The sequence below is a fragment of the Scyliorhinus canicula genome, chromosome 4 (genome assembly GCF_902713615.1).
Source record: "Scyliorhinus canicula chromosome 4, sScyCan1.1, whole genome shotgun sequence".
In the NCBI taxonomy this organism is placed as follows: Eukaryota; Metazoa; Chordata; class Chondrichthyes; order Carcharhiniformes; family Scyliorhinidae; genus Scyliorhinus; species Scyliorhinus canicula.
In genome coordinates, this window is record NC_052149.1 from 201,984,460 (window position 1) to 202,056,548 (window position 72,089).

General features: G+C 45.2%; 1 protein-coding gene across 1 annotated transcript; it reads left to right on the forward strand.

The window, feature by feature from the left end:
- Positions 1 to 18,173: 18,173 nt before the first annotated feature.
- LOC119965321 (voltage-dependent anion-selective channel protein 1-like) lies at positions 18,174 to 60,659 on the forward strand. The gene is made up of 9 exons (XM_038795909.1): positions 18,174 to 18,306; positions 39,646 to 39,717; positions 40,226 to 40,275; positions 42,665 to 42,817; positions 42,899 to 42,951; positions 43,508 to 43,735; positions 50,712 to 50,862; positions 51,024 to 51,081; positions 56,866 to 60,659. Exons 2-9 carry the CDS (start codon positions 39,651 to 39,653, stop codon positions 56,955 to 56,957), a joined length of 852 nt encoding a protein of 283 aa, XP_038651837.1. The 5' UTR covers positions 18,174 to 18,306; positions 39,646 to 39,650; the 3' UTR covers positions 56,958 to 60,659.
- The last annotated feature ends 11,430 nt before the right edge of the window (positions 60,660 to 72,089 follow it).

A 72,089-nucleotide genomic window follows, 5' to 3' on the forward strand; every position in this document is an offset into this window, starting at 1 on the left:
CCCACACTCTTTAAATGAGCAAATACCCATGCCCTTTTGATTGGGATTCCAGGCCCCACACATTCCAGGTGATCACCCTTGTTGGTGGTCTCTCACACTCCCTCAATCCCAAGTCAGCCATTACCACCGCGGTAGGCCACAGGACCACCTAAGATGGCGAACCGTCCCACCAATTTGGAGGGCAGCACGGTAGCACAAGTGGATAGCACTGTGGTTACACAGCGCCAGGGTCCCAGGTTCGATTCCCCACTGGGTCACTGTCTGTGAGGAGTCTGCACGTTCTCCCCGTGTCTGCGTGGGTTTCCTCTGGGCGCTTCGGTTTCCTCCCACAGTCCAAAGGCATGCAGGTTAGGTAGATTGGCCATGCTAAATTGCCCTTAGTGTCCAAAACAGTTATGAGGGGTTATTGGATTACGGGAATAGGGTGGAAATGAGGGCTTAAGTGGGTCGGTGCAGACTCGATGGGCCGAATGGCCTCCTGCACTGTATGTTCTATGTTCAAAGTGATGGAAGGAAGAAAATGTTTGGTCACTGTCAATTCCCCCCAGTCAGTAGACAGCCTGCCGCCTCCTCTAGCCCCCTCCATACCCCCACCCCACCTTCTAGACCCATCGAGCTTAACCCAACTGGCTCTATAAGCCGCAGCTCCAGCCCCCATGACTTTTGTTAACTAGCCGACTTCTTAGCGCTAGCAAGGTGATCACCACCCTGCTTAGGCCCTACCTTTTCCCTAACCACCATCTTTGGTCCTGCCCAAAGCTCTTCCCGCCCCCATACTAAACAAAACTCTATGCTCAGGGAAGAAACGCCCCATCCTGTCCAACGTCCCAACAACTACTAAACCTGTAGATGATTAAACATGAAAACAGAGCAGAGTAAACGTCCCCTATCTAACCATTTCTATCATAACCCCAACCCAACTCGCATCCACATGAACCTGAACAGTAAAACCTCCCAACCACCAATCAGCCCACAGGTATCCCTCAAATCATGCCCAGCCCATGATCTCTGATGAAGTCCTCAGCCTGCTCTGGAGTTTCAAAATGAAAGTGCTTCAAGTCAAACGTGACTCTCAGCTTTGCAGGGTACACCAATCCAAATTGTACTCCCCAATTGTACAAGACCATCTTCACGTTATTGAAGCTCGTCGCTTCGCCAGGAGCATGCCGATGTCTTGGTAAATTCTCACCATGTCACCATCTAAGTCAATGCTCTGGCATTTCTTGGCCCACTCAAGGACCCGCTCCTTCCTCTTGAAGCTGTGGAATTGAATGATCATCGCCCACAGTGGTTCCAATTTAGTGCTATCTGCAAATTCTGAAGTTTTAATAAATAAATTTCAAGGACCCAATTTTTTTTTCAATTAAGGTGCCAATCCACCTACCCTGCACATCTTTGGGTTGTGGGGGTGAGATCCAATCAGACACGGGGAGAATCTACAAACTGCACACAGACAGTGACTCAGGGTCAGTATCGAACCCGGGTCCTCAGCTCTGTAAGTCAGCAGTGCTAACCATTGCACCACTGTGCCACCCTTTGCAAATTCTGAAGTTGTTTAACCAATCTTTCAGAGAAAAGCAATAACTTGAAAAATTATATTGTGAAAACAGAAGTGAGAGATTGCATCAGGCTACTTAAGAATAGTTTTCTTTTGATACTACAGATAAGAACATTAGATGATATAGGACAAGAAAAGTTCATATCGTTCTTCAAATGTGCTGTATTTCCACACCCATGGAAATAATTTTCTTTCACTTGACGGAAAATTCTGAGTATATACTTGCAAAACCAACAATGCTAATCGAACCAAATTTTAGAATATTGATCTAATATTGACTTATTCAGCCTTGTTTGACTGCACTCCACGGGGAACACTCATTTGTCTCACTCCAAGAGTCACCTTAACCCATTGAGGAATATTTATTAACACAATGTAGAGTTATGTAAACATATAAAAAGGAGTAAATCACTTGAGTCTAATCCATTCCGATAACTTTAAATTCCAAAATCAAGAAACCACTTATCCAAAATTAAACTACTCCGGATACTGAAAATCTGAAATAAAAAACTGAAAATGCTGAAAATAGTCAATACGTTTGGCAGCGTGGAGAGAGGTACGAGAGTTAACATTTCAGGTTGTGAGCTTTTGTCAAGAGTACAAAGAGATAATTCATCCGTTTCCTTTCTATCGATTTAATCAAAACAGCAGAAATTACTTTTTCTGGTTGCATGCTTCATGTATCCACTCTGGGTAAAGGAAATTCATATAACTAAGATCTGATAGCACAATTCGAAGAAGAGTAAGAGGTTCTTCCAATGTCCTGTTTAATATTCTTGCCTCAACCACCACCATCACAAAAGAATCTACAGATTGTCTGATAATTTTTGTTCTCGATTTAATATTGCTGACACAAAATGGCTGCTGTGTTTGTCTGTAAACCAATTGTCACCGCAATCCAAAAAGACATTGAAAGTGTGTAGACGGAGTGTGCAAACCGGGAAAGATGAAAAATTAGCTGCTGACTCGTTATCACCGATTTTACACCATTGCATAAGGCCAAGATTTCTCCAAATATATAATAATCTTTATTGTTACAAGTAGGCTTACATGAACACTGAAATGAAGTTATTGTGAAAAGGCCCCAGTCACCACATTCTGACGCCTGATCGGGTACACAGAGGGAAAATTCTGAATATCCAATTCACCTAACAGCACGTCTTTTGGGACTTGTGGGAGGAAACCGGAGCTCCCGGAGGAAACCCACGCAGACACAGGGAGGACATGCAGACTCCACACAGTGACCCAAGCCGGGAATCGAACCTGGGACCCTGGAGCTGTGAAGCAACAGTGCTGCCCACTGTGTTTCCGTGCCGCCCAGTACGCAAGAGCAATGAGATGCTTCAGTCAACATTTTCACTCTGTAATTACATGTACCTCCCTTTAGAGTTATCATTTATCTGTTTCTTTCAACAAACAGTGCACCATTTTAATGGATTCTCTGTTTTTCTTTCTACATTGAACCCAAACTAGAAAAGTCCATTTCAAGGATTGTGGGCAATAGTGAAAGAAAAATGACTTGCTATTATATTGCATTTTTCTCAACCATAGGAGGTCCCTTTACAGCCTAAAACCTATTTTGGAAGTGTAGTCACTGCTGTCATGTCGGAAGTGTGGCAGCCGAACTGTGTAGCTTGTTCATACAAACAGCATTTTGATATCGACTAGGTAATACTTCAGCAATGTTGACATACAGCGACAATTTATTTTTGACAGCTGCTGTATGGAGAGCTAGCATCTGGCAAAAGAAACCAAGGGCAGCTGTGTAAGCACTACAGGGACATGCTTAAGGAAAATCTAAAGTGGTGCGGCATCAAGCATAATGAGCTGGGAGTATCAGGGCAAGATGGAACTCTGGGACAGCTCCGGTGTATAGAGCTCCTGTCACTTTTAAAAAGGGTTGCCTTGATGTCTTATAGCTGCTTGTGAAGAAAGGCACAGAGCAGCATCTGTCCATGTCACAACACAGATTCCAAAGCCCCAACTGGTTCCGACTCTGCGCCCAGTCTTGGATTATATAACCGTCTCAGTGTTCATCTTTGATGAATCTGCATATCCATTGTCTTCTTCAAACTCTAAGGATAACAGTCGTCATATTTACATAGTGTCTTTAACATAATAAAACATTCCGGGACTTCTGGTGGCGGCCATGGAGTGAGTGGTCGCACATTTGGTGGCTCCTGCTCAAGGTGGATATTTTCAATCCTCGCCCACCCGAATTGTGTGGTGTTTGAGTCAATTATTAAAGATGAGTTGCGGAGTGCTTGGAAGTGCAAGATAAAATAGGACTGAGTCAGCACGGCTTCATCAAGGGGTGGTCATGTCTGACAAATCTGTTAGAGTTCTTTGAGGAGGTAACAAGGACATTAGACAAAGGAGAAGCAGTCGACGTAATTTATTTAGATTTCCAAGGTGCCACATAGGAGGCTGTTAAGTAAGTTAAGAGCCCATTGTGTTAAGGGTAAGATACTGGCATGGGTAGAGGATTGGCTAATTCAGAAGGCAGAGAGTGGGGATAAAGGGGTCTTTTTCAGGATGGCAGCCGGTGACTAGTGGTGTGCCTCAGGGGTCAGTGTTGGGACCACAACTTTTCATAATATACATTAATGATCTGGAAGAAGGAACTGAGGGCACCGTTGCTAAGTTTGCAGATGATACAAGGATATACAGTGGGACAGGTAGTATTGAGGGAGGGGGGGGGGGGGGGGGGTTGAAAAAAGACTTCGACAGTCCAGGAAAGTGGGCAAAGAAGTGGCAGATGGAATACAATGTGGAAAGGTGTGAGGTTATGCACTTTGGAAGGAGGAATTTGGGCACAGACTATTTTTTAAATGGGGAAATGCTTAGGCAACCAGAAGCACAAAGGGACTTGGGAGTCCTTGTTCAAGATTCCCTTAAGGTTAACATGCAGGTTCAGTCGGCAGTTCGGAGGCAAATGTAATGTTAGCATTTATGTCATGAGGGCTAGAATACAAGACCAGGGATGAACTTCTGAGGCTGTATAAGGCTCTGGCCAGACCCCATTTAGAGTGCTGTGCGCAGTTTTAAGCTCATATCTAAGGCAGGCTGTGCTGGCCTTGGAAAGGGTCCAGAGGAGGTTCACAAGAATGATCCATGGAATTAAGAACTTGTCATATGAGGAGCAGTTGAGGACTCTGGGTCTGTACTCATTAGAGTTTAGAAGGATGAGAGGGGATCTTATTGAAATTTACAGGATACTGCCAGGCCTGGATAGAATGGATGTGGAGAGGATGTTTCCACCAGCAGGAAAAACTAGAACCCGAGGGCACAACCTCAGACTGAAGGGATGATCCTTTAAAACAGTGATGAAGAGAATTTCTTCAGCCTGAGGGTGGTGAGTCTGTGGAGCTCTTTGCCGCAGAAGGCTGTGGAGGCCAATTCACTGAGTGTCTTGAAGACAGAGATAGATAGGTCTCGATTAATAAGGGGATCAAGGGTTATGGGGAGAAGGTAGGAGAATGGGGATGACAAAAATATCAGCCATGATTGAATGGCGAGCAGACCCGATGGGCCGAGTGGCCTAATGCTGCTCCTACGCCTTATGGTCTAAAAAGATGCATGACTGCACAAGGAATTTAATACTCCTCTGGTATATGGCTCACCGATGAGGAGTGCCACGAGGAACAGAGAGCAATTTGTGGTGAATGTAACTTGGTAATTCACACTGTATTTACCAATACCTTTGTAAGCGCAGTAGCATTATCCGACCACTAGGGGGAATAGCTCTGGGAATGCTCAGGAGTTTGTACAGGGCTCCACCCTTGGCTCCGCCCACGACTCCTCCCCCTGTGTTGCTGTATAAATACCCTTATCCAGAGTCAGCCTGCAGTTCATCGAGAGTTCATCAACGGGTAACAGGCTGGCTCTGTAGTAAGTAGATTAAAACCATTGTTCATATCTGAAAGCACATGTCTGGTGAATTGATGGTTCCATCAATTTAATCTACTTAAGAACAGTCAAGATCGATCATGGAATCAGCCCTCAAGCCTTGACGCCTAGAACTCGACCCACAGGATGCAGAGGCAAAATAAATCTTCTCCCACTGGCTGCGGTGCTTTAAGGCCTACCTGGCAGAAGTGAGCACAGCTGAAACGACAGAGGAACAGAAGTTAAGTCTACTGCACGCGAGGGTGAGCCACAGAATCTCTACGCAACTAAACTAGGCCGGTTCATATACTGCAGCGCTAGCGATACTCGATAAGATATATGTAAGGCCCATTAACGAAGTTTACGCACGCCATGTGTTCACGACTCGCCGCCAGCGGCCGACAGAATCACTCGCTGAATTTTTAAGAGAACTCAATAATTTATCAAATGACTGTAACTATCAAGCGGTTACCGCGGCTGAACACAGAGAACTTGCTGTACGCAATGCTTTTGTAGTGGGCCTCAGGTCTAATTATGTGCGCCAACGACTGCTGGAAAAGGGGGCCCAAGACTTAGAAACAACTGTGGAAGCTGCTACCACGATGGAGGTCTCCTTCCGCAGCCTCAACTCGTTCCCCGCGGACCCCGCGATCCAATCATGGGCCCCCGACCAGCGACTCCACCAGGCCTGTGCAACGCGGCCGCCCGGCCACCATGCTGCTCCAGCCAGCCACTATGCTGCTCCAGCCTGCCATTTCTGCGGCCAGAATTAGCACCCGCGGCAGCACTGCCCGGCCCGCAACGCGACCTGCAGCAGCTGCGGGCGGAAAGGCCATTACGCAAGAGTGTGCCTCGCTAAAAGGGCCCCAGCTTCCAACTCCCCAGCGGCACAAAGTAATCACTCCCCACACCCGCAGGCCCGTGGGGCCCGAAACGCTGCGGCCTATGCCCCGACCCCGCCCCCTCCCGCCACATGCGATCCATGGGGGCCGCCACCTTGGCAAACCTCCACCACGCGGCAGGCCACGTGCGACTCATGGGGGCCACCATCTTGGACGCCATCTTCCTCGCCGCCCGCCACGTACGATCTACGGGCCCGACCTGCATCTCCACGCTCGGACAACTCATCGGAAGAGTACGACTATGAACTCAGAAGGCAGTCACCACGGGGCCACTCCAGCACAGCTGATCGAGCCGCCGACTACCCGCAACTCAGCGCAGTCACTCTGGACCAATCACGCCCGAAGCATCTGCGAAATTCAATGGCAGAGGTCCAAATCAACGGGTACAACACGCCATGCCTCTCCGACTCCGGGAGCACTGAGAGCTTCATACATCCAGACCTGGTAAGACGCTGTTCGCTCCCCATTTTCCCCGTGCGGTAAAGATCTCGCTCACTTCAGGCTCCCATTCGGTCCAGATCCAGGGGCGCACCGCCGCGACACTCACAATCCGAGGCGCTAGCTACTCAAAATTCCAACTCTACGTTTTGCCCGACCTCTGCGCGCCACTCTTATTAGGCCTAGATTTGCAATGTAACCTTAAGAGCCTCACCCTCAGCTTCAGCGGGCCCCTGCCCCCACTCACTATCTGCAGCCTCGCTATGCTGCGAATCGCCCCCCCTCCTCTCTTCGCCAATCTCACAAAGGACTGTAAACCCGTAGCCACTCGTAGCAGGTGATACAGCCTGCAGGATAGGGTATTTATCAGAACAGAGGTCCGAAGGCTTCTCAGTGAGGGGATTATAGAGGCCAGCAATAGTCCCTAGAGAGCTCAGGTGGTGGTCGTTAAGACCGGGGAAAAATTCCGCATGGTTGTCGACTATAGTCAGACCATAAATAGATTTATGCTCCTCGACGCGTATCCCCTCTCCAGGATTGCAGACATGGTAAATCAGATCGCCCAGTATCGACTATTCTCCACGGTGGATCTGAAGTCTGCATACCACCAGCTCCCAATCCGACCGGAGGACCGCCACTACACGGCATTCGAGGCCGATGGCCGCCTCTTCTATTTCCTCCGGGTCCCTTTCGGCGTCACTAATGGGGTCTCGGTGTTCCAACGAGCAATGGACCGAATGGTGGACCAGTACGGGCTGTGAGCCACGTTTCCGTACTTGGACAATGTTACCATCTGCGGCTATGACCAGCAGGACCACAACGCCAACCTCCACCGTTTTCTCCAGATGGCACAGAAATTAAATCTCACTTATAACAAGGAGAAATGCGTTTTCCGCCCAACCAGACTAGCCATCCTCGGCTATGTCGTGGAAAACGGAGTCCTGGGCCCAGACCCGGACCGTATGCGCCCCCTCTTAGAACTCCCCCTCCCCCATTGCCCCAAGGCCCTCAAACGGTGCTTGGGCTTCTTCTCCTACTACGCCCAGTGGGTCCCTCAATATGCGGACAAAGCCGCCCACTCTTTAAGGCCACACGATTTCCCCTGTCAGCTGAGGCACGCCAGGCCTTCAACTGCATCAAGGAGGACATCGCCAAAGCGGTCATGCGGGCGGTGGATAAATCCACTCCATTCCAGGTTGAGAGCGACGCCTCAGAGGTAGCTCTAGCAGCCACACTAAATCAGGCAGGGAGGCCAGTCGCATTTTTCTCCCGTACCCTCTCCGCTTCAGAACTTCGACACTCCTCAGTCGAGAAAGAAGCACAAGCCATTGTGGAGGCTATTCGTTACTGGAGGCACTACCTCGCAGGTAGGAGGTTCACCCTCATCACCGACCAAAGATCGGTTGCTTTCATGTTTGACAACTCGCAAAGGGGCAAAATTGAAAACGACAAAATTCTGAGGTGGAGGATCGAACTCTCCACCTACAATTGCGATATTAAGTATCGACCCGGGAAGCTCAACGAGCCTCCGGATGCCCTATCCCGCGGGACATGAGCCAGCGCGCAGATTGACCGACTGAAAGTCATCCACAATGACCTCTGCCACCCAGGGGGGTCACCCTGCTCGCCCACTACATCAGAGCCCAAAACCTGCCTTTCTCCAACGAGGAGGTAAAAGCGGTCACCAGGGACTGCCCGATCTGTGCGGAGTGAAAACCGCACTTCTATAGACTAGACAGAGCCCATATGGTCAAGGCTTCTAGGCCCTTTGAACGCCTCGCGATTGATTTCAAAGGGCCACTCCCCTCAACTAACAAGAACGTTTACTTTCTAAACGTTGTAGATGAGTTCTCCCGTTTCCCATTTGCTATCCCGTGCCTCGACATGACCTCCCACACAGTCATTAGCGCCCTGCATAGCATCTTCACCCTATTTGGTTTCCCCAGCTACGTGCACAGCGACCGGGGTTCGTCCTTCATGAGCGACGAGCTGCGTCAGTACCTGCTCGACAAGGGCATTGCCTCGAGCAGGACTACCAGCTACAACCCCAGGAGGAACGGGCAGGTGGAGAGGGAGAACGCGACGGTCTGGAAGACCGTCCTACTGACCCTCCGGTCTAGAAAGCTCCAAGTCTCCCAGTGGCAGGAAGTCCTCCCAGACGCGCTCCACGCTATTAGGTCCCTCTTGTGCACAGCGACCAATCAGACCCCTCACGAGAGGCTCTTCATTTTTTCCAGGGGCACTACCACGGGGGTCTCACTTCCGGCATGGCTGAGGACACCGGGCCCCGTACTCTTCAGGAAACACGTCAGGGCACACAAAACCGACCCCCTTGTTGAGAAGGTGCGCCTGCTCCACTCCAACTCCCAGTACGCATTCGTCGAGTTCCCTGATGGCTGTCAGGACACTGTATCCCTCCAGGATCTGGCACCCGCCGGATCCAGCGCCCCCTCTACCCCCACAGAAGGACCCCTCACCCTACACCCCATGCTGCTGCACCCTCGCGCTCCCGAGCCCACGTGCTCGCTCCACCAGTTCCGCGCCCCCGCGCCGGCCAATCCCCAGCGCCCTCAGTCGCCGGTCGAACCAGGAGAGTATGAAGCTCGGATACAACCCTCCCTGGAGTCCGCCATCGTACCCCAGCCCACAACACCCATCCAGCCACCGCAAGAGGCTGCAACCCCGGTGCTCCGCAGGTCACAGCGGACAGTTCGACCACCGGACAGACTGACTTTGTAGCCCACTACCCCCGCCGGACTTGATTTTTTTGAGGGGGTGAATGTGGTGAATGTAACTTGGTAATTCACACTGTATTTCCCAATACCTTTGTAAGCACAGTAGCGTTATCCGACCACTAGGGGGAGTAGCTCTGGGAATGTTCAGGAGTTTATACAGGGCTCCACCCTTGGCTCCGCCCACGACTCCTCCTCCCTGTGCTGTTTGTATAAATACCCTTGTCCAGAGTCAGCCTGCAGTTCATCGACAGTTCATCAATGGGTAACAGGCTGGCTCTGTAGTAAGTAGATTAAAACCACTGTTCATATCTGAAAGCACGTGTCTGGTGAATTGATGGTTCCATCACAATTCGAGCAAGAAAGCTTTCGTAGCCCGACACAGGGGAGGCTGGTGGAGAGCAATGGGCCAGTGCTGACCACCCCGTGGTCGACTTGGCAGCTGGTGAAATTCCTCAATGGCAAATTTCAGCAGCAGAAGGCTTGGCCAAGATGGTAGAGCTGCTTAGGGTGGCGATCAAGCGGGTGGAGCAGAGGCTCAGGCCCAAAAGGTGGAGGAGTAGGTGGTGGAGCATGAGGATTGATTGGCTTCACTGGAGGTGGATAAGGGGATGGTGTTGAGCAGCCAGAAAAGGCTGAGGGAGAAGCTGGAGGACCTTGAGAACAGTTCCAGGAGGCAGAATCTGCGGATTGTGGGGATGCCCGAAGGCATTGACGTGCAGAGGCTGCCAAGTATGTGTCGAGCATGTTGGAGAAACTGTTGGGGGAGGGGGCCTTTAACTGGCCTCTCAAGGTGGATTGAGCCTACAGGACGCTGAGGAAGAGGCCACAGGTGGGGGAGCTACCGAGGGGGATGGTGGTGAGGCCGCGTAGGTTATTGGATAAGGAGAAGATCCTGAGGTGGGCGATGCAGACCAAGAAGTCTACCTGGGAGGGGAGTAGCCTTCGGATTTACCAGGACCTGGGTGCAGAGCTGGCCAAGCAGAGGGCTGGGTATAATCGGATAAAAGCCGCCCTATACAAGAAGGGGGTGAAGTTTGGGGTTTTGTATCCCGTCCACTTGTGGGTGATGCACCAAAAAGCAAGTAGTTTATTTTGACTCACCGGTTAAGCGGTCGCGTGTTTTTTTCACAATTGTGGAATTTGATAGCGGACGTTGTGTTTTTGCAGGAGAAGCACCTGAAGCTGGGGGTTGCACTACCCAATATCATTGCTTAATGTTGATGCAAAGTTGTTCGCGAAGGTGTCAATGTCACGGATAGAGGTTTGAATGCCGGGGGTGTTAGGGGAGGACCAGAATGCATTTGTGAAGGGGCGGCAGTTCTCGGCGTATATGCACAGGCTGTTTAATGTTATTATGCTCTCGGAGGGTCAGGAGGTAGAAGTAGTAATGGCAGTGCATGCGGAGAAGGCCTTCAATTGGGTGGATTTCCGTTGGAAGTGCTGGGTCGGTTCAGGTTTGGTCAGGGGTTCATATATTGGGTTCGGCTGCTGTACAGGGCGCTGATGGCAAGTGTCTGGATGAACAGGATGGGTTTGCGGTACATCAGAAGATGAGGCAAGGGTGCTCGATCACCCCATTGTTTTTTGCCTCGGTGATAGAGCCGCTGACGATGGCACTCAGGGTGTCGAGAGGCTGGAAAGGGATTGAGCGGGTAGGGGGAGGGGTCTGAACACAGAGTTTCACTGTATGTGGATGATCTTTTGTTACATATTTCTGACCCACTGGCAGCTTTGAAAGAATCATGGAGATCTTGAGGGAATTTGGCCGGTTTTCGGGGTATAAACTGAACATGGGGAAGAACGAGGGGTGCCAGAGGACAGGAGAGGAGGTTAGGGGAGTTGCTGTTCTGGGTGGTGGGGGTGGGTTTTCTCTGTCTTAGGAATCCAGGTGATGTGGAGTTGGCGCAGTTAGATAAATTTGAACTTGGTACGGCTGGTGGAGGGGATGAAGGTGGATTTCAAGAGGTGGGATGTGTTACCATTTTCACTGGTTGGGCGTGTGCAGATGTTAAAAGTATGGTGTTGCCCAGGATCTTGTTCGTGTTCCAGAACCTCCCCATCTTTGTTCCCAAGTCCTTTTTTAGGAAGGTAAATGGGATTTGTTTGGGCAGGGAAGATCCCGCGGGTGCAGAGGATGTTTTTGGAGGGGAGGCGAGGGGGTGGTTGATGTTGCCAAGTTTGCTGGATTATTATTTGGTGGCAAACATATCAATGGTGCGGACATGGGTTGTGGAGGAGGAGTCGGTGTGGGGGCGGATGGAGGCACGTTGTGTAGGGGGTGGCCCAGAGTCTGGAAGTGGCGATATTCGGTGTGTCGGAAGACCTGAGATTCCAGGTGTGGAGGGAGGCTGATGCTTTGACCTTTGCCTCCCTGATAGGAGAAGAAACTTGTGCTGCGGGACTCGGAGCTGCCAAAGACAGGGGTATGGGTGAGTGACCTGGCAGAGTTCCTACATTGGGAGAAGGTCAGGTTCGCCTTGCGAGAGCCGGAGGAGGTGTTCACCCGGAGGGGAAAACGTTCATTGATTTCTTCATGGTGAATGGAGGGGTCAGCGGGATGGGGGGCTGGGGGAGGATAAGGATGAAAAATTAGGAAGGCGGGGTGTTTTGGGGTGTCGGTATCGGGGGATGTTGGGGGCCTGTGGTTTTTGTTCATGTTGATGTTTGTTCTTCTGATATTTTCATGTATATATGTCAAATGCCTTCCATAAAAATATTTTTAAAAACATAATAAAACTTTCCAAGGTCCTTCACAGGAGCATCAGGAAACAAAGGTGACATTAGGAAAAAAGAGCCAGATAAGAGGGCTGGATTATAGGTCGTCCCCACTCTGATGCCCTCACAGCCTGATCAATAAGTGGTTTGAGTTGGGAATTCTGCCCCTCCGCAACAGGAAGTTTTGCCTCAGAGAGCTGCTGGTCAATCAGAGAGGCCTGCAGCTCTCCAGTACTGGCAGCACCATTGAGATGGGTGGCCACTGCAGGTACTGCAGTGAGATCTACAAGTAGATGTGCCGCGCTGGTGCCGCAACCAGAGGTACGTTTGGCAACTCACTGGAGTCAGGCTGGCAGGTCCCAGCGATGGGGGTGAAGGGAATTGGATAGGGAGCCCTCTGATGTGTAAGATCTTCGGGGTTTGAAGTATAAAACCCTTCTAAGTAAAATGTTTAAGTTCCAAATTCTTCATTCCTAACACACAGATCCTCAGTTGTGCTTGACCTAACAAGGTATGGATATATATCAATCAAGCAGAATCTATTAAGCAAGATTTTACATAATGGTGAACACAAAGCAGTGAAGGCAACATAGAAGTTCCTTATCCCTCAGTTCTTGGGCGTCCTTGAGCTTTGAACTGTGCTTAGAAGAGTCATACCCCAGAAGTCATTGTGGCACTATGCCAACAAAGATTACAATGTCTCAACTTTTATCCCCATTTCTCAGTATTCCTCTTCTCTTATTTGGAAATACCTCTTCCGTTGACTTACAATGTGAGTCATCTTATGTCACCCCACCTCTGCAACTAGAACTAGACTAAAGACAAATGTTCATCCCTTGTTTCCTTAGGCCCCTCAGAGTTACATTCCATTGTAAACAAACATTAGTTCCTCTTGATACAAACGTTACAAACAAAGTCACATTCTTTTGCCAACATATTTTTAAAAATAAATCTCGAGTACCCAATTTTCTTTTTCCAATTAAGGGGCAATTTGGCGTGCCCAATCCACCTAGCCTGCACATCTTTGGGTTGTGGGGGTGAGACCCACGCAGACACGGGGAGAATGTGCAAACTCCACACAGACAGTGGCCCACAGCTTGGATCGAACCTGCGACCTCGGCGCCGTGAGGCAGCAGTGCTAACCACTGTGCCGCCCCTTGCCAACATATCTTAACCGATTCTCACAAATACTAAAATCATTAAGAACAAATGTTGAAAACACTTCCTATCATAATAGCAGAAAATGAAGGTTTCCTTCTTGTACAGATCATTTGAAGCAATGCATGGCTTGTTACAACATAAGGTGTAACTGTAAGAACAAACTGATTTTAGCTATTTCCTCAAATAGAATATAACTAAAAATGTAATCTTAAGAGAAACTAAATGTTGTTTCTCACAAACAACAGCTGCAAACATCCCAACTGCCTTGATTACCCAGTGGCTCACTTACAGAAATTCAAACTTAACTATTTCAAAAGTGGTGAAGGAAGAACATTGATAGATGTTACAGAACAACAACGAAGCCTAAACACTGGTTGGATTAACCAAACCTTACAAATGTGCCCAGAAGGCCTGTTAAGGAGGCAACCACACCTTGCCCACAACCAACTCGCACAGTGAAAGCTGCCAAGCTGGACCACAGGGTACTACTAAAAGTAACTTGTTCTTAGAATGACACCTTATGTTTCGACAAACTATGCATTTCTCTCCCACCGCTAGTTGAACCCGCTTGTAGCACCGGGGTGGCCGACTATGTCTCAGGCATGGCACCCAAGGCATTTTAAGTCAACCACCAGCCAGTTGCTGGGAGGCAGCAAAAACTAGCCCAAAGAGAGATGACCAACAGCTTGGTCACAGAGATGGATTTAAAGGAGTGTCGTAAGGGACGCAAGTGAAGGAGTTTTCCAGAGCTTGGGCCTGGCAACTGAAAGTGTGTCCGTCAAAGATTATGTGATTAAAACCAGAAATGCACAAGAGGCTGGAATTAGAGGAGCATAGATACCTTGGAGATTATGGGGTTGGAGGAGATTACAGAGATAGGAAGACCAATGAGAAATGTTAAAACAAGGGTAAGTATGAAATGAAATATGAAAATCGCTTATTGTCACGAGTAGGCTTCAATGACAGCCCCTAGTCACCACATCCCGGTGCCTGTCCGGTGAGGCTGGTACGGGAATCGAACCGTGCTGCTGGCCTGCTTAGTCTGCTTTAAAAGCCAGCGATTTAGCCAGCCAGCACGGTGGCACAGTGGTTAGCATTGCTGCCTACGGCGCTGAGGACCCCGGTTCGAATCCCGGCCCTGGGTCACTGTCCGTGAGGAGTTTGCACATTCTCTCTGTGTCTGCGTGGGTTTCACCCCTAAAACCCAAAGATGTGTAGGATAGATGGATAGATGGCCACGCTAAATTGCCCCGTAATTGGAAAAAATAATTGGGTACTCTAAATTTTAAAAAAAGAAACAAGGATAAGAATTAGAAAATCAAGACTTTGCTTGACCAGGAACAAATGTAGGTCAATGAGCACAGGGGTGATAGAAGAATGAATGAAAGTGAAGTTACAGACTGCAGAGGTTTGGATGACCTTAAGCTTATGGAAAATATGGGAAAACAGCCAGTGGTTCAATAGAATAGTTGAGTCTAGAGGCAAAGAAGACTAGAATGAGGGTTCCAGTAGCAGATGAGCGGAGGTAGGATAAAACAATCTTAGTGATGGCACAAATATGAGGTCGGAAGCTCATCATGGGGTCACATCTGAGACACTTAGTCTCAGATGATGGAGAGGAATGGTATGCATTCAATGGTAAATCAGTAGTTAGGGAATGGAGTTTGGGAGTAGGGATCAAAAACACTGGATTCAGTCTTCCAGACATTTAATTAGAGGACATTTCTGCTCATCCAGCACAAGATGTTGTATAAGTGGTCTGATAATTGAGTGGAGTCAAGAATGGTGGTGGTGAGGTTGAGCTGGATGTTGTCAATTTACATGTGAAAACTAACATTATGTTTTTGGATGGGGTTTCTGAGAGGCAGCTTGTAGATGAGAAACAGTAGCAGGCGATAAACCCTTGGGAGACACCAGCTGTAAAGGTGTAGGAGCAGGAAGAGAAGTCATTGGAAATTATTATACAGTAAAGAATAGAACCAGATGCGAGCGTTGGAGTAGCATGGTGTGGTCAAACGTGTCAAAGTCTGCAGGCAGTTCAAGAAGGACGTAAAGATATTGCTAAACTTACAGATTGGACAAATAATTGGCAATTGAAGTTCAACACATATAAATGTGGGATTGTACATTTTGGTAGAAAAAATAAGGAGTTCCATAATTATAGGGAAGAGGAACAAAGGCATCTCAGAGTACAAATCTACCAACTGCTAAAAGTTGTGCTGTAAGTCAGCAGGACCATAAAAACACAAACTAAGCAATAGAATTGAAATTTATGCTGAACCTGTATTAAAGCTTGGTTAGAAGTACTGTGTGGAATTCTGGTCTCCATATTTTAAAAAGGATAAAGATGCACTGGAGAGGATTTACAAGGATGGTACCAGAAATGGTACCAGGCTGGTACCAGTGGGCATGCATATCAGGAATGGATTGACAAGCTGGGTCTCCTCTCTTGAAAGAAGGCTGAATTATGAAAGGTTTAGATACTGAGAATCTACCAGGCCTACGACTTCAGCGTACTTCTCTACAATGGTGAAACCCGTACATATGCTAGACAAAAGACTGAATAGTTTCCAACCTCACTGTCTCGAACATATCCTCAGCATTTCTTGGAAAGACAATCAAGGTCTTAGAATATACTACGTCCATCAGCCATACACTCATTGCTAAGTCAATATGTGCTGACTTGGCCATGTTCATCAGATGGACGATGGCGTATACCCAAAGACCCTCTGCACACTGGGTGTCCACGCCTCCAGTACAAGGCCACCTGCAAGCAAGATATGAAGGAGGTGGACATCGATAGTCAACTGGGAGAGCATTGGAAGAGAAAGGTAGAAATTAAAATCTCATCTGAATGAAAAGAGGACTCAGATAAAGAAAAGGCAAATGAATATTATACCTTCTGAGCCAATTGTCTTCCTCTGGAGAAAATGTAGCAGAGACAGCCATGCCAGGCTGGGGCTCCTGCACCATAACAGGTGATTCTTCACACAGAGTTGATCACCACAACACAAACTATCATCTTACCAGATGCAAGACAGCCACCACCAAGGAAAGATAAAAACAGAATGTTTCCTCATAATTAGATCACAACAAATGGGTGAGCCATCAATAAATACAGGAGAAACTTCTTTATCCAAAGAATGGTGAGAATAAAAACATGGTCATGGCTAATCACCAAACTCAGTAACCTTTCCTGCGTTCCCCTATATCCTTTGATCCCTTTAGCCCCAAGAGCTATATTTAACTCCTTCTTGAAAACATACACAATGTTTTGGCTTCAACTGCTTTCTGTGGCAGAGAATTCCATTGGCTCATCACTCTCTGTATGAAGAAATTTCTCCTCATCTCAGTTCTAAATGGTTTACCCCGATTCTGGACTCCCTCACCATAGGCAACATCCTTCCTGAATCTACCATCTCTAGTCCTAGTAGAATTTTATCGGTGTCTATGAGATTCCCCTCATTCTTCTAAACTCCTGAGACTATAATCCTAACCAGCTCAATCTCTCCTCATATACACCAGTCCTGCCATCTCAGGAATCAGTCGCTGAACTCCTTCCTCAGATAGCGAGACCAAAACTGCACACAATATTCCAGGTGCTGTCTTACCAAGGCCCTGTATAACTACAGCAAGACATCCCTGCCCCGTACTTGAATCCTCTCGTTATGAAGGCCAACAAACCAATTGCCTTCTTCACCACCTTCTGCACCTGCATGCTTACTTTGAGCGACTGGTGTACATAGACACCCAGGTCTTGCTGCATGTTCCCCTCTCTCAATCTATCACTATTCAGATAATAATCTACCTTCCTGTTTTTGCTACCAAAGTGGACAACCTCACATTTATCCACATTGTGCTGCATCGACCGTGCATTTCCCCACATCACACTGAAACATCCCTGCATCCTCCTCAGTTCATCCTCCCTTTTTGTGTCACCTGCAAAAATGGAAATATTACATTTAGTTTCCTCATCATCTAAATTATACATTGTGAATAGCTGGGGTCCCAGCACTGATCCCTGCAGTACCCCATTGCCTGTCACTCAGAAAAGACCTGTTTATTCCTACTCTTCGATTTATTCCTGTCTGCCAACCGGTTTGCTATCCATCTCCATACATTGCCCACACTAGGGGCTGGTTTAGCACACTGGGCTAAAGCGCTGGCTTTTAAAGCAGGCCAGCAGCACGGTTCAACTCCTGTACCAGCCTCCCCGAACAGGCGCCGGAATGTGGTGACTCGGGGCTTTTCATTGAAGCCTACTTGTGATAATCAGCAATTTTCATTTTTCATTCAATCGCATGCACTTTGTCGAAAACTTTCTGAAAGTTCAAATAAACCACATCTACTGGCTTTCCCTCATCAGCTCTACAGTTACATCCTCAAAGAATTCCAGTGGATTTGTCAAGCAGGATTTCCCTTTTGCAAATCCATGCTGCCTCTGTCTAATATTGTTTTCCAAGTGCTTTGCTATTAAATCTTTTATAATGGAGTCTAGCATGTTCCCAGTGTGGAACTGCTACCATGTGGCGTGGTTGAAACGATGAATACAAATGCACTTAAGGAGACACTACACACACATGTGAGGGGGGAAAGGAATAGATGATTACGTTAGACGATTTAAGAAAGGGAAGGCGCCGCCCCTCCCCCTCTGCACGCAGGCACCGCCCCTCGCCCTCTCTGCGCGCAGGCCCCGCCCCATGCCCTCGGCGCGTGCCCCGCCCTTCGCCCTCTGCGCGCAGGCCCCGCCCCTCGCCCTCTGCGCGCAGGCGCTCTTCGCTCAACTCCTCAGTCCCACGCATGTGCAGTTGGTCACGTCCAGCGTCTGCTGCTGTGTCGTTCGGTTGACGATTGCTGTCTGCTGGAAACCTCCTCCCCACCACCTGCAGTCGGTGTGTGCTCTTCAGCGGTACGTGTGGGCCTCTAACACTTGCGGAACGTGGGAAGAATAACATACTCAGGGATGGGATGGGGGCGGGGGGGGGGAATTAGTGCCTTGCTCCGGAGGTTAAGGAACAGATTTTTATTTGAAAGGCCGGGGCCATGAGTAAGTAGCTGGCGTCGTGTTAGCCTGTTCTTAGCCAGGGGGATGCGGTCCACAGCTCTTCACTCTGCCTCCAGGTTGAATCCATGGAAGAGTAGAGCGGGTTAAAGGTATTGTATGTTTCCGCAGCAGGGATCAATGTGTTGGGCTCGCTGGGGGTTTATTGTATGGCGACTGGAGTTGACCTTTAAGAGCATGCAAGGTTGGGACGCTGACAGCTCTTGCACGTCTCCTGATCACAGGCTTTGTAACATTGTAAGTGCTTTTAAGTCGTGCCTCATTTGCGAGTACACCCCATTCCTGCTGTATTCATAAAGTCTACCTTCGAGTTTCACGATTTACAATTTATTTTACTTTTATTCCGAATTCCACTTGTAAATATACCGCTCGCCTATACCTAGTGCATTGCGCTTTGTACGATTATTCTTTTGCAACATGCCAAAGGAAAGTCGTGCCAGCTTGCAAGTAGCTCCCCAGATGTGGTAGGGTTAGAATGGCATTAGCAATTGTGCGTGTCTGAATCTCATAAGATGAAAACATCATTTTAAAAAAATGTTTTAAAAAATGCTGTTCACCGGGAACATACCTCGGAAGCAAATATTTTCACACTTGCATTAGTTCTATTATGGTTGAGTACAGATGGTTATTTTCTTTGGTATTTTTAGGCGAATAATTTGTGATCAAGATTTCCAATTGCTCTCATCTAGACATTTCAGCTGGACGTTATTCCTGGTATTATAAATGTGAGGAATGCTGCTAAGTCTAGCATTCATAATATCATTGTACATGACCTTCATGGAGAGGGTTGTCCCCCCAAATGTCGGTTATTATTTTGCAGATTTGAAACGGAGAATATTAACAAAGGGAGAAAAATATCAAGCTTCAGTACCAATATGCATGTATTAATGTTTTATGTTTAATGTTTTAGGATTCTTTTAACATATCGGTAGAATTTATTTTAATTTGAAAATGCAGTCAACATTGGAGTGCATTGCAGTGCTAGGATGTTCTATATTTTTGCTAAAAGCTGAGATAAGCATGACTTAAGATGGGAAGATGATAAGCATGACTTAACCTGGCCATGAATCAGCAAAGCATTGCAAAATCTTTGTTCATAAATACAATCAAATATTAGTTTTCTGCACTTGTATCCTCCATTTGAGTCTACTTCCTTGATGTAAAACTGCATTAAGACTTTGAATTGCAACTTGAAATATTTAGAATATTGTATGAACGTACACCAAAGCTTCCCTCTGAAGTCAAGTTGACTTTATGAACCAGATCTAAATCAGCAGATGATACTTGTGGTGATTGGGTGTGCATCATGTTGCAACTAATCAAGTTGCAATGATAATTTGTTGTTCATTCCCTGGTATGGGTGTCATTGCTCAGATCAGCATTTATTTCCTTTATCTACTGTTCTGGGAAGGTGATGGACTGCCTCTTTGAAATACTGCATGTGATTTGATTCAACTGAGTGACTTGCGAGGCCACTTTGAGGGCATTCGTGGGATTGGAGCCACGTATCTAAGTTATACCAGATAAGAACAGGGTTCCTTCCTTAAAGAACAACAAAGAGCAGTACAGCACAGGAACAGGCCCTTTGGCCCTCAAAGCTTGCACCGATCACTTGTCCTATCTAGACCAAACGCCTGTATCCTTCTATACCCCGCCTGTTCAGATAAGTTTTAAAGATCGCTAACGTCTCTGCTTCAATCACCTCACTTGGCAGTGCATTCCAGGTTACCACCACCCTCTGTGTTAAAAAACTTGCCCGCACATCTCCACTGAACCTATTCCCCCTCCTTTGAACTTGTGTCCCCTTGTAATTGTCATTTCCTCCCTGGAGAAAAAGCCTCCAAATGTTCACCCTATCTGAACCCCCCATAATTTTATATATTTCTATTAGGTCACCCCTCAACCTCAGTCTTTCTTGGGAGAACAATCCCAGTTTATTCAATCTATCATAGCTAATACCCTCCAGACCAGGCAAAATCCTGGTAAACCTTTTCTGTGCTGTCTCCAAAACCTCCACATCCTTCTGATGACCATAATTGGACACATTATTCCAAATGTGGCCTAACCAACGTTCTATATAACTAACATAATTTGCGAGCTTTTATACTCAATACCCTGTCCTATGAAGGCAAGCATGCCATATGTTTTCTTTACCACCATTTCCACTTGGGCTGCCACTTTTAAGGAACTGTGGACCTTTTAAGGAACCTGTGTCCATGCTCCTGATGGTTCTGCCATTTATTTTATAGCTCCCACCTGAATTGAATCTACCAAAATGCATCACCTCGCATTTGTCCAGGTTAAACTCCATCTGCCATTTCTCCACCCAATTTTGCAGCCCATCTATATCTTGCTATATACTCTGACAATCTTCATCACTGTCCGCAACTCCTGCAATCATAATATCATCCGCCAAACTTGCTAATCAAACCAGCTACTTTTTCTTCCAAGTCATTTCTATATATTACAAACAGTAGAGGTCACAGTACCGATCCCTGTGGAACACCACTGGTTACAGACCCTGATTCGGAAAACACCCTTTCACTGCTAGCTGGCCTTCTATGGCCAAGCCAGTTCTGAATCCATCTAGCTAGTTCACCCCTGACCCGTGTGATTTAATCTTTTGCACCAGCCTGCCATGAGGGACCTTGTCAAATGCAATGTTAAAGGATGGAAACAGTTTTTTACTACAAAACAATAGCCATGTCATTGTTACAGATACCAACTCTACAACCTGCTGAATAGTGATGCATAATTGTACCATGTGATCTTTACCAGCTACTTCCAATGCAAGTAGGTCCCTCCTTTAACTGAAGTGACCAAACTGTACTCAGCAGTCTGGGTGGTCTCACCAATGTCCTGTACAGTTGTGGGATGTCTTCCCTACTTTTATACTGCACCCCCATTGCAATAAAGAGCTATATTCCTTAATTTCTTGTTGTACCTATATGCTGACTTCCTGTGATTCATGGACAAAGGCACTCGGAACCCTCTACACTTGCAGAATTCTGTTGTGTCTCCATTTAAATAATATTCTGCTTTTCTATCCTTCCTGCCCAAGTTGTCAGGCTCACATTTTCCCACATTATATTCCATCTGCCAAATTTCTGCCCACTCACTTAACCTATCTATAGCCCTTTGCAGGTTCTATGTATCTTCCCCTCAACTTACTTTCTATCTATCTCTGTATCGGCAACAGATTTAGCAACAAGATGGTCAGATATAAGCCAAGACCGGTAATATTAACTGTGGAGTTATTCTGTAGTTTAAGGGATTTAACAAATATATACGGTAATAAAACTTCAGACTATTATATTATCTGACTGATTTGATTGGAGTTGTGGGATTGGCTGACTATTTATGAAATCTGGTGTTTCAAGGAAATACAATCCTTGTATTTTTTTCAATTGCTATGCAAATTTAAGAGGATAGGATAATGAACTAATAAATGTGAAAATCACACTTCACTCAATCAAACTAAACAGATGACAAATACAGTCATTTGAGAATTTGTGGGAGCATCAACAAAAAAGTGTGACTGACATGATGCATGTAATGATGTACAGGATTAAGAGAACTAATCAAACTGATGTTGGGGGGGGGGGAAATCCAGAAAAACCCACTCCCTTTTTATGATAAAAAGCTTAAAAGTCTCTTCAGACCTTGTGGATCTTCACAAAGTGTCTGATTGCAGGTAGCAATAAATCTAGAGGGATTAGGAAAAGGAGGATCCAGTGTTGGATCAGATGAGAAAAAAACCTGTTACATTGATCAGAACATGTCTCTTAGTCTTTCAAAGTAACATAGCCGATATGAGGCATGGTCATATAAAATATAGTATGAAGGGGCAACACCCAGGGATGAACCTAAGAGCAAGTTCGAGATTATCAATCAAACATTCTGTACAGAAATAGTAAAAGTGGAATTTAACAATAGAATCAAATGGTAAATGTCCTGTTACACTATTGCAAATCTTGTGAGTGACAAATTAATTTCACATCCTAAAAGAAATTAAAGCTGGGTTGTTAGTTCTATTTAATTTGTTGTCATCCATGTTTCTAAGGGTATTGATCGCAGATCTAGGTGAGAGAACAAAATTGGGGAATTCTTGACATTGTATCAATGTCCATTTTCTACTAGGCAGGATGCTTTTATTATTAAGCTAGTGTTAGGAAAACAAAGCCAGTTTTAGGGAATTAAATTTGTATTGATGAACATTATAAATTAAGTGAGTGTGTTTTTTGGCACCTGTAAGGGTAAAACCTATCGTTAGATTCATGCTGGAAAAAGGTGTTCGTATGTTTGGGGCTTGGTTCTATGTTTCGCTTGTGCTTAGAGGGTTGCGGCATGAGGAATAAATTGGCAAGCAGAGGTATGTGGGCGTTGCTTAGCAACTGGGGCCTTGTAAGGTAGAGACGCTTTTAAGTTTTAGTTTGCAGTTGGAGATAGGTAGTGAGAGAAAAGGCAGCCTCACAGCTCTGCTAGAAGCAATTGGTTTACAAGGCTAGAGAGGGAACATCTCTTTCAGCTTTGCTAGAAAAAAAGCCACACCATGGAGTAATGGTTAAGAAAATGAGTGCAGAGATTTGAAGAGCAGCTAGTTAAGGAAACTAGAGAAATGAAGAGAAGTTTCCAAGAAGTCAGAGGTTAACAGTACAAAATCAGAGAACTGTTCAACAAAGACAAAGCTGAGAAGGCTGAGGCACCAGAAATTTATCTGAAGGGAGCGAGAGGTTTTACTACAGCCTGTAGAATACGTGTTGAAATAACTATGGAAATTGGTGGCTAGATCACGGAGTTTGTGTGAAACCTGTTGAGACAAAGGAAACCCAGGAGCGAGTGATGCAAGATCCTGAACTGGATTCTCTGTCAAAAGTGGAACGGAAGCTTTTTTTAAAAAAAAAGAGAAACGTGTATTTGGAATACCTGGTTTGGGTTTTGGAATGCAAACTGCTAAGGCAAAGCATAATTACGAGAGAAGATTTAAACAGTGTTTCTGAGAGCGGATTTGGAAACTCTCATGTGGCAATCATCTTGGGGGATTCTGAGAAGACATCCACAAAGATTCACTTTGGGTTCAGAGAGGAGTGTGTCTTCACACAGTCATCTGTGTGCTTAAAAGGGAGTTTGTGTTAATGAGACCATTGTAGCTTAAGATGTCAACCGTATTAATCTTAAAACCTGTGTGTAATTGTTAAGCTAAAGGGGAGTAAAGGAGTATTGCATTATTATCCAATTTTTTCATGTTTCATTTTTTTCTTGTTAAGACTAATGTTTTATTAAAAAAATACAATAGTTATTGGGCTGAATTCTCTGTCGGCGGGATGCTCCGTTTTAATTTCCCAATGGCGTGGGGCTGCCCCACAATGGGAAACCCCATTGACAAGCTGGTGTAACAGAGCATCCCGCTGGCGGGGTGAAACAGAAATGCGGCGGGGCGAAGAATCCAACTCATTGTCTTTTGAGCCAGGGTTCCATTCTGGGATCTTCTCATCCAGTTATTTTTAAAAAAATAAATCAATTTAGAGCATTTATTTTTTTCCAATTATTAGCGCGGCCAATCCACCTACCCAGCACATCTTTGGGTTGTGGGGTGAGACCCTCGCAGAAATCGGTAGAATGTGCAAAGTGGCCCAGGGCCGGGATCGAACTTGGGATCTCGATGCCACGAGGCAGCAATGCTAACCACTGCACCACCGCACCACCTCTTCTCATCCAGTTATAACATCAACTGGGATCAGAACACTTGATAATGGAGTTTATATGTCATAATAGTTGATGTTGCTAGTTCACTAAACTGTGCCTATAGCAGTAAGTTTCAGCACCTGGTTATTAGAGTAGTTTATTTTACAGAATGCTTATAGCATTTTATTAAAATATTTCAACATTGTAAAATAAATGCTACCCTTGAGAGAAAGCAATCTCATACAATGAGGTTCATTCGTTTAATTTGGGAGGCTCACAGCTTTTGTTCACAGTGCTTCCATAAGTTCTGTTATCTATTCCAAGCAGATCTTAGCAGCAGCAGTTTATCTTTCCATAGCCTTCTTTCAGAGCTGTCTCAATGTTCTTTACAGAGTAAATGGAAAACTGGAGAGCAACAAGCTTAGGGCACAGGAGTAAATTGCCAGGAGACTTTGATGGAAAGAACATAGATGACAATGTGGAAATTCTGAAGGAGAGAGATCCAGATGATGGTGGCACAGTGACAAAGGAAATAGCCACTGATGAAGGAACCTAGTGGGTGGGGAACAAGGAGTCCTTTGGTGTCATATGAGTGTTGAGTCTCTGCTGAAATGTACTGGAAGAAGAAAATATTGCATGTTGGATGGAGCAAAGCCGTGAATGAAATTGAAGACAAAAATGAAAAATCTTAGTCAATTAGATGGGGCACAAAGATCCAGTGAAACTCAGTAAAGAGATAGGAGATGGTGATGTGGATTTTGGCGTGGCGGAGAACGTGAACTGTTACTTTGGATGCATCATAGTTTTTGGCGACAAGTGAGACAGGGGATTGTCAGAGCAATTATGTCTTTCACTTTGGCATGTCCTGGGATTATGAAAGATGCTATAAAATGTTCTTCATTAATTAAGTTATAGTCAAAGCAGAAAGTGATGAAAATGTTATCATGAAGAGGTTCATAGAGTCATAACTGCACAAAATGTCGCTATTTGGCTCATGGAGTCCATGTTGGCTCTCTGTACAGCAATCTAGTGACTCATATTCTCCCGTTCACTAACTTCATTGCCCTGCAAGCTATTTCCTTCAAGTGTCCATTCAGTTTCCTTTTCAGATCATTGGTCATCTTTGCGTCCACCACCTTTGCAGGCAGTAACATAGACATAGAAGTTACAGTGCAGAAGGAGGCCATTTGACCCATCGAGTCTGCACCGAACCTGGAAAGAACACCCCACACCTCCATCCTATCCCCACCTAACCTTTTTGGACACTAAGGGGCAATTTAGCGTGGCCAATCCACCTAACCTGCACACCTTTGGACTGTGGGAGGCAGCCGGAGGAAACCCACGTAGACACGGGGAGAATATGCAGACTCTACACAGATAGTGACGCAAGCTGGGAATCGAACCTGGGACCCTGGAGCTATGAATCAACTGTGCTAACCACTGTTCTACAGTACCGCCCAGTGACATCTAGTTCATTGCCACTCATTATGTAAAAAATAATATTTTTCTTATTCCCCCACTTTATCTCTTGGCCAAAATTTAAAATCTGTGTCCACCTAACCTTGTACCATCCCTAATGGCAGCCACTTTTATTTGACTACCACATCTGAACCTGTCATAATCTTGTACACCTCCATCAAACTTTCACTTAACAACTTCTGCATCAAGGAGAATATCCACCAGCTTCTTCAACTTAACCTTGTAGCTAAATTCCCTTATCCCTGGAACCATTTCGTAAATTTCCTTGTGCTCTCTGAAGGACCTTCACATCCTCCCGAAAGGGTGGAATGAGGTCTAGGCATAATACTCTTGTAGTGGCCTAGCAAGAATTATATAAAGGTGCAGCATAACTGCTGTTGTACTCAATACATTTATTTTGGAAGCCCAAGATTGCATATACTTGGATTACTACTTTCTAACTATGCCCTGCCATCTCTAAAGACCTATGCAAGTGAACCCCTATATCTCTCTGTTCCTGCACATTCTTTGAACTGTACCATTCCCCCCCCCTCCTCCAAACAATATACTTTATTCCAAAAAATTGTAGAAATACGTTAAATAATATTATGTAAACTGCAATACAGATCAGGTTGAGACTCGTCCACCTATCCATGCACCTCAGTTTTATTACCTGGGCGTTTATGTGCTTCTTTGTCAAATGAAGATAACATAAACTGCATTGCCTTCATTTTTAAATGTTTTTTTAAATTTAGAGTACCCAATTCATTTTTTCCAATTAAGCGGCAATTTAGCGTGGTCAATCCGCCTCGCCTGCACATCTTTGGGTTGTGGGGGCGAAACCCACACAAACACGGGGAGAATGTGCAAACTCCACACGGACAGTGACCCAGAGCCCGGATCGAACCTGGGACCTCGGTGCCTTGAGGCAGCAGGGTATCCCACTGCGCCACCGTGCTTGCCTTCATTAATCTTCTCTGTTACTTCATCAAAAAAATTAATTAGATTAGGTCAGCACTACTTGTCTTTCAGAAATCTGGGCTGCCTCTCCTTAACTCGAGCTTCTGAATTATTCCAAAATTATTGCCTCAGAAACTACTCGACACTGATGTTGCACTGCTCTAGGCACACTTTTCTTTTCTTGCTCCATTGCCATTCCCTTGCCTCTGGAGGATTAACCCTTCAGTCATTCAGTCTCTCCTTATTTTCACCCTAACACATGCATTCCTTTTGTTCTTGTCCCATCTACCCCTTGCTCAAAATCTGACATTTCTAGCATTTCCCAATTCTGATGAAAGGCCTCATAACCTGCTGAGTATTTCAAGCATTTTCTGCTTTTTCCCCTTCAGTTATCTAACATCTGCAGTATGCTGTTTTTCAACTGATGTTGAACCTGTAGTTGAAGGGAAACTTGTAGTTATAGGAATGTCCTTGCATCCTTGCTTGAACAAAGGTGTCACATCTGCCTTTCTCCACTCCTCCAGCAAGTGTCTTGGAAAAACTGAAAGATTATTGCCAACTCTTGTGCTGTTTGAATGGATTGGAACTCTTCAGAGTTACACCACACTAATCCACAGCTGTGTTTTAATATTGTTTAAGTTTGATTTCCAGGAGCTAGTTCTAGGCATTGGCTTTGACCCAATGGCTGACTTACTGGTACCTGTCCATCATCTTAAACATTTATTTCTTCCATCATTGGCACACTGTGTTTAAAATATGTACCAGCTGAAGGACGGGGAGGAGAGGTGGGGAGCTGAAGGAGGGGAGGTGGGGGGCTGAAGGAGGGGCAGGTGAGGTGGGGGGCTGAAGGAGGGGGAGGTGGGGTGGTGGGCTGAAGAAGGGGGAGGGGAGGTGGGGGGCTGAAGAAGGGGGAGGGGTGGTGGGGGAGCAGAAGGAGGGGAGGAGAGGTGGGAGAGCTAATGGAGGGAGTGGGAGGGAAGTAGGAGTGGCAAATTAGGGCGGGGGCTTAATGGAGGGGGGGTGGGTGATGTGGGGTGGGGCAGACTGAGGGGAGACCCTATTGGACCAAGTAGGTGACAGAGGGGATAAAGAATTGGTGATGGGGGGGGGGGGGGGATGTTGAAGGAGGAGATGAACGGGGGAGTCAAAGGAAGGGGAAATGCAGGGAGGTGAAGAAGGGAGTGATGATGGGACAAAGTGTTTCTGGAACATACCTCTTCATTCACCTGAGGAAGGAGCAGTGCTCTGAAAACTAGTGTTTGAAACAAACCTGTTGGACTTTAACCTGGTGTTGTAAGACTTCTTACTGTGCTCACCCCAGTCCAACGCCAGCATCTCCACATCAGGACAAAGTGAGGGGGAGATGATGGGTGAGGGAGGGGGAGTTGTAGAATGCTCAACTAATTTCCTTCCCCTGATCAACAATTGAAGACTTTCTTTCTCAACAAATATGTCCCCCAGATTTTTACTGAGTCAGACGAAAGTCTGAGGCATTAAACTGGGGTCACATCGGGAAAAGTTTGGAAAGTACTGACAGAAGCAGGTGCATATGACTGCCACTACCTCCATTTTCTCCTCCAAGTGGCATACCATTTGGACTTGGAAATATATTGCTGTTTTTCGCCAGGCCGAAATCCTGGAACTTTCAACACTTTTAACAGTCCTTTCGACACTTGGACTGCAGTGGCTGAAGAAGATGACTCACCCACTGCCTTCTTCAGGTATTTCGGGGTAGGGAATACATGCCATCAATGATGCCCACATCCTGTGAATGAATTAAGAAAACTTTTTAACTCGATTCACATGGTTGACGTAGGTTGTTCGCATCAATGCAGTGATATAGCTTTGGGAATACAAATTGAAAGTATAGTATAAAGGTAATACGAATGTCAACTATAAATGTGATGTTACAGAATTGTTATTTTGTTGTTTCGCTCTACAGCATACAGTCCTCAAGTTTATTAGTGTTGCTTTTTAGCCTTTAGCTCTTCACTAAATATTAGAAACCGGTAGCACAGTGGTTAGCACTGTTACTTCACAGCGCTAGGGATCCGTGTTCGATTCCCGGCTTGGGTCACTGTCTGTGCGGAGTCTACATGTTCTGTGTCCGCGTGGGTTTCCATCCGGTGCTCCAGTTTCCTCCTACAAATCTCGAAAGATGTACTTGTCAGGTGAATTGGACATTCTGAATTCTCCCTCAGTTCGAACAGGCGCCGGAGTGTGGCGACTAGGGGATTTTCACAGTTACTTCATTGCAGTGTTAGTGTAAGCCTACTTGTGATACTAATAAAGATTTTTATTATGGCTTTGCATCTGAACCAATGCTTTAAAGAGCAATTTTTTGTTTTTAAGTTTCATTTCCATCTGGAATATAGCTGGTATGTACTGTGTAATTAGAATTTCATTCTAACTTGGTGAAGAATATTCTTCTTATAAATGCTACAATTACTAAAAGTGCAACAGATTGTTTAATTTCTGAGGTGTTACAGAGAACGTTCTTCTGCATTCCATGCTTGCACTATTAACACAGATTGTTCCCAGATGTGAAGTTCTACTATTTTTGCTGGGTGGGACTGTCTTAATCCTTTGCTGAAGCAGTCAATCTGGCACTTCAACTAACAAATTACTGGTAACGTTCCATATCTGTGGAAATATTTATGGGGCAGCATAGCAGAATGCAGTGTAGAAAAAATCTGTAGCAACATGATATTAATGAGCTCTGATTGAATTGTTGATTTGGATGATTTAATTATATGGTGATTCACACTTTGAAGCCTGTTTCCGATGTTGTAATCTTCGTTTTAAAGCTACAGTAAAATTGTAGTGCGTTGCAACAGTGGTGCAGAATTTTTTCTTATTCCACTATGCTACATGCTTTTATTTAATTGTAATTATACTCCAGAAACCAGAGTATACGTTTTGCAAGAGCTGTTTGTCTGTTGCTGTGATTCAAATCAGAGGTTTGGGACTTTCTTGGGTTTGGATAAACGCAATGCTCAGTATTGTACTGAGACCAGTATACCAGGACCTAGGAAGGATCCAGACCACGGAGTGGCAATTGCGGTTGGATTGCCACTCTGCACTTTTTTTTCACTTAACCAGTTAGGGGACTGCACGTTTCTTGTGCTATCTTCTGTCCCAGACCTGGTAGAAATGTGAAACGCAGCAGTTGCGGCCGGATCCTTTCAGTGCAGGATAACAGCGACTGGGGAAATTTAGCCACTCTTCCTTTGTACACCACCAGCTACCGCAAGGTGCATAAGTTTGAAGTGTTCCAACCACTTTGAGAAACCAAAGAGAAGGTAAGTGGTTGGGGGATGGGTCAGGGGGGCCATCGGGAGGTATGTCAATACGTTGGTCGGGGGGCGGAGGGTGTGGGGGGGGGGGGGGGGGGCAGCAGGTGATTTTGGGGAAGGGGGAGTGGTAATTAGGGTAGAGGGAGGGAGAGAAGTGTGGTGCTCAATGTTATACTTATCCAGATGTTAGAAGTAGTTTTACTCCTAACTTTTCCTTGGTAAATCAAATAGAGTTGGAACCATCCAAAGCTTCTGATTTTGAATAGGAGTATCATGTTTTATAGGTAAATGTTTATCTACTGAATTAGACAGCAGGAAACTTTCTGATGTTTCATAACTTTTTTTTATTGTGATACGATGGTTCAGCGTAAATACCATTTTCCACTTTTCCCTTCTGGATCCTCTCCCTTGTTAAGGAATGGGTTAAGAAACATTCCAATTAGTGTCTCATTAATTGGCACTGATATGGAAAGGGGCTACCGGTGGCCTTGGGAGCATGTGATGTGATGATAGAGTTTGGTGCTGAGTGTGTTCAAGGAACAGTAAAGGTGTTTGGGAAAAGAAGCAGAATTCTTGACTCTTTACTCAACAGCAGCCTGAGGCTAACATCCCTGTCCAGAAGCTTTGCCAACTGGGGAAAAAAACAGTCCAGAGTTCAATGAGCATTATCTGCTCTCAACTCACTCTGAAGCAAGACCTTCCTCAAAAAGGAACCTGCGTTTCGAGTCTTGTCATATCAGATAGTTCCAGGTGCAGAGTAATTGCCCATACTTCCCGGCAGTTTCCATGCAATTCCTGTGCAGTGCTTGCAAGGGCACTTGAGACAAGTCCCCCACCGCATCTTCTTGGGTACAACCTTCCAGAGAACAGAAATTCTGGACCCTTATTTGCTCGGTTGTCTTAAAGTGGCAGCAGCCTCTGGCTTAAGTAGAATCAATACCCAGAGATTCCTTGCTGAAAATGCACCCATGTTGTTTGGAGAAGGACAAGACTGGGCTCACGTGTGATGTCCTTAATTTTTGTGGTGAACACATGAATGCTTGCTGAAGTAACATGCCAAAGAGCTGTCGGATAGTGTGCTCCACTATAAAGAATGCCTTTTTTAAAAAAAAATAATTTTTATTGGAACTTTTTACAGAAAATATAAAATATAACAACAAACAATAGAATGCAAAAAAATAACCCATAACAATTGAAACACCCCCAGACCGTATCAACGCATGTATCATATCCCCACCCCCCCCCCCCAACCCCAACAAGAGAACTTAAAAATAAATTAAAATTAAATAAACAAACATAGTCATCGTTCCCCCCCGCCCCCCCCCTTTTCCCTCCCCCTCCCCCCCCGGGTTGCTACTGTCCCAGTACCCTATCGTTGAGCCAGAAAGTCGAGGAAAGGTTGCCACCGCCTAAAGAACCCTTGTACCGATCCTCTTAGGGCGAATTTGACCTTCCCTACCTTAATAAAACCCGCCATGTCATTGATCCAGGTCTCCACGCTTGGGGGCCTCGCATCCTTCCATTGTAGCAAAATCCTTCGCCGGGCTACTAGGGACGCAAAGGCCAGAACACCGGCCTCTTTCGCCTCCTGCACTCCCGGCTCCACCCCAACCCCAAAAATCGCAAGTCCCCATCCTGGCTTGACCCTGGATCCCACCACCCTTGACATCGTCCACGCCACCCCCTTCTAGAACTCCTCCAGTGCCGGGCATGCCCAGAACATATGGGCATGGTTCGCTGGACTCCCCGAGCACCTGACACACCTGTCTTCACCCCCAAAGAACCTACTCATCCTCGTCCCGGTCATGTGGGCCCGGTGTAGCACCTTGAATTGGATGAGGCTAAGCCGCGCACACGAGGAGGAAGAATTAACCTTCTCCAGGGCATCAGCCCATGTCCCGTCTTCGATCTGTTCCCCCAGTTCCCCCTCCCACTTAGTTTTCAGCTCCTCTACTGACGCCTCCTTCACCTCCTGCATAGCCTTGTAGATATCAGATATCTTCCCCTCTCCGACCCAGACCCCCGAAAGCACCCTGTCACTCACCCCCCTCGCGGGAAGCGAAGGGAATCCCTCCACCTGCCGTCTAGCAAATGCCTTTACCTGCAGATACCTGAACATGTTTCCCGGGGGAGCCCAAATTTCTCCTCCAACTCCCCAGGCTCGCAAACCTCCCATCAATAAACAGGTCCCTCAGCTGTCTGATGCCCGCTCTGTGCCAACCCTGAAATTCCCCCATCAATGTTCCCCGGGACGAACCTATGGTTCCCCCTTAACGGAGCCTCCATCGAACCCCCCACTTCTCCCCTGTGTCGCCTCCACTGCCCCCAAATCTTGAGGGTAGCCGCCACCACCGGATTCGTGGTATACCTCGTAGGAGGGAGCGGCCACGGCGCCGTTACCAGGGCCCCCCAGGCTTTTATCTCCACAGGACTCCCTCTCCATCGGCTTCCATGCTGCCCCCTCCCCCTCCATCACCCACCTGCGCACCATCGACACATTGGCCGCCCAGTAGTACCCCCGAGAGATTGGGTAACGCCAGCCTACCCCCATCTCTACCCCGCTCCAAGAAGACCCTCTTCACCCTCGGGGTCCCATGCGCCCAAACAAAGCTCATGATACTGCTGGTCACCTTTCTAAAAAAGGCCCTAGGGATAAAGATGGGCAAGCATTGGAAGAGGAATAAGAACCTCGGGAGAACCGTCATTTTGACGGACTGCAGTCTACCCGCCAGCGATAGCGGCACCATGTCCCACCTTTTGAATTCCTCCTCCATCTGCTCCACCAGCCTGGTAAAATTAAGCTTATTGAGAGTCCCCCAACTTCTGGCCACCTGCACCCCCAGATATCTGAAACTCTTCACTGCCCTCTTAAACGGGAGCCTCCAAATTCCCTCCTCCTGATCTCCCGGGTGTACTACAAATACCTCGCTCTTGCCTAAATTTAACTTATAGCCCGAGAAGCCCCCAAATTCCGCCAACAGCTCCATCACCCCCGGCATTCCCCCTTCTGGGTCCGCCACATACAACAGCAGGTCGTCCGCCTACAGCGATACCCGATGTTCCTCCCCACCCCGCACCAGGCCCCTCCATCTCCCTGACTCCCTCAACACCATAGCCAGAGGTTCAATCGCCAGTGCAAAGAGCAAGGGGGACAGGGGGCACCCCTGCCTGGTCCCACGGTAGAGCCTAAAGTACTCCGATCTCCTTCCATTTGTAACTACACTCGCCATCGGAGCTGCGTAGAGCAGCCTCACCCATTTGATGAATCCCTCCCCAAATCCGAACCACTCCAGCACCTCCCACAGGTACCCCCACTCAACTCTATCAAACGCTTTCTCTGCGTCCAGCGCCACCGCTATCTCCGCCTCCCCCTCCACTGCCCGCATCATGATAACATTTAGCAGTCTCCGCACATTCGTGTTGAGCTGCCGTCCCTTAACAAATCCTGTCTGATCTTCGTGTATCACCCCTGGCACACAATCCTTTATCCTGGTGGCCAGGATCTTCGCCAGCAACTTGGTGTCAACATTGAGGAGCGAGATAGGCCTGTATGATCCACACTGCAAGGGGTCCTTATCCCGCTTTAGGATCAGAGAGATCAGTGCCCGCGACATCGTCGGGGGCAAGGCCCCCCCCTCCCATGCCTCATTGAAGGCTCGCACCAACAGGGGGCCCACCAGATCCGCATACTTTTTATAAAATTCCACCGGGAACCCGTCCGGCCCCGGGGCCTTACCTGACTGCATTTGTCCAATCCCCCGACTAGCTCCTCCAACTCTATCGGCGCCCCCAGTCCCTCCTGAACCCTTGGGAAACATAGCCTGCTCATGAAGCTCTCCATCCCCCCTCTCCCCATCGGAGGTTCCGACCGGTACAGTTCCTCATAGAAGTCCCTAAAGACCCTGCTTACTTCTGTCCCCTTCTGCACTACATTCCCACCCCCATCCGTCACTCCACCAATTTCCCTAGCAGCATCTCCCCTATGGAGCTGATGCGCCAACATCCTGCTCGCCTTCTCCCCATACTCCTATACTGCGCCCTGCACCCTCCTCCACTGTGTCTCCGCCTTTCTGATGGTCAACAAGTCAAATTTGGCCTGCAAACTACGCCGTTCCCCCAGCAACCCCTCCTCCAGTGCCTCCGCGATCTCCTGTCCACATCCAGGAGCTCCCCCACCAGTCTCTCACTCTCCTTCCTCTCCCTCCTTTCCCTGTGTGCCCAGATGGAGATCAGCTCCCCCCAGATCACTGCTTTCAGAGCCTCCCAGACCATCCCCATCCGGACCTCCCCGGTGTTATTGGTATCAAGATACCCCTCAATACTTCTCCGGACCCTCCTACACACCTCCTCATCAGCCAGCATCCCCACATCCAGGCGCCAGAGCGGGCGCTGGTCCCGCGCCTCCCCCATCTCCAGATCAACCCAGCGCGGAGCATGGTCTGAAATCGCTATGGCCGATTACTCGGCATCCTGCACCCTCGAGATCAATCCCCTGCTCAGGACGAAAAAATCTATTCGTGAATAAACCCTATGGACATGAGAGAAAAAGGAATACTCTCGCGCTCTCGGTCTCCCAAACCTCCAGGGATCCACCCCTCCCATCTGGTCCATGAATCCCCTCAGTACATTGGCCGCCGCCATCCTCCTACCCGTCCTTGAACTGGACCGGTCCAGTGGGGGATCCAGCACTGTGTTAAAGTCTCCCCTCATGATCAGGCCCCCTGCCTCTAGGTCCGGAATGCGGCCCAACAAGTGCCTCATGAAGCCAGCATCATCCCAATTCGGAGCATATACATTAACCAGCACCACCTTCTCTCCCTGCAGCCTACCCTTCACCATAATATATCTGCTCTCCTTGTCCGACACCACCTCAGCCGCCTCGAACGCCACTCTCTTCACCACCAGAATCGCCACCCCCCGGTTCTTCGCATCCAATCCTGAGTGAAGAACCTGCTCCACCCACCCCTTCCTCAGACGAACCTGGTCCGCCACCTTCAAGTGGGTCTCCTGGAGCATAGCCACGTCCGCCTTCAACCCCTTCAGATGAGAAAATACCCTAGTTCTCTTAACCGGCCCGTTCAGCCCCCTCACGTTCCAGGTAATCAGCCGGATCAGAGGGCAACCCGCCCCCCTCCCCCGCCAGCTAGCCATAGCTTATCGACTGCTAGCCCCAGGCCAGCTCGTCCCGCCCGACCCGTTCTCCATGGCGATAACGCCTCTCTACTCCCCCGGCCCACACCAGCTCCTTCCTGACCATTCCAGCAGCAACCCGGTACCCCCCCCCCCCCCCCCCCCCCCCCAAAGGCTAGGACCCCTCCTAGCCACGACGCACCCTCCATGATACTTCCGTGAGTCAGCTGACTTCTGCTGACCCTGGCAGCTCCCGCCAAAACCCATCCCCTCCCGGCATGGGGTCATCCCCCTCTTGCCACACCTCCTTGGCACCGCTTCAGCGCGAGAAAGAAAACCAGTAGAGGCCACGCCCCCACCGCCAGCTCCGCACCCCCACCCCGCAGCACGGACAACCAGAGGAAAGCCCACGCTTTCACACTGCCACACCCCACCCTTCTGACGCAGCTCCCAAATTCCAGCTCCACCCCAACCCCCAGCCCCGTACAGAAGAGAACATATAAAATACAAACCCCCACATACCCCACACCCATACCCAACAAACAGACCCACCCGGAAACAGAGCAATAAGAAAACCAGCATAAAAAACACACATGTCAAAGTTAAAGAACAGCAACAGCGAAAACAGCAACGGCCATAGTGTGTCCCCAGGCCCTATTTCGAGTCCAGCTTCTCCGCCTGTACAAAGGCCCATGCCTCCTCCGGGGACTCGAAGTAGTGGTGCCGGTCCTTGTATGTCACCCACAGGTGCGCAGGCTGCAGCATTCCAAATCTGACCTGCTTGGCATGCAGCACCGCCTTCGTCCGGTTGAACCCAGCCCGCCGCTTAGCCACCTCTGCACTCTAGTCCTGATAGATTCTCACTACCGAATTCTCCCACTTGCTGCTCCTCTCTTTCTTGGCCCAGCGCAGCACACACTCCCGGTCGCTGAATCGATGGAACCGCACCAGCACCGCCCTCGGGGGCTCATTTGCCTTAGGCCTCCTGGCCAGCACTCTGTGAGCTCCCTCAAGCTCCAGGGGCAAATGGAAGGACCCCGCTCCCATCAACGAGCTCAACATCATGGCCACATACGCCGGGAGATCCGACCCTTCCAGCCCCTCCGCCAGGCCCAGGATCCTCAAATTCTTTCGCCTCGTGTGAACGTCCAGCTCCTCCAAGCGGTCTTGCCACTTTTTGTGAACTGCCTCCTGCAACTCCACTTTCCCCACGAGGACCACGGCCTCCTCCTCCCTCTCAGCGGCCTGCTGCTGCAACTCCCGAATGGACGCCGCCTAGGTCCCAAGCAGCTTGTTGGTAGTCGCATTCAGGGAGTCCAGCAGCTGAGCCTTCAGCTCCGCAAAACAGCGCAGAAGAGAGGCCTGCTGCTCCTGCGCCCACTTCCACCTCCACCAGTCCTCGGGTGTTCTGCCGGTCGCCATTTTGTCCTTCCCCCGCTTTTCTTGGGGAGCTGTTGCAGCGTTTTCCTTTGCCCCACTCCGGGTGAGCACCATAAATTATGGGGAATGCTCCTCTAGACACCTTCCCCCACCGGGATTCGTCGAAACAGCGCCGTTTGGGGCCCTCAAATCGGCCCAAAAGCCCTTAAGTAGCGGGAGCTGCCGAACGTGCGGCTTAGCTCCGCATAGCCGCAACCGGAAGTCTATAAAGAAATGCCTTAAGGAGCAGGAACATTTTTTTTTGTTTAAAAGGAAACCGATGATTTGAAAATGTTCTTATAGTCATCTTTAAATTTGCATCAGATCAACTTGATAAACGTGTTTGTGTGTGGGAGGAGGAAGGATGTTAATTGAAACCAAGGTCGGCTTTTGGAGGAATGCCTCCATAGGTGAACAGCATTTTAGCACTTTTGCCAAGTCTCACTCGAGAAGAATGGCAAACTGAGTGATGGACTGGGTGGCTGCTAGTGCCTATGGGTCCATACTCCAATGTAGGTTTCCACTGCTTTCAAGAAAGAAGTAAAGGAAGAAAAGAATTCAGATCTGTTTGAAATTCCTACTTTTTTGGAGTTTTAGTGACAACTTTGTTGATGCTGTACTGGATACAATGTGGATAAAGTCAATTACATCTGACTTTGGGTTGGTGCCTAGAAAATAATCTGACACAACTACAAAAGTATGGGTGTAAAATGTTTATCAACTATGTACAAGAAGAAAGGTGAGAAATTACCATCAGCCCATCAAGCCACCTTGTTCTCCAATCCAATACTGTTCACAAACCTGGTATGGCCGAGCAATGCTATTTCCTGAAAGGCAAACAAACAACTTTTCTAAAAACTTGCAACCCCAATACAGGATTCTCCGGCGGCGGGATTCCCCGTTGTGCCAGCAGCGCTCCCACTCCTGCGGGTTTCCCGCCGGTGTGGGGGGGGGGGGGGAGCACGATGGGAAATCCCAGTGGCAGGTGGTGGGAGAGTCCCGCTGCCGGTGAGGGCGCGCGCCCAGGAAAAGGCGGCTGCGGATCGGAGAATCCCGCCCCTGATATTTTGTTTCCAGCATTGAAGCTGTCACGAAAGTTCAGAGATTGTGGCTGTCACGTTTTGTCACGATTACAACTGAGCAGCAAATTTCCCACAATAAGTGGAATTCCTCTTTCAGAAAGTTGAAGAGGCTGCAGTGACTCTCAATTCAGCATATCTCTCAACAGTTTACAGAAAGTAATTAACCTTTGCTAGCTACCTAAATTTCTTGTATCATTTTATAGTTATCATCTCTCGTACTGTTGCATTTTCAAGAAAACTATTTATTCCCTCATAATTTTAGAAATTACACTCATTTCCTCTTAAATAGAGTTAGCGATTTTGGTTGGAGGTAATCCTGAAGGTCTGACTATGATGATAGCTAACTGAGTGACTACTGCAAATGTTACTGCAGTTACCATTTAAAGATTGGGTCCCCTAAAGTTGAGGAATGCAATTGCTTCTAGTTTTGTACAAACAGATGTTGAGTGACGATCAGGGGTCAATTTTTTTTTGGGGGAGGGCTTTGCTTCTCTTGAGAAGTTACGGAGGGCCACTTTTCGGTTTTCAGGTGCTTCTTTTCACTTGCGCTAATTCTTTAATAGATGATGCAGTAATGATGCAACACTAAATAAAATCAACACAAACACACAAGGTAAAGTTTCCTTCTTCGAGTAGATAAGACAGCACAAATGCGATGATGGCTTCTGTCCGTCTTGTGAGATTAGATTGCGCCCGGGTGCATGTCACTTCTGTATTGAAGACCGTTTGTTATACCTATAAGAGGCCAATTTGTGAGTGGCAGTCCCTTCTGCAGCTGGCACAGCTGATTAAAATGTGTTTGTTCATTTATTAAAAATCTGCCAGGCTCCCTTTCCCAAATCAAAATTCGAACTATTTGGCACAAAGTAACTTATTGGGAATGAGTCTCACACCTGCAGCCCTGCAATGCGTTTTAAAAATTAGTTGAAAGCAGTCAGCACTTTACAGCATTCTTTGGTTTTATTCTGTCTATTTCAAGTTTCTTTCTGCTCGGCACTTAAACACATCAGTATACTGACTTCAATGGTCCAACTGTGCAACACTGGGAATACATACACAGTAATTCTGCAGCACTAAGCTTGCCGTCAAATAATGAATTATTTAATTCCATAAAATTCACATTTCAGTGATTTTCTTTTTCCAAGCGAATGCAACACTTTGTATGATGACCCATGCTTTAACGAGACATAGATTGGAACCCTTTCGCACAGAAGCACTCTAGTTACATCAAAGACACATACCACTTTAGTGATGGTTAACTCACTAATTGTAATCCCCCAATACCTGTTGCATAGACACAAAGTCTGTACACAAATATGGAAACAGTCAGAGGTTTGGCTGTCTGAAATCTCTGTAATAAAAGTCCACAGCCTGAAATATAATCCGATGACAACACTTATTTTTAATAAAACATTATTTTGAATTCAATAGTGAATTTTATCTCCAAATTGAAAGGCTGAGCATTGGACAATACGTTTGCCCCTGCCTAGACAAATACAAATATGACAGCTTAGGAAGAGTGTATTTAGCAGGTGTCCCAGGTTCCCTACAGATTACTACAGATATTTGGTTGATGTATGGGGTATATTGAAGCACAATTGGAAGAAATTGTCAATATCTTCAATAATTATTGCCTTGCCATTAAACTTAAAAAGCCACAACATCAGTAAAGCTTTAATTTCCCAGATATGACAGCGTCTGTCACACTGATTGGCACACGAGAACAACAGTCAGAAACTGGCAACTAAAGTGTATTTTTAAAAATAACTAATCCAAACTTCTCAACACGAAGTTTTCGCAGATTGGTGAGGTTTCAGCTGGTGTGTTTTCATCACATATGCACAAAGCTCGAAAATTTCAGCCAGACAGTTACTACAGTTTTTTTTTGCTGCAGCAAGACCGAGAGACCAGACACACAGATTCCCCAGACATATCCAATTCTTTGGAGAGCAGAATCAACCCAGTGTTTCAAGGTAGATTAACACGAAGTCCATGTTTTCATCCCCACTCGATTTCTCGCTCCCCCATTATCAATAGATTCTGGACAGCAAATTTAGATTGTGATTATCAACTTTTTATAACTGACGTAACAATATCTGATTGTTAAGCACAATAGTCACCAAACTGAGTGTCACTGCTGTGTCTTCCTTTTCCAGATAAAATGGCAATTCCACCAACTTATGCAGATCTTGGTAAAGCAGCTAGGGATGTTTTTACCAAAGGATATGGTAAGGAATTCAATATCTATCAGTATGGTTCAGTTTTTTGACAGGAACTGACTGCAGCAGCTGCTTGTTCCAAAAGTTTGTGTGTGGATTATTACACCATGTAAAGCGTGTTGTCCTGGGCACTTTGCTATGTGCCATTGCTAAATTCAGTTGCATAATGAGATGCAGTGTACTGTAATTGATTTTTGGCATCACCATTGAAGGGGAGAGGGAAATGGTTAGAGGATCACTGTCATTGTGTGAAACAGCTTTGTACACTGAAATCCAGTTTCCTTAATTGAGTCAAATACACATGTGTGAAGTTTGATATGGCTACATTGCAAACTGAAGTTTTTCTGTACTAAGCTGTTTAATGAAACACTTAAATATGTCATATTGTGCTTAATTACATATCTAGTTAATGCATTGAAACTTTGATTTTCCTTCATTGATGAATGTTCTGTAAGTAATGTACCTGCACAATTAGTGAAAACTGGGCATCTTAAATTTATCTTTGATCTCTTGATAGGATTTGGTTTCATAAAGCTTGACCTGAAAACTAAGTCAGAAAATGGACTAGTAAGTACCACAGCAAGAAAAGTAGCTGGTAACCTTATTCCATTGTGTCCCATTCTATCGAATCATCTTGCTGGTAGCCATTTACCTTTCAGATCTGTGCAAAGTCAGTCAGTAGAATATTGTATTTCTCTCAGAACTGTGCATTGTTGTTTTGATTTGCATAATACAATGAATCTGGTTATTCGACGCATTCGCTTATTGAGGTGAACAAGAGGATAAATTTCATGGTGGTGGAGCCATCTATATGTTTTAATACTTATGTTTAATTGTGATTAAAAGCTAATTTCAAAGAGGTGGAAGTTATGCTGAACTTGTGGGAAACTGGTTAGACTGAAACTGGTTAGACTGAATCTGGAGTACTGTTTTTAGTTCTGGACACTAGAACTCAGGAGGGATAAATTGCATTTGGAGGAGCAGTGCAGATGCCGCAGAATAATACGAGGGCTCTAAGGGTTAAATTATGAGGACAGGTTGCATAAACTCTGCTCGTATTCCCTTGAGCAGTGATTCCCAAACTTTATTTATCCTTTCGAGACTGCGGACCTGAATGTAGTTTTTGTATTTTACTCCTTATTACTATCCACATATTGAACAAAATGTACAAACTATAACACAGAACCAATGCCATAATAGTAGTACATGCCATTAATATGATGAATGAGGCTATTTGTTTTAGCATAGGCTTATAATGCTCTATGCTATGATATATTCTGAGTGGTAAATTGTTTCAAAACTACCAAAACTATTTGATTTAACTTGAATTTATGTAGTGCCTTAAACACAATGCAATGTCTTCATAGGAGCGTTATTACACAAAGCCTTAATTGGCCTGGAGACAGTGGCAGTCGTGAGTTCCCTCTATTCGCAAAAAACATTGGTCTAGTTCTTTCAGTGGAATCAGTGGCAAAAGTTGACATTAATTGGGAAGACCTGACAATCTATAGAACGCTCCCACCCCACCCCAACTCATTGGCCTCCTTATCTCATCCATAACCATAATCTACTCACAAGCCCTAATATGACAGCCATTGAACAATCGGCAAGTCTCCCCAACTCAGCAAACTGACTCTTCAAATCAGCTGTGTAAACAAAGTCAAGCGTATGTAAAATGATTAGGCAGTTGGATTGCAGTTAAGGGCTCATAAAACTCCCCAAGTAAACAAACAGACTTGAGAGCTGCTATCTTGACAGATGTCTAAACTGAATATATAAAAGCAATGGGAAAAGCTTAAACAAATGGACATTTATTATAGTACTGTAAAATATACTCTACCTTTATCCAATTCATGAACTTTTAAAATTCATCTGAAAACCTTTCCATGTTTATAATGTTGATCATTTAGTTGACAGATTGCAGTTGGTAGAGGTAACCATCTGTTTAATGGCTCGTTTCATCTTTGAATACAGTACTTGTGATGTTCTTCACTTTCTGGATGAGGATGGCTTCGAAGTGTGTCTCACAAAGAACATCAAGCTATGTTTTGAACAAAGCTGATTTATTAACACGACAACTAAATAGATTTGAATTGCTTACTGAAATATAAATACTACAAATAAACTAAGACTATGATTCTATCTATAGAGTTTCTGAAAACACGATTCCTCTATCCCGCCTAATCACCTATTCCCAGAATCAAGGGTATTAAGTGATCCACGTGTATGCTCTTGTTCCCCATCTAGTGGTTGTATGCATTTACATTAAATTGTTAACCCTTCATTTACCTTACAATATACATATTGTCACAGTACTGTCATTACTCACTTTGATAAAGACAGATACAACTTGTGCTACAAAAGGAGACAAAACCATTTTACTTACCGTCTACATTCTTCCCGCCTCCAACCTATGATTCAAGCCTCTGTGCAGCTGGTGTAAAACCTGACAGCTGTTAGTGTGCCCCCATCCCCAACTAATGTTCAATGGTTTCTGGCCGAGCCCTTTTCCATGCTTCACAAAGTGGAAATGGAGGCCGCCTCACTGAGCGACCATTTTCTTTTGCCATCCCCCTTCCATGTGGGCCTCTTTTGGGACTGCAAAATCTGGTCCCTAATGTCAGAATAGTTGCAGTGTAGATAAAATGAGAGCAGTATATGAGTTAGATTAAAGCAGAGAGCGTCTGTGAAAGTGAGTGGAGGAGGTTTGAGAGAGTGAACGGTAGAGAGTTGGTGCAGTCTCGATGGACCAAAAGCCCTCATTCTGCTATGTAGGGATTCTATAAGAGAGCACCCGAGTGGAGGCAGTGCGAGAGAATCCACTTTTCGACAGTTTCCTCTGCATAGCCCCAAAGATGTCTCAAATAGCACAGTTGACAAGTCTTGCGTTAACACTTGTGTCAGTTCTGCAAATGGAGTTCTTCTCTGCCTTTTAAATAATTGTTTCCTGTTGTAGGAATTCACAAGTGCTGGTGCTGCTAACATAGATACTGGAAAGGTCACTGGCAGTCTGGAAACAAGATTCAAGTGGGCAGATTATGGACTGACATTAGCAGAAAGATGGAATACCGAAAATACTTTGGGAACTGAAATTACCATTGAAGATCAGGTAACTAAGTGAAAATGGTAAACATTAATCTTATTTCGCCTTTTCAAGCCAAAATGCAAACAGCACTTCTTTTCTGTTTAGCTTCTGAAAGGTCTGAAGATTGGATTTGATTCTTCATTTTCACCTAATACTGGGTGAGTAAAAAAAGAAAAAGCCCAAAAAAATGGACAAGTACCTTTTTCTAAACTTATAGTAGTAGCTTCACTTCTTTCAACATAACATAACGTTCATGAATCTAGTGCATTCAGCTCTTTAAAAAACATGTTCTTTTCCTCATTTTCTAATGGAAACATGGTTAGATAGTATGCTTTATAACTAGCAAATCAGAGGTATATAAGTAATTTGAGCTAATTCTTCAATTTCCCCCTTTTGTGAGGAAGGACCTGGCCTGAGTGGTGCACCTTTCCACAACAGCATTCTGGTATGAGCCCCACGCCCTATAACTTTGCAGTACATGTTCTGAGTTTCGAATACCCCGCTAAGTATTTTATGTATTTAAAATTATTGGCCTAATAGAAACAAAAATAAAATTAACCTTTCTTTAAAAAAAAAAGGCGAGGGAAAGATTAACAGGAACTTTTTTAATTGTTTAATTTAGAAAGCAGAAATATAATTGAATAAGTAGTATTTTGGAATGTAACAGGATAAGTTTTAATTGCTTTTGCTTTGTTCTTATTTTTCTAACACCAGAAAGAAAAGTGGAAAAATCAAGACTGGTTACAAGAGAGAACACATCAACTTGGGACTTGATGTTGACTTTGACATTGCGGGGGCTGCTATACGTGGGTCCGTTGTGCTTGGTTTGGATGGATGGTTAGCAGGATATCAAATGACCTATGAAACTGCAAAATCTAGAGTGTCCCAGAGTAACTTTGCTGTTGGTTACAAGACCGAGGAATTCCAGCTCCATACAAATGTGTAGGTATACACTCAATACATTCTTAAAGATAGGCGATATATGTTAGAATGAGCTGACTTACAGAAAATGCATCTTTTGGTAAGTTTCCAAATTCTACCGATGTATGTAGCTTTTGATACATTACCATACTTTAATCCAATGTTGAGTTGGTAAATGGAGAGTAGCTTTGGTATCCACCTCTATAACATTGCCCACATCGAGACTTCCATGAAAAGGGGAGCAAAAATACAAAAGTTTCTTTCAATTTAACGGCGTTTTTGTATATAGACAATTGGGTGGATGAAGGAAAAACTTAAATTTTCACATTGCCTTTTACGAGCTCAGGATGTCCTAAAGTGCATTAAACTAATGCAAAAAAAAAAGCAAAAAAAACCATTGAAGAATGGTCACTGGTGTAACTTTGACATAATTTATCTGGATTTTCATAAGGTCTCGGATGAGGTGTCCCGTAATAGCCTAGTGAATAGGGACGCAATCAATTTGGATGAGGAAAGATGGGAGTATCAATACCAGCATAGATAAGTGGGGCTGAATGGCCTACTTCTGTGCTGAATATCCTGTATGAAATGCAGTAGCCAGCAAGGTTCGATAAAATAATAGAGATAATGACCAAATAATCAAATTCGTGATACAAAAGGTAAATATTGTGGATGCTGGAAATACAAATTAAAAACAAAGAATACTGGATATTCTCAGCTCTGGTGGCATCTGGATTGTGATGCAGAATTATCTTTTCAGGTCATTGACCTGTGTGCTGCCAGACCTACTGAGGACTTTCTGCTTTAATCTAATTAATGTTTATTTTTTTATATATAAATTTAGAGTGCCCAATTTATTTTTTCCAATTAAGGGCCAATTTAGCGTGGCCAATCCACCTACCCTGCACAACTTTTGGGTTGTAGGGGCGAAACTCACGCAAGCACGGGGAGAATGTGCAAACTCCACATGGACAGTGACCCAGAGCTGGGATTGAACCTGGTACCTCGGTGCCGTGAGGCAGCAGTGCTATCCACTGCGCCACCATGCTGCCCTAATTAATGTTTATTGATGAATATATTTTGGTCAGGGTAGAAAACTCCCCTGTTCCACTTTAGATAATGTTGTGCAAGCACTTACATCTATGCAAATAGGGCCTTGATTTCACCTCATTGGGATGCTAGCAGTTCTCAGTGCCAGCCTAGATCTGGGACAAGCGCTCTTTTTTTTTTCCTTATTGGGATGCAAATATTGCTGGCAGGTCAGAATTTATTGCTGATCCCTATTTTCTCACCTACAATTGAGTGGCTTACTTCCACATCAGTGGACAATTGATCCCCACATTGATGGTGGGTATGAAGCCACAGATAATTCAGACCAGATATCAATTGCAGGTTTCTTCGTGCTGAAGGGCATTATTGAATAGGGTGGGGTTTTTCAACACTCTGGTAGCTTTGCAACCATTATTAACTCATTACTTGAATTAGAATTGCACTTGTTGCAGTGATGAGATTTGAGCCCATGTCTCCGGATTACTAGTTCAGTCTCTAGATTATTAGTCCAATAATGTTGCCAGATACTACCCTGGAACCATAGCTGACACTTTTATGGTGTTCTTTTTGTCTTTAACTTAACTAATAGGATAAACAGTGTGTGAAATTGTATGCGGCAAACTAAAAGAGTATTTATTTAAAAAAAGTGAAACTTAATCCTCAGAGGGAATGTTACCTTCAATCCTTTTACCTTCAAAACTGTTAACAAAGGATAATGACTAAGATTCTTCTTTATGATTTTGATGGGGAAAAAGAGCAGAATCACAGTCCCTGAAATATTGGTTTCAAAACTCCAGAATTCAACTTAATAAACACAGGATATGACTTGGTCAGTCAACATAAAAAAGTGCCCCTGATGGTTGTGCCATTATACATCCAAAACTAAATTCCTTTATTGCTGTACAGCACTCTGATATCTCTTGGTTGAGAAAGGCAGGTTACTTTTCTTCACTATGAATGTGTGCTTGGCTCCAGTCATTTTTTTTCAATCCGTTGTCAACAGGAAAACTGTTTTTTCACCTGTTAAACAAAAGCTCACCTGATGGCCAGATTGGTAAACTCACGATCTCATGTGGAATCTTCATCATACTGATCAAGAAGATGCTGCATGTGGATCTGTGGTCATCTATTTTTATGATTTTTAAGCAGTGAATGCAATTTCAGCTTCTGCACACTGATCGATGCAGCATACATGAACACATGCTATTAAAGGCTCATTCTTCACAAACATTGGTCTGGTATACCTCTATTATGTTTGTGGACAAAAATCACTTCAGTATAAATGATAACATTGTCCATTTCCATGCACATTTTGACTGCCACTATTTCTAGCTATTCACTCTTTTTAAAAAATATATTTTAATTCTCCTTTTTCACATTTTCTCCCGAATTTACTCCCACCAACAATAAACAATAATCAGCAGCAGATATGTCAATCCCCATAACATTAACAAAGATCCCATCCTCCCACCAACCCCCAAACAATAGCCCGCATGTTTACATCAACAAATGACAAAAAGGAATCAGGGTTTTCCCATAGACATCCTTAATATACACAGCCTTCCACCCACCCCCTCATACCCAACTAATGTTCAATGTTATCCAGTTCCTGAAAGTGCACAATAAATAATGCCCATGACTTGTAGAACTCCTCCGTCCTTCCCCTCAGTTCAAACTTAAACTTCTCGAGGATCAAGGGCACAGGGTGGAGAGGCTGCTTTCTATCCCAGCAGGATCTGCCTTCGGGCAATCAACGAGGCGAAGGCTACGATATCTGCCTCCGCACCCGTTTCCAACCCTGGCTGGTCCGACACCCCGAATATGGCCTCCCGGGGACCATGGTCCAGTTTCACGTGCACCACCTTAGAAATAACCCCAAAAACCTCCTTCCAGTACTCCCCTAGCTTTGGACAGGACCAAACATATGAACGTGATTAGTGCCCCCCCCCCCCCCCCCCCCCCCCCGGCAACGTTCACTCACATCTTCTACTCCTTCAAAGAATCGGCTCATCCTCGCCCTCGTGAGGTGCACTCTGTATACCACCTTCAGCTGTATCAGCTCCAACCTCGCACATGAGGTGGAGGTGTTTACTCTCTGGAGAACCTCACACCAGACCCCCTCCTCTACAACCTCTCCCAACTCTGCCTCCCACTTTGCTTTGATCCCTTCCAGTGGTGCCTTATCCTCTTCCAAAATAGCTCCGTACACCGCTGACACTACCCCCTTTTCCAGTCCCCTTGTCGTCAGCACCACCTCCAGCAATGTGGAGGCCGGTTCCTCCAGGAAGCTTTGTATCTCCTTCCTGGCAAAATCTCAAACCTGCATGTATCTAAACATTTCTCCCTGCTCCAGCCCATACTTTGCTTCCAGCTCCCTCAATCCTGCAAACCGACCCCTAAGAAACAAATCTTTTAGTGTCTTAATCCCTTTCTCTTCCCATTTCTGGAAACTTTCATCCCACTTCCCTGGCTCGAATCAGTGGTTCCCCCGAATCGGCATTTTCCTTGACCCTGCCCCCAACCCGAAGTGTTGGCGGAACTGCCCCCAAATTTTCAATGAAGCTATTACTACTGGACTCCCTGAGTATTTCCCCGGAGCTATCGGGAGCGACGCTGTTGCTTGTGCTTTCAGTCCCGACCCCTTGCACAAACTCGCCTCCATTCTGACCCACTGGGAGTCAACCCCTCTGAACCAGCTCTGCACCTTCTCCACATTCGTCGTCCAGTAGTAGTACATCAGGTTCGGGAGACCCAAACCACCTGCCTGCCTTCCCCTCTGTAGCAGCATCTTTCTCACTCTGGCCACCTTCCCTCTGCATATGAACGAGGTAATCCTTCTCTCAATCTCCCTGAAAAAAGCCTTTGGGAGGAAAATCGGTAGGCATTGAAAAATAAACAGAAATCGCGGCAACACATTCATTTTAACTGCCTGTACCCGACCCGCCAGTGACAGAGGGAGACCATCCCACCTCGCCAGATCGGCTTTCACTCTCCCCACCAAACTAGTGATGTTGTACCTGCAAAGCCTCCCCCACTCCTGGGCAACCTGCACTCCCAGATACCTAAAGTGGGTCCCTGCCCTACGGAATGGCAGCCTCCCCACCCCTACCCCACCCTTCGGCCGAGACACCACAAAATATTCACTCTTGCCCAGGTTCAGCTTGTACCCCGAGAAAGACCCAAATACTCGCAGTAGCTCCAATATTCCTCCTATCGATTCCGACACATACAGCAGCAAGTCGTCGGCATATAATGAAAATTGAAATGAAAATCGCTTATTGTCACGAGTAGGCTTCAATGAAGTTACTGTGAAAAGCCCCTAGTCGCCACATTCCGGCGTCTGTCCGGGGAGGCTGGTACGGGAATCGAACCGTGCTGCTGGCCTGCTTGGTCTGCTTTAAAAGCCAGCGATTTAGCTCAGTGAGCTAAAGGACACCCTATGCTCTATACACCCCCCCCCCCCCCCGAACTTCTTAATGCGATGGCCAACGGCTCAATCGCAAGTGCAAACAGCAGGGGGGGGGCTTCGGACATCCCTGCCTCGTCCCACAGTGGAGAGAAGTATCTCGAGCTGATATTGTTTGTGCGGACACTCTCCTTCGGCTCCTTATATATTAGCTTTACCCAGTTCACAAATCTTGGTCCAATCCCAAACCGCTCCAGAACTGCCAGCAGGTACCCCTATTCCACCCGGTCAAACGCCTTCTTAGCGTCCAATGCCATAACCACCACTGTTTCCTTCCCTTCCGCCGGTGCCATAACGACGTTCAAAACCCTCCTAATGTTCGAAAACAGCTGCCTCCCTATCACAAACCCCGTCTGATCCTCACCTATGACCTTTGGGAGGCACTCCTCCAGCTTACCCGCCAGTACCTTTGCCAATACTTTTGCGTCCACATTCAGAAGTGATATGGGCCTATACGACCCACACTCCGTCGGATCCTTATCTTCTTTTAGCAACAGTGAAATCGATGCCTGCCCCAAGGTTTGTGGCAGCACCCCCTTCCCTATCGCATCTTCAAACATCCTCACCATCAGGGGTGCCAATTATTCTTGAATTTTTTATAATATTCCACCGGAAACCCATCCGGCCCTGCCACCTTCCCTGCCCTCATCCTCCCAATCGCATCCTTTATCTCCTGCTCCACTATTGCTCCTTCTAATGTAGCCCTGTCCCCCTCCCCTAACCTCGGGTACTCCAACCCATCCAGAAATTCCTGCATCTCACGGTCTCTCCCGGGTGGCTCTGACCTGTACAACCTCTCATAAAATTCCTCAAAAACCTTGTTAATCAGCTCCGGAGCCACCACCAACTTCCCTGCCCTATCCCTCACCTGAAGAATTTTCCTTGCCGCTGCCACCCTCCGGAGCAGACCTGCTAACATAGCCTTATCTCCATGTTCATAAACTGCACCCCTTGCTCGTCTCAGTTGGCACACCGCCTTCCTGGTGGACAGTCAGTTGAAGCTCGCCTGTAGTTCCTTCCTCTTTTCCAGCTTCGTTGGGTCCCCATCTTCTGCATAACTCCTATCTACCTCCAACATCTCATCTATTACCCTCTGCCGCTCCACCCTCTCCTCTTTGTCCACCCTGGCCGTAAACAAAATTACCTCACCCCTCACCACCGCCTTTAGAGCCTCCCAGACAACTGCCTTCGACACCTCACCCGTACAGTTGAAACCTACATATTCCTTAATTACCTTTTCAATTTTCTCACAGAACACTTGGTTCCCCAAAAGCCCTACATCCAGTTTCCACCCGGCCTCTGCGCTGCCCCCTTCTCCATTACCATATACACCAAATGCGGAGCGTGATCTGCCACTGCAATTGCCGAGTATTCAAACCCCTTGATCCCAGCCAGCAAAGCCTTTCGCACCACAAAAAAGTCGATCCGCGAGTATACCTTATGGACTACTGAGAAAAATGAGTACTCCCGTTCCCTTGGGTGCAGGAACCTCCAAGGGTCCACACCTCCCATTAGCCCAGCCAGCGCCTTCGCCCCTCCCCTGATGGGACCAGCGAGCGCGGCCGTTATCTGTCCAACCTTGGCTCCTGCACCAAGTTCCAGTCTCCCCCCACACCACAATCAGCTCATGTGTGTCCAAGTCGGGAATGGCCCCAAACACCTTCTTCGTGAATCCCACATCGTCCCAATTGGGACCGTATACACTTAACGGCGCCACTAATCTCACCTCCAGCGCCCCTGTCACAATCTAGCTATTCACTCTTGACCATTCCCTTCTCACTGCTCCCCTCTGTCATCTCGTATTTGCTGTCTTTCCTTCTCACTCTTGGATATTTTGCCCATCTAATTCTTACAGCAACCTATGTTTAATATATTTAATTCAATGTGATGGTCTAATAGTTGGGGGTAGGGCGCAAGTGGATGGGTGGTAGTAAATGAATTAAGCCATGAGGCCAGCCATGATCAGTAGCAAATGATAACAGCTGAATTGTTCTACAAATGAGTGAGTTTGATTGCTGTAGGAAGCTTTCAGCCCATGAGATCCAGTATGTATAAACTATAATCAGAGTAGATTTAGTATTTTGGGCTTCTGCAAAGTGTCCTCAAAGATTTGTTCAGGAATTGGGTATCTGATAGTTCAGTATTTTTCCTGTTGCTTTACTTAATCAGGCCTTATGAGTATCGCATTTATATTTTTCTCTAGAGTGAGGACTGTATTCAGGGAGAGAAAGAGGGTTAGTAGGGCCCCAGCCTCTTCAATTTTTTTCCTCGGGGCTGGGTTACAGAATGGCATCAGTAGAGGCCAGTAAGTAATTGCAGTGGTTGTAATAGCATACAATTAAGTGGCCAAAAGTGGGATCGATAAATAATTGGAGAAGAAAATGTAAGATTGGTTATTAATCCTTGCATTCGTTGGTGTTTGTGTCAAAATGGTGATATTAGTGTCTTCCTCCTGAATGATGTGCATCTTCCTTATTATAGAAATGATGGTACAGAATTTGGTGGTTCCATTTATCAAAAGGTCAGTGAAAATCTCGAAATTGGCATCAACTTGGCTTGGACAGCTGGGAATAGCAATACCCGATTTGGTATTGCAGCAAAATACATGATTGATGATGCAGCAACATGCTCGGTGAGTATGTACTGGATAACTTGTTCATAGTTAGATAATATGGGTGGAGGGGAGCACAATTAAATGCAATCCAGGGTGCATATTCATGCAAATGAAATAATACAAATACTTTAATTTTAGGAGAACTGTTATAAGGAGTTTGTTCTTTTTATCTTTAACAGATTAAAGTGAACAATTCAAGTCTGATTGGACTTGGATACACTCAAATCCTGAGACCAGGTGAGCCACATTTGATCTTAAATAAATGTAGTCTTGTTCATTTCACAAGTATTCTAAAGCAATATTGAGGATGCGAAATAGGACGTTACAGTATATTTTGCTCTTACCAGAAAAAAAGCAAATTACTGTGGATAATGGAATCTGAAACCGAAGAGAAAATGCTGGAAAATCTCAGCAGATCTGGCAGCATCTGTAAGGAGAGTCCAGATGACCCCAGCACCGTGAGGCAGCAGTGCTAACTTTGACAAAGGGTCGTCTGGACTCGAAACGTTAGCTCTTTTCTCTCCCTACAGATGCTGCCAGACCTGCTGAGATATTCCAGCATTTTCTCTTTGCTCTGACCAGAAAGTGCTTCCCTTTCTAGGTTTTTCTAATGTGTTTTTCCCCCCATCTCCTCCCTTGTCCTGAATTCACTCGTAGAGCATTCCACAAGTCTTGGCATCCCTTTGGTGCTCCTGATTCTTCATGTGTGAGTTTGCACCTTGCGTGTTACCTTGGAGATCTTGCTGAAACCTTTGCTTAGTTGCCATTCATCAACACTGTGTGTTAATAGCCTTGCCTACTTTGATGTCCAGTGACTCTGATGCCACTTTGTCATCATTGCCACCAATCTGAGCCAGCAGTGCAAACTTGGGATGGATCTGAGGTTCACTGGTCTTATTTGGTTCACTACCACACAAATGCAGTTACATCCACTTGGCCATTGGGGAAACTGATTACATTTTTGCATTTTAAAATAATTATCATCTTCATGGCCTAATAAGGATACTACAGTACTTGGATCAGATCATGGTAATCAAAATTAGGAGACCTTGGGTATGATTGTTAATTTAGTTAAGTAGGGAATCAAGTGGAGTTGAGTAATAGGTTTGAGTGCCCCGGTCCAGGGAAGGGAAAACATCAATTAGCACTCCATTTTTGATTGATAGCCGGTGAGTTCATTATGTGTGGACTGCAAAATAATCCACTGATGCTTACTATTATATGTTTAAAACTTGACGGTCTGATGTAGTATTGGTGGGCTAAGAAAAGTGCCTTCAGAAAAGGGGGAAATGGGAGAACTGAAGTGAGAATATTATGTTGATTAATGTTAAAATAAGTTGGGTGAGTGTGCAGTTTACACAGAAACATAATAGAAAATATAAGCTGGAGGAGGCTATTCATTATGATCCTGGCTGATCATCAAGTTCAATACCCTAAGCCAGCTCCTCCAGACTGCAATATCCCTGGATTCCGTTAGCCCCAAGAGCTATATCTAATTCCTCCTTGAAACACTGGGCGACACGGTGGTGTAGTTGTTAGCACTGCTGCCTCACGGCGCTGAGGACCCGGGCTCGATCCCGGCCCCAGGTCAGTGTCTGTGTGGAGTTTGCACATTATCCCTGTGTCTTCATGGGTCTTAACCGCCACAACTCAAAGATATGCAGGGTAGATGGACTGACAACGCTAAATTGCCCTTTGGAATAAAAATGAATTGGGTACTTTTTTTTTCTTAAATTTAGAGTATCCAATTAATTTGTTTCCACGTAAGAGACAATTTAGCGTGGCCAATCCACCTACCCTGTACATTTGAATTGAGCACTTCAAAAAAATTTTTTAAAAATTCTTCCTAGAAATTACACATGTTTTGGTCTCAACTACTTTCTGTGGTAGTGAATTCCACAGATTCACCACTCTCTGGGGGAAGAAACTTCTCCTCACCTCAGTCTTAATAGATTTAACCCTTATCCCAAAACTGACCCCCTAATTCTGGAATCCCCAACCATCGGGAACATTCTTTCTGAATCAACCCTGTCTAATCCTGTTAGAATTTTGTAAATTTCTATGAGTTCCCCCACTTCACTCTTCTAAACTCCATTGAATATAATCCTAACCAATTTAGTCTCTCCTCACATTACACTCCCGCTATCCCAGGAATCAAGCTGGTAAATCTTCGCTGCATTCCCTCCATAACAAGAACATCCTTCCTCAGATAAGGGCCGGGATTCTCCCCTACCCGGCAGGGTGGGGTGTCCCGGCGTACCGGAGTGGCGAGAACCACTCCGGCATCGGGTCTCCCCAAAGGTGCGGTTTTCTCCGCACCTTTAGGGGCTAGGCCCATGCCGGAGTGCCTCCCGCTCCGCCGACTGACACGAACGGCCTTTGGCGCCCTGCCGACCAACGCGAACGGCTGGCCGAAACGCCTTCGCCGGCCAGCGTGAGTCCACGCATACGCCGGAGCGTCAGCGGCTGCTGACGTCACCCCGGCGCATGCGTGGTGGAGGGGGTATCTTCTGCCTCCGCCGTGGTGGAGGCTGTGGCGGCGGCGGAAGAAAAAGAGTGCCACAGACCCGCTCGCCGATCGGTGAGCCCCGATCGCGGGCCAGGCCACCGTGGCGGCATCCCCCGGGGTCAGATCGCCCCCCCCCCCCCCCCCCCCCCCCCAAAGGACCCCGGGGCCCGCCCGCGCCGCCGGCACCAGAGGTGGTTTAAAACCACGCTGGCGGGAGAGGTCTGACAGCGGCGGGACTTCGACCCATCGCAGGCCGCAGAATCGCCGCGGTGGGCCCGCCGACCGGCACGGCGTGATTCCCGCCCCCGCTGATTCCCGGGTGGCGGAGAATTCCGGCCATGGCGGGAGCGGGGTTGACGCCGGCGCCGGGCGATTCTCCGACCCTGCAGGGGGTCGGCGAATTCTGCCCCAGGACACCAAAACTGCACAGAATGCTCCAGATGTTACATCACCAATGCCCTATATAATTGCAATAAAACATCCCTATTCCTATATTCAAATCCACTCGCAATGAAGCCCAACATACCATTTGCCTTCTTTACTGCCTGCTGTACCTGCATGCTTACTTTGAGTGACTGATGCAAAAGGACACCAAGGTCTCGCAGAGTATCCACCCCTCTCAATTTACACCCATTCAAATAATAATCTGCCTTCCTATTTTTGCTACCAAAGTGGATAACCACCTTTATTCACAGTATGCTGCATCTTCCATGCATATTCTCACTCACAGACTGTCCAAATAGTGCTGAAGCACATCTGCATCTTCTTCACAGCTCACCCTCCAACCCAACTTTGTATCATCTGCAAATTTGGAGATAATACATTTAGTTCCATCATCCAAATGATTAATATATAATGTGAACAGTTGGGGTCTTAGCACAGATCTCTGCGGTACCCCACTAGTCACTGCCAATCGGAAAGGGACCCATTTATTCCAATTTTTTACTTCCTGTCTACTAACCAGCTCATCCATCTTAAGACACTACCCACAATCCAATGCTCTTTAACTTTACATAATAATCTGCTTTGTGAGACCTCGCGAAAGTCTAAGTAAACCACATCCGCCGGTTCTCCCTGTCCAACTCTACTAGTTACATCTTCAAAGAATTCCAGTAGATTTGTCAAGCATGATTTCCCTTTTATACATCCATGTGAGCTTTTCTGATTGTACCTCTGCTTTCCAAATGCTGAGCGATGGAATCCTTGATAACGGACTCTTGCAACTTCCCTATAATCGTTCTTGGGCTCACTGGTCTATAGTTCCCTGTTTCACTCCACCTCCCTCTTTGAATAGCGGGGTGACATTAGCTACCTTCCAATCTGTAGGAACCATTCCGGAGGCTGGCCACCAATGGATCTACTATTTCTCGGGCCACTCCTTAAGTACTCTGGGATGAGACTAATCCACCTTCAATCCCATTAATTTCCACCAAAACATTTCTTTACTAATACTAATATCCTTCAGTTCCTCACTGAAATTAGTGTTTCTCAGAACTTTCGGTACATTATAAGATCGAAGCAAAGTATGAATTTAGTTCCTCAGGCATTTTTTTTAAATTCCCCGTTTCTAACTGTAGGGGGCCTTCATTAGTTTTTAATCAATCTTTTTCTCTTTACATGCATGTAGATACATTTACAGTCAATTTTTATGTTTCCCGCTTGCTCACTTTCAAATTGTATTTTCTCTTCTTACTAAATCCCTTGGAATTTTAACATGTTCCCAATCCTCAGGTCTATTGCTTTTTCTGTCTAATTTCTATGCCCCTTTGAATCCAATACTATCTCTAATTTTCCTTGTAAGTCATGGTTTGGCCACAGTTCCCTTCCTATTCTTGTGTCAAATAGGAATAAACACCTTTTGGAGTTCACCTATTTGCTCCATGAATGCCTGCCATTGCCTGTCCGCTGTCCTTCCTTGGAGTAATGTTTCCCAGTCTATCATAGCCAGCTCATGCCTCACACCATCATAGTTACCTTTATTGAGGTACAGGACCCTGACCTCAGAATCAACTACCTCACTATTCATCTTGACAAAGAGTTCTATCATATTATGGCCACTCATCCCCAAGGATTTCTCTCACAACTAGATTGCCAACTAATCCTTTCTTATTGCACAACATGCAGTCCATGTGGCCTGTTCCCTTGTTGGTTCCTCAAGGTATTGGTCCAGAAAACCATCCTGCATACACTCTAGAAATTCCTCCTCTATTGTACTGTGGCTAATTTGATTCATCCAAGCTATGTGCAGACTGAAGTCACCCATAATCACAGATGTTCCTTTGTCACATGCTTCTCTGTATTCCTGTCTAATGCTTTCCCAACATTACCAATCGCAGATTGATGGTCTGTATACCACCCCAGCAAATGTTTTATGCCCCTTGGGTGTTTCTAATAGTTTAAAATGGTATTGGATGTCACTGAATGTAAGTATACATCAAGATGATAAAATGCTGTGGAATACAATAAATTTATCCTCGGACCATTGAATCATATATAAAATATAACTAATGAGTTATACTAATGTAGATTGCAATGTAGATTGTGAAGTTATTTGTTTGGATCACCTTTAATGTTCAGAGAGAAATTCCAGAGTTTGCTCTTTTTGCACATTCACTTCAATTGTTAGATTAAATAAGTTTGGGAATTTCCTTGGTGGTGCAAATTGTATGTGGCCGATTGAAAGTTTGGGATTGATAAGCTAGGTAGCCTTTTTCTATTGTTAGTGTTCATGACTATGGCTCTCCTTAAAAGTTTAGCTCCTACATTTGACTTTTACTCAGCATTGATTAAAATGGTCACCTTGTCTATCTGGAAATTTCCACTGATGGTGCTCATCCTTCTCAGTTTGTTGATAAGTACATGTAAATGATGTTAGTCACTTTTACTTTAGAATGACTAAAAATGGCTCGAGTGTGATTGCCCATTAGTTGAGACCAATTTCACCTGAATTATCCATGACATTTTAACAGATCTTCACCGTGATCATTTTATTTAAAGGGCCAAATTCAATTTAACAATCGGGAGGAGCTAAACTCTAAGGACATAGTAATGACGAGGGTTAAATAATACCACCCCTTCAAAAAAAACTTGCCTGTTCTTTTCAAGAATACATAGTTCTGGGCAGAAACATTGCACAAGGGTACTTTTACCCAATATGTTTTGTCCGATCCAGGACTATTCTATGCAAACAGCAAAAATGTTTCACTTTGGAGGTGGGCAGAGGTCACAATTTTCATACATTGTACTCTTGAATGTTGGAGCTAAGTTGTTATTTATAAAAAGTTGTAAAGGCACAGCAGTAATATTGTAATATACCTGGGATTAAAGCAATTCTCAATTTCATAAGTAAAACTAGCTGATTTCAACCCCATTCTCATTATCTTTCGATACATTTTGTATTGGTCATTTTGTGAATGTGCCCATTTGGATAAAACTTGCTATTCATCCCTTCCGCTGCTTCGATGAGAGCGATATGCAATCAGTACTATATGACGCATCATTTTTCTCCTTAGGTGTTAAGATAAACCTTTCAGCACTGCTGGATGGCAAGAATATTAATGCTGGTGGACATAAACTTGGTCTTGGATTCGAATTTGAAGCATAATCCCAGAAATGGGGGAAACCTACAATCAGTAAATTCCAAATATTTTCCAGTGTAGCGACCCGAAGAACCTGCTGTTCAATTTTTTGTTGAGCCATGTGTCCAAACAATGTTGTAAAATCAAATTGTGTTCTCCAGATATGATCCCTTGAAGAACAGAATGCATTGTCAAAACATGTCATTATGACTATTTATTGTATCCCTTAGACACTTGAAATTCACTTGTACATGTCTTTTTTTCCCTGGTGAAGACTGGTTGTATGTGGCGTAAAAGCAAATTACACACTTTATTACTGTTGGTTGAAATAATGGTTCCCTGACCCATGCACCAGCTGAGACGGTTGATGCGACACAGCCATTTGGAGAGATTTGTATGTTTCCAGCTGGTATTTGTGATGGTTGGGCTTAATAGAAAGTTTTAAAAAAACACACACACATACACACACACAAAAGAAATTTAGTGTACAGTCTTTTTGAAAATTTGCCTGTTGTGCAGTTCTTAGCTCGAAATAAATATTGTCTTCCATGTTCTGGGCCTGAAGTTAAAGGAAATTATGTAGCCTAATTTGACCAGTTTTATCAGCCCTGAATAGAGACATATTTAACATTACTTTGTGGTCGTCTTGCTGAAGTCGACAAAAAAAACACTACGATAGTTGACGTTCAGTATACAAGGATATGGTGGAGGACCCATCTACAGGTATCAGCCATATTAGTTTAGCTTGAATATGCCTTTTAATTTCCTGGGTCTTTTAAACAGCTCAAAATTCCTCACTCCTGGAAAGTGGAGTGGGCAGCACAGTCCTCCGCTCCCCAGTCTACGCTGAGTATACAGGTGCCATCTTGGGCACTTGCCAGGGTGGGGAGAAGGTAAAGCAGGAATAGAAACACTATTCAGTCAGTCAGTGATAAGTGAGAGACAGTGGCACATCAATTTATTGCTGTGCTAATCAACCTCTTTTCCAAGGGACGATATTGATTATATCTGAATTTGGGGGGGGGGATATTTCTGACTGTCCAAAGGGCTTGTGTCAAGGTTTTTAGAGGCCAAGACTTTGGAAATTCCCAATATGGAAACTCTTAGCCTCGCCCCATCTGATTTCAGAAGCCATGGTTGGAATGACAGAAACAGTTTGATGCAGGAGGAGTGCTGCATACAGATTCAGCTTGCATCTTGCATCACAGGATAATTGTCAGAAGAATTTTGGTCCTCGTATATCTTTTGGTTAAATTGGCTTCCATACTCCAAAAAAACACAAGTCAGTGTAATCTAGTGTTATCATTAGATTAAGTTATCTGATGCTTTATTTGTAATTCAAATATTTACAATATCTGTATGCAATTAATTTTTTAACGGACATGAAAATGTGAAACAAATTAATTCACATACATGTAAATTTGCGTTGCATTTTAGCAGAAGCCGTGCTTTTAAAAAGAGGTACTTTTTAAAACAATGTCTTACTTTTGTTGCCTTCATCATTACTGCAACATATGTGCTGATCACTCCAATAGACTACGTTTCTCCCCCTTCCTGCCACCCCTCATACAGGTGTGCACTTCTACAATTTACCAACTTTTCTTCTGTTACATCTTCATTCGCTTTAGTATTGATATCTTTGAATTCATTATTTGGCATCTGCAAAGAGGTATTATATATGCCAAAATAGTTTTTGTACATAGCTGACCTAAACTATTTGAAAACATTTCACTTGTTTTGCAAGTTAAGGCTGTCATGGATAGTTCCAAAATAATTTTCTTTGGAATGGGCAAGTTAAATTCTAAATTTGTTTTGATGTGCGTCAACTTAATTTCTTTCTTGCAGCATTCAAAAGCTCTCAGAATTCTCATAGTAAAACCACTTAAAGGAATGCAGTCTTTGTATGGAAAACATTTGAGTTACTGCACCATTGCTATTGTAATGTATAATGTAGAGAGCATGAAATACAGGTTGTTTTCCTAAAGTCTTATCTTTTCCTTTTCTATTGGTGTAATTGTTATAATTTTTCAGGCTTTGCATTTCTGCAGTGGTGTAAAACCCAAAAGTATATCAAAATTGAACTAAATTAAAATTGTTTAGCTGACACTTTGAAGTGCAGACAGTGTGATACTGAACATCTTTTCTCCTCAGTAAGTAAAGACAATTCTTCATAAGGTACCTGATGATAGATTAAATATTTCAATTGATTTGCATATTTAGCTTATTGTATAATCTTTTCATGAACAAATTAATGACCTATAACCATACTTTAGTTTCAGATGTGTCTGTGTACAGTCTCCTAGTGTAGCTTTCCTACTGAGCAGTTGTGAAGAATTCCAAATAACGTAAAAAAAGCAAGATGATGGAGTTGTAAGAAATCTGAAATAAAATAGAAAATGCTGCAAGTACTCACCAGTTTAAATAACATCTGTAAAAAGAGGACAATCGTGTTAATGCTAGAGATATATGATCGCTTGACAAAACCAGTTCATATGTTGTTTGACCTGTTAAGTGTTTTCAGCATTTTCTGCTTTTACTCAAAATACCAAAAAAATCCTATTTAAAATAACATGGGTATAAATATAGAATTTTATTAATTGGAAAGAAAATGTCACTTTTGAACATTTTGGTGAGCTTTCCGGAGATCATAATGTACACGCTTATTCCTTTCAACAATTAGGCTGTTTGATATTTGGGCTTGACCTAAAATCCAATAATTGTCCCAAAAGGTGACTTTTTATGTTTTTTCTCAAAAATCCTTAAATACAAACTCCTGAACGTATTGTTTTCTTACTTGTCATGTATGATTCATGGCAAGTAGTATATGCACCTCCCTTTTGTAAAATTACAGTTTCAGTTCATTTCCCACAATTGTATTAAGCAGATAGTTTTTCACTTGTAACTTCCAAACTTTTCTCTCAATACCTTGTTTATTTTTGTTCCTGAAAAGCACCATGGCTTGTCGCCCATTTCAACATTTTTCAAACCTAAAATTCTGTTTTAAAAAGGTGCCATCAGACAATCTACAATGTCACCAAAGAAAACCTCCCATGATGTTTTATTTGTTTTCTGTTCCTGCCTTCACAGGTTTCCAAGCAAAGTCATACAGCATTGTACCTTGGCACACCCTTTATCATTATTTCGGTATTTTACCCGTACATCTTAATTCTTGTTCCTTAAAGCCTACCTAATGAGTCAGAGTATAGCTGCACTTCAGTGACAGGCGTAAACCTGATTGGATCTGCAAGTAGATGAAGTTCTCTATTCATATTTACCTTGTTCTGACTTGTTTAGTTTATTGCACATCAATTTTGCAACAAAACAAATTTTTATGGTGAATTGTATATTACAGTACAGTGTTCTACCCAACACTGTTGTGTTTACTTTCTGTGGGAGTTATGCAGTGTTTGACCATGGTACCTCTGGAACCTCTGCATAAATATTGGCTCCTCTGTCAATACCAGTTGCGGACCACTCAAAATCTGCTCTTGTCATGCAATTAATTGTGTAAAAGCATGAGCAATACACTACAGGATATAGCTGAATTGTCAGCTTCTATATGTATTTCATCACTGTTCCGGCAATTGCAGTATTTGAGGAAAGGTTTTCATTCTAATGCAAAAATACAACTAAAAGTTGTAATGGGAGTGTTATCTTTGTTACAATTTCTCATGCACAACTGCTAACGTATTGAAAATACAATAAATTTTCTTTTGTGTGCAATTGAACTGCTTCCTTCTCCCCAAAATACTTTTCTTCCTTCCCTTCTATTGAACCCTTGATTTACATGTGTGTTTGTGTTAACCTAGAGAGTGAGCTTCACCAAGTATTTCACCATAATATGCATTTGTTCACAAGGGATCTAGGCAGTGATTTGGAGCAAGAAATTCAGGCTTTGTCCCTTGACCAAATAGTTCTGCCGTACTTCAAGCAGGGTAAACTTGATGACTCAGTATCATATCCAGGGGCTACATTTAGTCTCTATCAAAACAAACAATCATTTTTAAATAAAAGTCCTTTTGTTTCTTAAATCATTATTTCACTGCTTGTTTTCAAATCCCTTGATGGCCTTGTTCCTCCCTATCTTTGTAACCTTCTACAACTTGCCAAAATCTCTGTACTTAACTAATTCTGACATCTTGCATGTACTTGATTTTTCATTTCTCAATGACTACAATGACTCATATTGCCTGGGCCCCAAGCTCTAGATTTTCTGTTTCTCTCTCCCTCCCCTCTCTTGCTCTCACTCTCACTAGTTATCTCTCTCAAATCCCCTCAGCAGCTATCACTCCTACCACGATTTTGGCCACTTGTCCCATGATGTAGTATGGTGTTGTTTTGTTAAAGCTCTTGTAAAGCAATTTCCCTTGTTTTACAACAATTGACATGTCACAAAAATGCAAGTTGTTGTTATTTAAACACAACTTGTGACAGATAAGATTAGACTTGTGTTAATTTGTAAATAGTGTTGAAACATTGCTCTCTCACTTGCAAATGCACCATGGTACCAATTTGCTGGGCAATTTCTCATGAAACTGATATTTGCTCAAACATTTAGAGATACAGGTTCAAATCATAATTGAAATTCATCCAAAATATTGATTATGGTAATAAAAACATTAGACTAAATGCTTTGTTAATCAAGAAAGAAATTTGAGCACAAACCTGAAATTACAAAGGAATATGGTTATTAAATCTTAAACTGCAGTGAAATGCAGTGACTTTGAGAAAATTGAAGGGTCTTTTTTACTTTGGTGGAGAGGAACACCGCTTGAATGAAGGTTTTTTTTTCAAAAGTAGCAGTTTTGCATTTGTCTTTCTCTACTCTTAAAAGTGTTAATTCCTTGTAAAGGTGCAGTTCCATGATGGAGGTAGCACTCAAAACCTGAACCCAAGTACCATTATGTATGTGAGAATCAGTCAATGTCAGCACGCTATTTTAGTGCAAGGGACATCCCAAGCATGCAGAGGACACTGGATGCTCAGTTCACTGGAACTCCTGCCATGTGTGTATGCTCACTCGGCTAGAATTATGTTTGCAGGAGACTGCAAGGTTTCTCCTGCAAGTGACATATTTTTTAAAATATAAATTTAGAGTACCCAATTCATTTTTTTTCCAATTAAGGGGCAATTTAGCGTGGCCAATCACCTAGCCTACACATCTTTGGGTTATGGGGGCGAAACCCACGCAAACACAGGGAGAATGTGCAAACTCCACACACACTGGCCCAGAGCCGGGTTAGAACCTGGGACCTTGGCGCCGTGAGGCAGCAGGGCTAACCCACTGCGCCACCGTGCTGCCCCAAGTGACATAATTTTATGCAGTAACCACATTCTATTATGGGAGGTAGAACCTTTATGACTTAAATTATCTTTTTGCCGTTTTATTTTGCTTCATTCTAGCATTTTGGCTGAAGTTGTAATAGGTTATTTGTTTGACAGTGAATGTTATTTCTGTACTATTTGGGTCTAACTGGAATGCAGCAATTTTGTAGTTTAATTGCCATTTGGGATTTCAAGTGTTTGAAGTAATTGTTGAGCTGGTGTCTAATTTTACCTTTACCTTTTGTCCTCCTGCTTATTGGTCTTTATTATATTCTTAGAATTACAATGGAATTGGTTTAACAAGCATTCCAGCAATGTCCACAGGTAACTGAATTGTTAAGATAGAAAGGTCTTCGCATTCGTTTATAAAACATTTTGAGGGCAGGAGCCAAAATACACTGCCATCCCCTACGGGACAGTCTGAGACTTCTCTGCTTCTTCCTTCAATAGGGGCCCAACCAGTCGTTGTCTACAACAATCCTCTGCCAGTTGAACTTGTTCTTAAATTCCTTAAATTTCCTTAACTTCCTCCAAATAAAAGGTGGTGTTATGTTGGTTCTTAGCTAAGCTTGCCTTTTCTGAGGGATATGGGACATTCTTTGTTCCAAACCTACTCTAGTTCCCTTTCACCTCATCCCAGCACATTGACTTCATTGGTGCTATTTTTTGCTCTCGCCCTGAACTGCAAACATTTAATTAACATTGGGCGCAATTCTCCAACCCCCACGCCGGGTGGGAGAATCGCGGCAGTGCCGGGCGATTCCTGGCACCCGCACGCGATTCTCCCACCCACCACCCCACCCCCCAGAACGGCGTGCAGCGTTTCACGACAGGCCGCTCGGAGAATCGCCGCTCGCTGTTTGTAGCAGGCGAGCAGCGATTCTCCGGCCCAGATGGGCCGAGCGGCCTGCCCAATCCGACGGGTTCACGCCAGCGCCAACCACACCTGGTCGCTGCCGGCGTGAACAGTGCGCGAATGCTCGTGTGCGGCCTGTGGGAGGGGGAGGGAGGATCGAGCACCAGGGGGGCGCTCAGTAGGGGTCTGGCCCGCGATTGGTGCCCACCGATCGGTGGGCCGGCATCTCTAAAGGACGCACTCTTTTCCTCCGCCGCCTCGAAAGATCAATCCTCCATGTCTTGCGGGGCGCCCGCGGGGAGGACGGCAACTGCGCATGCGCGGGTGACAACATTTACGCGGCACCGTCCGTGTAATTTACGCGGCGCCGCTTTCATGTGGCGCCAAGGCCCGGCGCGCGAAATTGACGCGGCACCGCTCCTAGCCCCCTGGGGGTGGGAGAATAGGGGGCGAGGAGCGGCCTCCGCCGCCGGAATGAAACACTCCGGTTTTCACTCCGGTGTCGGCGCTTAGTCTCCCGATGGGAGAATTTCGCCCTTTGTTTCTGAACTTACCTCCCTTCACATGACCCACCTCTGGCTCTTACCTCCCTCATCTTCATTTCCCCATTTCTAGGTTTAGGCTTTAGGCCAATATCTACTTATCACTAGGACACACTTTGGCCTAACTCCTACTCTTGATTAGTTCACCTCTTTTTCAAGATCATTATTCTTTACCACCGTCCCAAATATGATAAAAAGTTTTCTCACTGAGATATCTTCACTGCTTTCCTCTCCCAGTCTTTGCACTGAATGATTTTTCATCCTCAACACAAAAGTAAAATACTGCAAATGCTGAAAAGCTGAAATTATAGAAAAAGCTGGAAATCTCACCAGGTCAGAAAACATCTCTGAAGGGAAAGTTGGTTCGCTGCACAGATGCTACCTGACCTGCTGGATTCACATCCTTGGTGATACCAATGGCCATCTCAACTCCTGTTCTCTCTGAGTTCACTGCACTCTTATCCTTCCAAATTTCTCCCTCCGTGTAGACTCACCAATCTATATTCATAGCCACCCCCTTGACCTTTCCATCTCACATGGCTTTGAGTCCCATTATATCAATTACAAGTAAGGCAATCTCTAATCAATTCCTGTATCACGCACCACCCACATACCCCTTCCATGATCTTTCTGTGTCCATCCCCGGAAAATAAAACTATATCCCGTTGACATAGAACTGCACTTACAAAATCTCAACTGTTTAGTCTCTGGCTCTCAATTTCCCAGTAAATTTTTAAAGCCACTGATTCTTCTCAACAGTACGCTCACCTCCACTTTTGCCACAGTCCCCAATAAAACCATTGCTCTCTCGCTTACCCTGGCCATTCCTTATCGCAGCATAAGTGCATGGGATGCAAACGTGACTGGTTTAGTCATTTACCACGAGAACTGGCTGGACCGCTTAAAACATTATTACACTGGACCACAAGAACATTAACACTGGACCACGACAACTGGCTGGACCGCTTAAAACACTATTAAGTCCAGTTGTCATCAAAAACTGCGCACTTTTCAAGGATCATTTTGGAATGTAAAGATCACACCCAGCTTCTTCACTGCAAACTATTTTCATAAACCCTCTTCTTTGTCCCGTCCATCCTCTCATAAAATCCTGACCGTGCAGAAGGAGACTGTTCAGTCAATAGAATCTGCACCGACCCTGTGAAAGCACTCCAACCAAGCATTCTCCCCTGCCCTATCCCCGTAACCCCACCTAACGTTTAGACACTACGGGGCAATTGGATTTTGTTTATTGTCACATGTACCAAGGTACAATTAAAAGTATTTTTCTGCGAGCAGATCATTAAATACATGAAAAGAAAAGGAAATAAAAGAAAATATATAATAAGGCAACACAAGGTGCACAATGTAACTACATAACACCGGCATTGGGTGAAGCATACAGAGGTGTGTTAATGAGGTCAGTCCACAAGAGGATCGTTTAGGAGTCTAACAGCGGGGAAGAAGCTGTTTTCGAGTCTGTTCGTGCGTGTTCTCAGACTTTTGTATCTCCTGCCCGATGGAAGAAGTTGGAAGAGTGAGTAAGCCAATTTAGCATGGCCAATCCACCTAATGTGCACATCTTTGGACCTCAAAAAATAAGTGCAAAAGGTTCATAGTGTGCTTAAATTTGCAACCACTTTGATCAGCTGTCTTTTTAAAAAGTTATTCATTTACTGGATGTGGGCATTGCTGGCTGGACCAGCATTTATTGTACATCTCTAGTTTTCCTTGAGAATGTGGTGGTGAGCCTCCTTGAAATGCTGCCGTCCAAGGTGTAGGTACACCTAACATGTTAGGGAGGGAACTCCAGAAATTTGACCCAGCGACAATGAAGGAACAGTGATGTATCTCCAAGTCAGGATTCTGAGTGGCTTGGACGGGAACTTCCAGGTAGTGGTGTTCCCAGGTATCTGCTGCTCTTGATAGTGGTTGTGGGTTTGGAAGATGCTGCCAAAGGGATATTAGTGAGTTCCTGCAGCGCATCATGTAGATGCCACTGTGTCAGTGGTGGAAGGGTTGAATGTGGAAGGGTTAGCAATCAAGCGGGCTGCTCTGCTTTGGATGGTGTCACTTCTTGAGTTGTGTTCCCCTGTCCTTCTGGCCAAACTTCCTCTGACGCTTCTTCCCTTGATCCTTCACTTGAATCTCTTTCTATCTCATCTCCCGCATGCTCTCTGAGCTCATTTTATATCTGAATTGCCCCTTCCCCTATGTTAACCAATATTGTTAACTACTCTCTTTCAGGTGTTGTCTCTCCTATAAATCTCCAGTCATTTTCTTTAAAAATCCTCAATGTCACCATTGTTCCATCTAAACTTGTGTTTCCATCCTCCATGTTTTTCATCTCCCAAGTCCATTCCCATCTTTCCCAGAATTGTATGTTTGAATCTGCCTCTACCACAGTACCAAAGCGGTTATCAAAGTGATAAATGACATCCGATGTGATCGTGACAAAAGTAAACTTTTCCACCTTGTCCTCCTTGATCTTTCTGCAGCTTTCACTTGATTGACCAAATCATCCTCCAAAGCTTCTCCACTGCCATCCAGATGGGTGGGTGTGCTTTCATCTGGCTCTAGTATTGTCTAACTAATTGAAGCCAAAGTATCACTTGCGATGGACTGCCCCTGCATAAACCAATGGTGTTCCCCCTAATAGTCGATCCTTTGCTTCCTCCTATTTCTTGCTGCTCTTTGGTGACAGCATTTGAAAGCACAGCATTTGTTTTCACATGTATACTGGATTTGATTTGTTTTATTGTCACATGTACCGAGGTACAGTGAGAAGTATTGTTCTGCGTACAGTCCAGGCAGATCATTCCATACATGAAAAAAAACATAGGACATACATAAATACACAATGTAAAGGCACAGGCAATGGGTGAACATACGGAGTGCAGTACACCAAGTCCATGTAGGAGCATTTTCAGAGTTTGAGTATTGAGCTGACTTTGACGTGGGGACTTTCCCCTATGTGATTGCAGTTCAGCTAACATAAAGACTCGCGGAAACAAGTCTGGTTAAGACGGCTTTACTTTCCAAGCTCGGTTCAACGTACGAGAGAGAGAGTGATTTGGATAAATGCCAAAACTACTGCTTTATATTGCTTCAGGTTCAACAATTTCCAAAAATCAGTAGTCCAACCCAGTTGGACTCATCCAATGCTTGTAGCTGTAGATTTTACCTTGACCAATGAATTTTACTTGGGCAGCATGGTGAATGCATGATCAGCTCATGATTTAGCCCCATCCTGTTCCCTGGCCATCTGTTGTTTTTCAAGACCCTCTCATCCGCTATCTCTTGCTCTCTCCTACTCCCATTTCTCTTATCTCATTGTGGGTCCTGCCCGTATCATTATCTGTCTGGGTGCAGGATGTTGGAGCTGGTTCCTGCCCGTCCCATTGCCTGTCTGAGTCCAGGACGCTGGAGCTACTAAGAATTGCTTCCCCTGAATGTGCTATTAGGGATGTGGTCAAGTTAGCTAGCTTAAATCCCATTATACATTGCCACCACTGCTATTAGCAAGAGTTTAAATGCCTGTTACTGCTATGTTCTAAGAATATGTGTTTAATGGTTAATAATGATAACTGGGTATACTTTCTATGATTAGTTTCAATCCTCAATAAACTTACTTATCTAGAGTGATTCTAGTGTTATCCTAGCTATCCAGTTTTAAGGGGTCTCATTTCAGAACCCCCCTCCCCTCGCAATTCAGCTCTCCCTCTTGACTCTTGACTAGCCCAAGAATAGGCCACTGGCAGCACGGTAGCACAGTGGGTAGTACTGTTGCTTCACAGCTCCAGGTTTGATTCCTGGCATGGGTCACTGTCTCTGTGGAGTCTGCACATTCTACTTGTGTCTGTGTGGATTTCCTCTGGGTGCTCTGGGTTCCTCACACAAGTTGCAAAAGACGTGCTGTTAGGTAATTTTGACATTCTGAATTCTCCATCTGTGTTCCCGAACAGGCGCCGGAATGTGGCAACTAAGGGCTTTTCAGTCACTTCATTGCAATGTTAATGTAAGCCTTCTTGTTACAATAAAGATGATTATTAAATAGACATACTGAACTCTTTGGGTTCAGGCTTAAGTGTGAAATGGTCAATAGGTAAGTGCCGTAGCAGCTCCTCTTTACCTATGGAACTCCTGTCTTTCCGTCTATTCCTAATTCGTCGTCTGAGGCAGCAGAGTGTAATAAAAAAAGACGAGCAGTATCAACAGCTGCAGAATTGCAACAGTATGCAATATAATGCATATCCATGGATGGATATTGGAATTCATCCCCAATTCCATATTTTAGAGAAAAGGTTCAGTGATTTAAACAGTTCCTTAGCCTTTTCAGCTCCCGCTCCTTGTTCCAGATGTGGTCAATCTGTTTAGCTTCCTTAAGTCCTTTCCAATCTGCCCGCGGGATGCGTGGAAGTCCCTTCTGGATGTATCGGTGAATCTGTTGGTAATCATCAGTATGCTCGAGATCATCTGCTTCCACGTATGGAGTTGGCTCATGATGGCCAATTGTAATTGACTCCAATAAATTGGTTAGAACAACATTATGCCCAGGCAATTTGCAGACAGTGCCTCGTTTGGTATAATTGCTATGCAACATCACAATATAGTAATTGATCAAATATTGTGCACTATTAAACAGAGCCTGGTTGTTTACTTCAACTGCTAATGTGCAATTCTCGTATGTACTATACCCACAGTAATTGGCTGTACTAATTAATGGCTTACTCTGGGCACAGCCAGTTATTTCCCTCTCCTTTGCATACCAGGAGGCCGATGGAGTATATTCTATCTTTTGGATTGGATTGTCAGGGACATACTTTAGTTGAACTCACACCCCGTTCCCATAGTGTCCCAAATTTTTCACCTGGAGAAGTTTGAGAGTACAATTCTCCCCTGTCTGGGGAATGTGCAACATCATTCCTACTAGGAGGGTGTGGTTATAATTCTCAAAAGGGAACACAACGGCCAACGTCAATTCCCTTAGGAGTTCAGGAGATGGTGGGCTCTTTTTATCCAAGACTTCAATTGATCTTTGCTCACCGTACTCACAGGTACTCGCTGTGCATCAAGCGGGGGTAGGTTAACCTGGAGGCTTTGTAACAAGTGTGCTGCATACATAGTTCATGCCTGCACCCTGTGCAATTTCTGTGAGATCTCACTCTGTCTATCAATTAACTCATTAATTGTTGTTTGATATGATTGCAACTGTTTAAGTTCCTTCCACACTAGCCAATTGACTCACTGACAGAGGTCTGTTGCCTAGTATATGTCTTTAACTGCAGTTCTCATTTGCCCTTTTGTGGGGCAGCAAGGTAGCATAGTGGTTAGCACAGTTGCTTCGTAGCTCCAAGGTCCTAGGTTCGATTCCTAGCTGGGTCACTGTGTGGAATCTGCACGTTCTCCCTGTGTCTGTGTGAGTTTCCTCCAGGTGCTCCGGTTTCATCCCACAGTCCAAAGGGTTAGGTGGACTGGCCATGCTAAATTGCCCTTAGTGTCCAAAAAATGTTAAGTGGGGGTTACTGGGATAGGGTAGATACGTGGGCTTCAGTAGGGTGCTCTTTGAAAGGGCCGGAGCAGACTCGATGGGCTGAATGGCCGCCTTCTGCACTGTAAATTCTATGACCTCAATCTCTTTACTTATTTCTGCAATGTCAAGAGCATTAACTGTTGAAACCCCTGCCCCATATCCTTCAACCGCTATTCCACTATACCTCTCTTGTTGTTTACGTGTTTTCAGTCTACTCCCAGAATTTCCCACTCCAGGGTCACAAATAATCCCTGGCCATAGGAATAGTTGGTAAGTGTAGATTGGTGAGATTAATCATAACTTTTACATGTTCATATCCCGGTACTATTGTCATTGATTCATCAGTGGGGGTCAGGACTGATCTGTGTCCCATAGTGTGGCTAATGATTTGCTCATCACATTCGGGCCCTGGGGCCGTCCTTGGGCTTGTGGTGGTATCCAATCCGGGTCCCGGCGGTGTCACAGTGGTGGTGGTAGGTTTCTGCCTGGTCCCTGGTGGGGTCCTTGCTTCTTACAATATCCCACCTGATTCTTGGGCTCCTGTGCTGACTGGCTGCCTGCTTCACTTCCCTGGTACAAACCTGTCAATCTTTCACACATCATCTCATGATCTTTAGTACGGTTAGGTGCCTGGCTGGAATCTATACAGTGAATCTCCAGATAGTCCCCTTTAAACTTTATATTTCACAATAGGGCGATTCGGGTCATCGAGGGCATTTAAAGTTTTCTGATCGGTCATTTTAACAAACAATGTCATCTTGGCTGGGGCAAGGCTCCTGCGCCCAGCTTTCCATATCCCCTGTAATGCCCTTGATCCTGGGTTCCCAACTGATATAGTGCCTAGATATTTCGGAATTGCAGGGAATTCATATAAGCTGCCCTGCAGAAATGTATAGAGTCCCGTCATAGTAAAAACCTATGCCACTCCTTCCCTTTGTCTCTCATGATATTTACAGCATCCTGGCGCATCGCGTGATATTAGTATACATACAATTATTGTTTTTTGTGTCAGCGATGTTCGGCTCCTTCTGTGTCCATGGCAAAGAGGTCGATGTCGGTGGTTGCAACCAGAGATGGAGTGGAGCCCCAAAGTGTTCGAGCAATAGAATCCTGTGGGTATACACAAATGCCTTCTGGTGCTCAGTTAGTATTATCTCATTCACGATAACTCTAATCCGTCTCGACTGAATCCTCTCTGTGCCTTTGTCCTATAGCTTGAGCCGCCTTGGTGGTCCATCTACAAATCCAGATGATTCCTATTACAAGTGCAGTAGCTGCTAATGCCATGGCTACCTCCTGTGTCATGGGTTCGCTGACCCACCAGTGGGGTCTCTCAATCTTTGTCACTATGGGACTACTCATGAAAATATGGCTTCAACTGTGTCCAGTGTCGCCACTGCGGACTGGGTTTCTCGTCTACTAGGGCACATGTTTGTCCGCCGATGATTACAAAGAACAAAAAAAAAGTAAAGTACAGCACAGGAACAGGCCCTTCAGCCCTCCAAGCCTGCGCCGACCATGCTGCCCGTCTAAAGTAAAATCTTCTACACTTCCGGGGTCCGTATCCCTCTATTCCCATCCTATTTATGTAATTGTCAAGATGCCCCTTAAATGTCACTATCGTCCCTGCTTCCACCACCTCCTCTGGCAGCGAGTTACAGGCACCCACTACCCTCTGTGTAAAAAAACTTGCCTCGTACATCTCCTCTAAATCTTGCCCCTCGCACCTTAAACCTATGCCCCCTAGTAATTGACCCCTCTACCCTGGGAAATAGCCTCTGACGATCCACTCTGTCTATGTCCCTCATAATTTTGTAGACCTCTATTAGGTCGCCCCTCAACCTCCGTCATTCCAGTGAGAACAAACCGAGTTTATTCAACCGCTCCTCATAGCTAATGCCCTCCATACCAGGCAACATCCTGGTAAATCTCTTCTCCACCCTCTCTAAATCCTCCACATCTTTCTGGTAGCGTGGCAACCAGAATTGAATACTATACTCCAAGTGTGGCCTAACTAAGGTTCTATACAGCTGCAACATGGCTGGCCAATTCTTATGCTCAATGCCCCGGCCAATGAAGGCAAGCATGCCGTCTGCCTTCTTGACTACCTTCTCCACCTGTGTTGCCCCTTTCAGTGATGTGGACCTGTACACCTAGATCTCTCTAACTTTCAATACTCTTGAGGGTTCCACCATTCACTGTATATTCCCTACCTGCATTAGACCTTCCAAATTACCTCACATTTGTCCGGATTAAATTCCATCTGCCATCTCTCCGCCCAAGTCTCCAAACGATCTAAATCCTGCTGCATCCTCTGACAGTCCTCATCGCTATCCGCAATTCCACCAACCTTTGTGTCGTCTGCAAACTTACTAATCAGACCAGTTACATTTTCCTCCAAATCATTTATATATACTATGAACAGCAAAGGTCCCAGCACTGATCCCTGCGGAACACCACTAGTCACAGCCCTCCAATTAGAAAAGCACCCTTCCATTGCTACTCTCTGCCTTCTATGACCTAGCCAGTTCTGTATCCACCTTGCCAGCTCACCCCTGATCCCATGTGACTTCACCTTTTGTACCAGTCTACCATGAGGGACCTTGCCAAAGGCCTTACTGAAGTCCATATAGACAACATCTACTGCCCTACCTGCATCAATCATCTTTGTGGCCTCTTTGAAAAACTCAATCAAGTTAGTGCCCCCCACCCCGGGGCAGTACCCCCCCCCCCCCGGAACTGTGCCCCCCCCCCCCCCCCGGGTCTGTGCCCACCCCCCCCCGGGTCTGTGCCCCCTGGGACTGTGCCCCCCCCCCCCCGGGTCTGTGCCCGAGCCGCCAGTTTATCCCAGTCACGTGTCGGTGTCAGACTCTGGACAGCGCACTGGCACCGGCACTGCCCC

What these genes read in the sequence shown, in the direction of transcription:
- LOC119965321 (XM_038795909.1), top strand. Translation starts at nt 39,651, where the DNA reads ATGGCAATTCCACCAACTTATGCAGATCTTGGTAAAGCAGCTAGGGAT. An exon ending in CTAAGTCAGAAAATGGACTA is followed by an intron (nt 40,276 to 42,664) that starts GTAAGTACCACA and finishes TTCCTGTTGTAG; the next exon opens with GAATTCACAAGTGCTGGTGC. An exon ending in ATGATGCAGCAACATGCTCG is followed by an intron (nt 50,863 to 51,023) that starts GTGAGTATGTAC and finishes TATCTTTAACAG; the next exon opens with ATTAAAGTGAACAATTCAAG.